General features: G+C 42.2%; 1 protein-coding gene and 1 long non-coding RNA gene across 4 annotated transcripts; one reads left to right on the forward strand and one right to left on the reverse strand.

Annotated features, from left to right (window-relative positions):
- Positions 1–9883: 9883 nt before the first annotated feature.
- LOC141005361 (uncharacterized) lies at positions 9884–11979 on the reverse strand. The gene is made up of 3 exons (XR_012179851.1): positions 11865–11979; positions 10769–10875; positions 9884–10489 (listed from the first exon to the last, which is right to left on the reverse strand). It is a non-coding gene; the product is annotated as an uncharacterized lncRNA (long non-coding RNA).
- Positions 11980–26596: 14617 nt separating this feature from the next.
- b3galt2 (UDP-Gal:betaGlcNAc beta 1,3-galactosyltransferase, polypeptide 2) lies at positions 26597–37395 on the forward strand. 3 transcript variants are annotated; one of them, XM_073475791.1, is made up of 3 exons: positions 26597–26700; positions 27345–27963; positions 35009–37395. In XM_073475791.1, the coding sequence occupies exon 3, from the start codon at positions 35364–35366 to the stop codon at positions 36690–36692; it is 1329 nt and encodes a 442-aa protein (XP_073331892.1). In that variant the 5' UTR covers positions 26597–26700; positions 27345–27963; positions 35009–35363; the 3' UTR covers positions 36693–37395. The 3 variants fall into 3 exon arrangements, with proteins under 3 accessions (XP_073331892.1, XP_073331891.1, XP_073331893.1); XM_073475790.1 differs by lacking the exon at positions 27345–27963; XM_073475792.1 differs by lacking the exons at positions 26597–26700; positions 27345–27963 and adding an exon at positions 28187–28390.
- Positions 37396–67670: the final 30275 nt, after the last annotated feature.

Consider the following 67670-nt stretch of genomic DNA (forward strand, 5'->3'; position numbering starts at 1 on the left):
AAACTCTATGGCCATAAAATGAGCTGCATTCAAAGTGGAGTTAACAGAAAGAAAGTTCTGTTAATTGGAAAAGTTAAATGTTTAATGTGGAACTAAACTTCTAATCGTTGACAAAGGAGCTGTAATCTAGAACAAGTCTAAAATGTAAGCATGATAAAAATACATCTCTAAAAAAACTTAATGACTTCTCATTAACTTCCATCCATCCAAGGACCCGTCTTCACTCTGGGGACCCACAATAGCCGAGACTGTCAAATAACTGTCAAAAGTGAATTTAACCATGCAGCGAGCCCGGCAGGAAGCTTAGTCTCACACTGACTAATAGAGTTGTAAAGAATTAATTTGTACTTAGCGCAGCGTAGAGCTATAGCATAATTGTCCCTTAAAAAAATCATACTTTCATTATAAGTCAGGTTTTATGTCGTTATCTTGCGGCGGGAAGGGGGACACATGGAGCCTTACAGTAATTTATGTTTGCTAATGATAAATGATGGAACATTACACACTCGCAGCATTTCTAAATAAAAGGCGAGGTGTTCATAGTGCTGGGTGAGCTGTTCTGTGGTAAACAGGCTGTTTCAAAGATGAATTTATCTGCCTCAACAACAAAATGCCAAATTATTTCCCTGGTAGAAAATCATATCACTCTTAACCCTCTTTTCTTTGCTCATCCAAAAATACTTTATGATGTGCAGCTCTGACCTCTGGCCGTCACAATAACAACATTTCGGATTATCAAAAAAAGATTAAAGAATGATTTAGGATTAAAATATCTTAAACTATTCAAGAGGAATTTCCCATCTGCACAAGCTTGCATTGCGTGTAAAATAACACGGACGTATTCATCACAAGTTAGAATGTCATGTATATGGACATAACCATTACCACTGCTAACCTGGCAGCGTCTCGGTTTAGACGAGGACTTGACCCGGATGATATCTGTCTCTGGATGTGAGGGCAGAGTTACTGAGCTGTTCAGCGAAGCTCGTCATAGTCAAGAGATGAGTCACAGAGCTTCAGTTCACTGATCAACACCTCCGCCTCAGCCCTCAGGCACAGCTTGACACGCACACACAGCCTTGTGTCAATCTGGCAGCAACAAATGGGGTGAGGTTGGGAGAATGAGCAGCGCGAGCGCAGGCGACCTCGGCCTGCCCTTGCTGAGTATGCCGGTCATCATCCCGACTGCACCGACCGAGCAGTGAAATTCAGCGAAACACTTTAATCTATTATTAATCTATTCAACTATCTGTCTACATATTACTGTACTGCAGCAGATTTTCTTGAAGATAGCAGTCATTTTAAATCATGTCATGTTAAAATGCTATTGGTAGAAAATACAAAGTTATATGAAATATGGTCGATGCAACCGATGGGAGCTGTTAACCTTCCTGAGGCTGAAGCAACATTTCCGTAATTCTTCATCTGCATGTTGATTTTTAAAGAGTAGTTTGACATTTATTTTTTGCCTTTTTGCCAAGAGCTAGGTGAAAATAAGTCAAGACCACACCAACACAACGGCTTGAGAGCCACAACAGTTTAGTTAAATTCATCGCTTCATCAGACATAACACAGCTCTGTTCATATAAACACTGCTCTACGATGCCAGTGGTGGTTGAAAACCTAACAGGGTACCTTATTAAAACAAATGTATTCGCATTTAATTCTCATCGTTTTAAGCAGACAGAAATTTGAATTTGTTCGACCATTTGTGAGTAAAAACTATGAGTCAACTCTAAGTTGTGCTTGTAAAAAGGTATTTTGCATTCTGAGTAAAAGAAAGTGAATATACTGCTTCAGTAATGTCTTGGTGTTCAGTTTTTATCCTTGGCTTCTGAATTATCTGTTGATTTAGGCTTATTACACATTACATGTGATAAAGAAAAAAGTATTGTATGCTATTCCACACTTGGTGATGACTATCTTTATTTTGTTTACATACAATACTTATTTTTTTATGCAGCCTTGATGTGGAATGAGCCTCAAAATACCATTACCTTCCAAGCTCTTCTCTTTGTCAGACGGCCCTGAAGGAGTCTTGTTGCTGTTTTACATAATCCTTGACTTAAGATGGAGTGCATTACAGTTATCGATAGTGTGACCTATATGTCTCTCTTCTTTTGCTTTAATGTATTGTACGTTCCCTAACATGTGAAATAGTTTGTATTTGAAACTTCTCATGCTGCCATCTTGACCAGGACTACCTTGAAGAAGAGATCTTGTATCTCAGTGGGACCTTCCAGGCCAGTAAAGGATTAAAAACAGCTCAATTTTTTGGGACACGAGGACAAATCGACCTCCTCCAGCTAAATGAGATTTTTTACCAACGAAGGAATTGAAAAGAAAAGGGAGGAAACTTTCACACTGGCCTACAAAATATTGAGAAAACATTCACTTTTGCTCAAAACCCCTCCCGCTCGAACAAGCTGCAGTAATTGCAAACTAATGCCTCTCGGTAGAATCAGAGCACATTTTACAGCAACACAGATTAGTGCTTAAATAAGATTTAAGCGTGACCAATTTCATTTATTTTGAACTGCGACGTTCAAGAAATCACACTTCACAAGCAACTGCTGAATGTTTTCCTCAAGCTCTTTAAGCGAGAGCCTGCACTCTCACTGATGAAAATGAATCATTTGCTGTCATTACTGCTGCTCCACTGTGCACCTTTATTAGCTGTAGCCTTTGCATGAATGGAGAAACGGCACTTACTGTTACTATTGAAAGACTGCAGAGGAAGACGATAACGGAGGTCAAATGACGTGTTCAGATTCCATAAAAGCCTAATGGTACTGTTTTTTTTGTTCCATGCCCATACACTACCGCTACACATTCACATCATGAAGTTCAACTGAATTTCTTCCATTTCTGCTGGATACGCAGAATGAAAATAGTGTCAAACCATCATCTAGTCTCAAATAACCAGTTTTTATCTGACTGTAAAAAAAAAATGTAAGAAGACAAGTCGAGGTCATTTTTGTAATGATCCAAAACAAACTTTTATTGAATAAACTTGATATGAATTCAGTTGTACATACATTTGCAATATACAAGCTTTTTGCCCCAACTCATCTCAACTCATCAAATTAGATTGCTTCCCTGTAAGTTTTGCTTTCACTGTGCTAGTCATTCTACCACTGGGCTGGATTTTTTCCCAGGAAAATGAAGGCAAAATTATGGCACAAAGAAAGCACGTCTGCCATTATGCAACCAAAACAGGATGAGGCATTATTTTCCCCGGTCGCTATCCCCAGGTAATGGTGGAAAAAGTGGAATAATTGTGGGAACTTTGACACACTGAAGCCGTCTCCACTGAGTAAATGCACATCAGTTTACTCTTGCTTGGTTTCGATCACTCTCCGTCTCTCAGATCTCAAATCAGACTGACCATAGTCAGTAACCAAATTATAAAATTTAACAATGAACAATCTCAATACAGGCAATATTTTTTTTTTTAAAAAAAACACACATTCTTCATGTACATACTATACATATTTCTTCAAACTCGGGAAGATTAATTTTTACATTTTCAAAAAAAGTAAGATACCAAAATAAAATGTAGAACTATCTCAGGAAAAATGTTACATCTCCACTTAGGACCGAAAATGTGCACACAATATTTAGATAACCTCAAACCTTTTTTACATGTGCTCCTAACAGGGCAGTGTAGAGCCCTGGACAAAGAGCAGTACTTCATTGCTCATGAACAAATCTTACCAACAAAACAACACACTGTAATGTTGCCTGAACACTGGCCAGTAACACTGCTTGATAATGCTCCCGTGATCATTTATTGTTTACCACCTTGTGACATTTTGAGCAAAAGCTCTTCCTCAGACTAACAAAACATAAAAAAACACCCCTTCAAATATCTGCGAGGCTACATCACCTGGTGCAGACAGGCTCCCTGGGATTGAATACAGACAATAGATTCCATAGATACATTATACATATTGGATACATCCATCATCACAAATAATATTCTCAGCATGTTAGTAACAAAAACTGTGCATAGAAAAAAAATAAAGGCCTAATGCATAATAAAAATGAAACAATGAAGTCACTAGAGAATACACCATATATACACACACAAGAATATGTACAAAGCTGTATAGAGTTTCCTTAGAAAGACAGACCTTGTGCCGTACCTACAGCTTAATCACAATGTCAATGTCTCATAACTAGTGCATCAGATATGACCCATCTTAATGTAAAGTGAAGAAGAAACCCCCAAAAAAGTAACCTAACATATTAAGAGGCCCCTCTGCTGAGAAGGTAGTAATACTGAATGGCAATGAATACACCACAGTAATTGAGAGACCACACAAAAGAAGAACTATGACCCACAAGATGTGCATGTAACGTCAAAATCAGAGCAATCAAAAGACACAGAGCATATCATTAATCTACACACGAGATATATATAATATGTATAATTTATCTATGGAATCTATTGTATGTATTAAATCCCAGGGAGTCTATTTGGACCAGGTGATAATAATAACAATAATAATATATTTATTTTATCAAGCTTTGATCAAGGTAATCAAAGACACTTTACAGGTTAAAAAGCAGAATAATAAAAACAACACACTAAAAGCATCAAAAAAGAGACAGGTTATATATTAAAAGCAGTTTTAAAAAGGTGAGTTTTGGTGAGTGTTTTGAAGGTTGTGAGGTCTGAACAGTCTCTGATGTGTTTGGGGAGGGAGTTCCAGAGGGAGGGGGCAGCTACTGAGAAGGCTCTGTCACCCCAGGTCTGGTGCTTGGTCCTGTGTGGTGGAGTGAGGAGGTTTGCATCGGAGGACGGGCTATGTTTTTGAGGTGGAAGAAGGCAGTTCTGGTGATTTGATTAATGTGTTGTTGAAAGGAGAGGTTGTTGTCAAAGATGAAGCTGTAGCCTCGTAGGTATTTGAAGGGGTGTTTTTGTATGTTGTTAGTCTGAGGAAGAGTTTTCACTCGAAAGGTCACAGGGCGGTACAAAATAAATGATCATGGGAGCATTATCTGATGTGCGAACTCTACTTTTCCATTTATTCACATGTTCTTATATTTAGCATCTAAGACCGTTGGATCTGAGGGTTTTTGTAAAGTTTGTGCAGTAGCACTATTTGAACATAAACTTTGCCCTCCTTTCTTTCTGACCAGCACATTTTTCAATGACTTTCTGGTTAAAGTCAGTCATCTCAGTCACCAGTCAGTTCTCTATTGCCAGCATGACTGCATTCAGCCTGTCTTGGGTCATGGTGTTTCTGAGAAAGGTTTTAACTCTCTTCAGGGTGGAGAAGCACCTCTCAGCTCCTGCTGTGGTCATGGGTGTGCTGATGAGGATCTTTAAGAATAACAGTCTCTGAAAATACTTCCTCAAGATTATCCCGTCCTTGTCCTCGATCACTTGCCTGCTGTTGAATGTGTAGATCGGGTCGGTCCGGTCCAAGTTCCTTTATCCTCTTTTTTTCCCCAGTGAATGCTCCAAGGAAAATCTGAATCAACGAATTAGAAGGCAGCCTCGGGTCACATGACATCCAAACGTTATAGGCCTTACATTAGCTTTCATTGGGCTGGCGTAAAATGTTATGTATTCACACAGAAAATAACCAAAAACAAATAATAGATTTATACTGAATGCTGACATACACTGACAGAACACCAGGTGCATTTGATTCCATGAGTTTAAGTTTATTGAGTAAGCATGTAACACTCTATATGGGGGCAGTGCTCCTGCGCCCCGCATTAACGGACCGCCACTGCTTTGGAGATTATCTTGTCCTATTGGCCTGTACTTGCCCCTATTGAAGCTATTTTCTTGTAGCATTGGTGCAAAGATGAAACTACTCCCAGATAATCATTTCAAAATATAGAGGATAAAGTGTGAGAGGGTGAAAACTGAATTCAGTACTAACCTTTATCATGGCTGGCAATGTTTCCATTATTGTAAAAGTGAACAACCATGACTTCTCTCAAAATGTTGCATATTAAAAAACATTTAAAACTTTTGAGCAAGTTTTCATCAGATATGTTTTCTTGGAAAAGAAGGGTGGGAGGGGAGAGTCTTAACTCTAACAAAGCATGCTGGGAAGTTGCATGTGCCATTAATAAGTTGGTAGATCTTTGTACAGTACATTCATCCAACTCATCATTTCAAGTCAAAAGACCTCTAGTTGGAAGAACCTGTGTTTATCAGGGGTCTGAAAATTAAAAATAAATAAAACATGTTTATATACTTTGCGTTAATGTGCAAAGATTAGTAGATTCCACATGACTTTCTACAGTAACAGGCTTCCTGTCTACACGACACACCTTGTGGGATAAGTTTGTGGCACTCTAATGAAAGAACATGAATACGCAGAGGAGGAGATGAAAGCTGCTTCAGAAAACTCCAATTAAAATATGTATGTCTTTGAAAGCGCGCTTGCCTTTCATCACGTCTGATTCATTAAAGCAACGTATGTGCTCGCTTCTGGACCCGCTTCCTTTCAACCTCAGACCAATTATACAGCATTTCTCTCACTTGCTCCCTCTTTTCCACAGTTTTTTCAACCGGCATATAAAAGGGATGGTATTTCCCCCTTAGAATCACACTATAGGTTAAATTTTAGTTTTATGTCGTCAAGAAGATTATTTTAGAAATGGATATCAGCTTTTTGAAATGTATCTTAAAGTTCTGCTCTTGGTGAGGCTCTGTGATCCTCTTTGATGCTTTGATTTCAGTTCAAGGCTCTTTTTCTCTGATTGCTATGGAAAAGCTTCAGTGACCTGATAAAACCAGATTCATTTCAACCCAGAGATTTGAAACATTTGAAGCACTTCCCCCCCCAATTTTCGGCGCAGCTTTCATCAGCTGTATCAAATTTCCAAACCCTGCAGTCCAGGTCTTTGCAAAGATTCAATAATGTTTAATATCTGCTGCTCACTCAGTCAGACACAATGGAATCTGAGCCGCGGAGCTCCACCGCTGCTCATATTGAAGCAGTTAAGGATTTGTTCATTGACTCTGCCCATTGTCGACTGTTGATAAGAAATAAGGGAAATACTGCTTCTTCTTTTCTTTTTTTTCTTTTTTACCCTCAGTCAGCTTCATTTCCTTCCTGATGTGTTTTTCCGTGGGGATAAGAGGCCATGAATACGCTAAGTATCCTTGAGGAAATGTGAGCAGAAAGCATGCAGTCGATACAGTTAAGCATGAGTGGTTACATTCTCTACTTTGCCCTGTGTGCGAGTGGTGTCGAAAATGAGGCGCAATGGAACTATAGTTTTCGTCGGTGAACTGAGAAGAAGAATAAAATAAAACTTTACACCTACTTGATGTCCGTCATCACAAGCGCTTCAGACGAGGGAACTTTTACTGTCAGACATTTGAAGGATGTGAAATGACAAAATGACACAACAATGCTTGGCCTGGACCATTTAGACTTGTAGATGGCAGTCACGCTACAACGTAGGGGTGTTAAAACATGAATATGTTACTCAGATATAGAGACATACGAACCTTGTGTCATTTTTTGCTGTAATCCATTTAAAAAACTTCAGAAAAACAACCACCTCTAGTGGCCATACAAATTATTACAACAGTGAAGGAGGAAGTCTGGTAAAGCTGGTAAAACTTTGGGGGAACAAGCAAAGGGTTGTGTTAGTGTCCAGTGTAAAACCAAAATTAAACCTTGTTTTAACTTACTACAATGTCCGTGATGTGAAGTTGTGTCACGTACGTAACGTACATACGCTAACCAAGTAGTTTTATTGCCTAAACCTGACCAGAGAGTAAACATACAATGACGGTCCAGTATGTCTGTCACTGGCATGCTGCAACAGTCATGTTGTTTTAGGATTGGGGACATACAGTATTTCGTTTTGACCACTTCAGTTGTTCAGGTATGAGGATGTGTTGAACTTAACTGATGTTGCACAGATGCTATTTTTAACCTCTCCATCTGTGAGCCAATTGGTGTGACTTAACAGTAGATGCAAAACACCCATGAAGTGCTCTGATAGGTAATCTATACTTCCTCCCCACACCGAAAGAGAAGTCATGCAATAACAACCTATATGATGCTGACTTGTAGTTCCCCTGTCCACACACCGAAAGCAAGGCTCAAAGACTGGATTAATAAAATACATTTTGATTCCCTCTATAGCCTGTATGTCTACGTATTTCTGTATCATGAGGTTGGATATTGTTCCCAGCCTGTGTTTCAAGTAAAGTTTGATAAAGTTCTTGTTTTTTTGTTTTGTTTATTTTTTCAGCCAGCTGTGGAAAACCTATGTCACGTCTGTATTGCAATGAGTGAACCCTCTGGAAGTCTACACAAAGCCTGCTTAAGGGCCCTTGCAGATGTATATTCTATGGCAGCTAAGTTTGCACGTGTTAAGAATGAAGAGTATTTCACAAAAATGTTCCTGTGTGTAAACAGATACAAATAATACTTTTTGCTTTGCATTCATACTACAGCACGTTTGCCAGAATTCAGTATTTTTTAGTTTCAGGAAGGAAGTGAGACATTCCCTTCAAAGCTTTGTGTTATTTTAGTAATATAATTCATCAGCTAAGCTATGGTGAACACTAATTTAGTTTTTCGAATCTGTGCTTGTCAGAGATGCGTAGGTGGCTCCGCCTGACCTTAACAAACCTCTTTTGGCCTTGATATAGAAGACTGGCTATTGGCAGAAAACATGTCATCAAACATGCTTCTCGGAGGAATTTCCATGCAGATTTTCCCGCTATTAAACCGCTCCAACATCTTCAGGCCTTGTAGGAGGATTGAGAAAATGCGAACTCGTTAAAAAGGGCTAAAAATGCATCCATTTAACATGAGCATTTAACATGGTGAACTAGATTTTAATCCTTCATGGGGAGTTCATAAAAAAAGCTCTCCATTTGCCAGCAGAACACTTAGTGAGATTAAAAAGCCTCCCCTAACAGCCTCGTTGTGAGTCAGCCCTGCCTGTATTAATGTCTTTGTAGATTAGGCACAGCGTGGGGGCATGCTAGGGGTCACTGCTAGAACCAGGTAGTACAAGCAGATTTTTGCCCCCACCCGTGACTGGCCAACAGCTGGCTTTAAAGCGCACCGCTGGCCCTGCTGATTAGATGAAGTACCCCAGTTTATCCCGTCTACTCCCTCAACCCTGACCAGGGAGCTCAGGGTGCGTGTTTATGCGGCAGCCTAAACACATAGTGCATTGAATGAAACCCCCATAAAGACACGATTGCAGACGCACCTCGCTCCCCGCCCAGGTGATGACTCACACGTTTCAGTTCATCTCAGGATAAACAAGGAAGAGAATGAAAAAATGGAGAGGAAAATTAGAATAAAAGGGGAAAGCGAGACAGAAGCAAGGCCGAGACAGAGGATAAACAACAAGGAGGTACAATGTGGGGTCGCTGCTGCCATTCTCCGTGTGTTGCCCCCAGGCTCGATGTCTCAGAAATGTTGCATTGAAACCAAACAGGGGTAACTAATTGTACATTTCAAATGCAAAGCCTGCCTACAGGGTAGTTTGGCAGGATTGCATGTAAAAGGATTTATACGTGTCTGCTCCACAGAGAAAAGCCAACGGACGTGCATGCCAAACTGCATGCCTCTTCTGAGTTAGACAGAGAGGCAAAACAAAACAATCAAACGAGAAGCATTGTGTTCTCCTCTCAAAGGCCTTGCTGGGTTTGACAAGGGCTAAGTGGTGTCACTGTAAGCATCAACCTCACGTTAAGGCATCTCCCGAATTCTTCTTAGAGGCATCACAGCAGATAGGAGCATCGAGCAGTGAGGGGCTAGTCATCGGATGCACTACCAAAGAAGGATAAGAGGGATGGTGCATGTCTGGATGTGACAATACTGCACTCATGACACTATAATTTTATTCTTTAAAAAGGAGCCATTTGTAATTTCTAGCCACCTGCATCACATGAATAGGGAGCAGTATTTCCCCCCATTTCTTTTTTTTTTTTAGCCATTTATCGTATATATTTCATTTGCTTCTATGCAAATTCATTATTGTAAGTTGTTAAAATTGTAAAGACCTTTCCAGCAGGTTGGAAAGTTTCAGTTCAGTTATTGTCAACACAAAAGCCTCTCATGTTTTGCATTTACAAAGTTAACAAAATTTAGAAACATATCAGACATATCCTTCTTTAGGGAGAGCAATTTGCCTTGGTGTCTGGTGCATAGAAAATGAAGGCCAATTACTGCGACAGTAAAGCCCATGAATACAGAACACAAAAATTACAATAAAAATAAAAGGAAATACAATAACAAATACTATGGCAAATATGTATGTTTTAGACTCAAAGCTGTACAGTTTATCCAAACCTCTTCATCATGGTATGTGCTAAAGTTCACAGTATAGGGAGTATATGTTATGGGATGATGGTCAAAGATGTCAGCTGATGTAATATATAGAAACAGACGTCCACTGGGGGGGCTTGTTGATGAGACTAGCTGCAGATGAGAAGTAATTCATCACTGGGGATGGCTGGACTGGAATTCCGCTCCTAAAAAGACAAGTGTGGCAGGGCAGTTAATTTAGTTCAGACACATTGTTTTTATTAGAGCATGTTAGGACTGTGTTTATTATACAGTGTGAACAGTGATGTGATCATAATCACATATATACAGTGTGAACACTGTAGTGTGTTGAATGTTTTTTGTAAAGCCATCTGTACATGTAGGATATGAAGATCTTTAAATTTTATTATTACAGGCAGGATTTATTCATTTTTATCAAACAGCTGATATCAGTACTTTCGGATCTTCAGCCACTTTACACTTACTTGTCACTGTCACTCGGTCCAATGCTTGATACAGCAGCATCTTCTGGCTGTGCAGGCCTGGTCATTTCTTCATGAGGGTAGAGGCCAGAGCTGCTCCTTGTTCATTCCTCGAGCAAGAAGTTCATGATTGACTTTCTGTACACAATATCTAACATTCATTGCTGCAGTGAAACACACGTAATAAACCATGTCATGTCCTCATAAACGTATAGCGTATAACCTCAAATCTCGCCTAATCTCGTAACAGTAATGCCGAGTCATTACAATAACAAGAATTGAAGGATGATAGTCTGTTTACTACTAGGTCCATATAATCGCAAATTACAGTCATATGTTACAAATAAAGGCAACTAATAACTGTCAGCAGAGCAAGAACAGAGCCAGTCAAAATAAGACTGCTATCTTATGATCTGATGATGATGTGGTGTTTGTGTATACAGTACGTTTACAGCTGACTTGGCTCAGCTTTAGCAATGCCACAGTACCTAGAAAACGGGGGATCATCCCTATGTTCCCCGGGTCCTATGTTCCCCGCTTTGTATGTGACCGGAGAACATAGGACCCTTTTTCTAAAAAAGGGTCCCATGTTCCCCGCTGTTCACCTAAAGGGTCCTATGTTCCCCGCTGTGTATGTTCCCTGCTTTCCCCCAAAAGGGTTAGGGTTAGTTACTTAGGACCCTTTCTTAGAAAAAAGGTCCTATGTTCAACGGCAACAGTGGGGAACATAGGACCTTTTTTTAAAAAAAGGGTCCTATGTTCCCCGATCAGGGAACATAGGACCCGGGGAACAAAGGTACGCTCCCGAAAACGGTCACATCACGCTAACTGTTAGAGTTTGTGTTGTCATTATTTTCACTAAAGATATGTTTCAGTAAACAGACAACGTTAAATGTTATGTACCAGTCTAAAGAAACCTTGTGAGTTCATCTTTAACTTGTCCACAGCTGTCTCCTGTGTTAGAAAGCCCCAACAATATGTACTCCTGATTAGCTTCTTTTTCATGGCTTCTTTTTTCTGCCGCGGACTTGGTGTCTTTTCAAGAGCTGTTGTTTGAGATGATGATAGAAGTCAGGTAGGTGTAGTGGCGGAGACTCACAGTGGCGTCAGCTGAGGCTTTGGTGAGTGTAACACGGAGAATCCACAGTGGAGTGAAGGCTGGTGGCAGAGGTGCTGGAGGCTGGGTGGCAACGGAGCTGGAACACAAAGGTAGTTTGATCACTGGAGGGGTCGAGGAGAAACAAAGTTAGCAGAGTTGCAAACACAAGAGTCATAGGTAGTTGCGCTAGCTGAGAGACTATGTACCACTTCAAGGAGATGATCTGGCAGCAAGCAGAGCAAAGACCAGATTATTTGAGCTGGCGCTGATGATCAAACGCGCTGCAGGTGTGTGAGAGGCAGCCGCTGCAGCCATCAAGAAAGCCACACCCAGCCTCTGCAGAGCACCTCTGAAAACACAATAGCACAACATAAGCACGAAACAACAAAAAAGCCACACTAACAGTACAAATCATGACATTTATTCCTATATGAGATTATATATCGGCTTAGATTTTGGATATTGTTTTATATTGTGATATGGCAAGTGTTATCTTTTCCTGGTTTTAAAGGCTGCATTTCAGTAAAGTGCTGTCAGTTTCTGAACTTACCAGACTGTTGTAATACTTGCCTTTACCCACTTAGTCATTCCATCGACCTTCCTGATGATTACTTCTCAAAAGTCTCATTGTGTTAACATTTTGTGAAAGTACTCATCCCTTCAATATTGTCACAATGTCTATATCAAGGTAATTGGTTGAATTTTTCCCCCAGCCCAAGTGTTTTTGAGGAGATTTCAAATGATCAATCTATATATTGTACATTGCGATATAGCCAAAAAATATTGTGATATTATTTGAAGCCTTACCTAATCAACCCTTCTTGACAGCCAGTAGACAAAAATACAGGCTTTGTAATCATCAGAGAGCCAAACCAAGCAAAATACACAACATAAGAGCTTCCATACCAAAATGCAGCCCAAAGTGCTTCACAGACCAAAAGTGAAACATAGACAATAATAACAACAAAAAACCCTTTGTCACTTCTGGCCATAAAAACAAAACAATGACTCAGAAGAAGTTAAACACTTTGCAGTTGAGTGAAACTGCACAATAAGATGATAATTCTCTGTGGCTTCATCACTCTGAGCGACACCTTTCACATTACACGTTGTCATTTGATCCATTATTAATGTGGAAATATTGATTAGAGCAGCTTCAAAGACTGAAAAATGTCAGTACAGACAGAAGTTTTAATTAATTATTTGGTATTAAATTCAACCTAATCATAAACCTAATATCTCCCGTCTCCAGATGTGACCCTATATGTATGATTATCTCCATGCAATACATTACATTAGCAGAGCAAAGAATCTGTACAGGATAAAACCGAGCAGAAACGCTGACTAACTAAAATATAAAGAAGATAAAGGGACTGTGAGTGAAAGAAAAAGAAGACTGGGATTGAAAAAAAGAACTGAAATTCAGCCCACAGAATTCAAACAGAGAACCTGCATTTCAAAGCGAATGGAAATTGATTAATGTATTCTCTTTGAGTGCTGGTAACCTGGCCAATTTGTGCCGAGGCTTACTTTTAGATACGAGCCTGTATCATAAAAGCATTATCATGCAGATTGAGTGAGAAAAGACGTGCTCAGTGCATGCCATGACATCAAAATAAGTCCTGAGGGCTAGAATGAAGCATATGTCCACGTGCCTTATATGGATTAAAAAGATCTTCATAAAAAGCACAGTAGTGCAGGTAAAGTAATAGAATGAGAAGTATGTCTGTATAAAGCTGATGGTATATTACTCTGGTATGAAGTAGATCTATTGAACCCCTTGGGGCTAATATCCAAGATTAGAGTGAACAGATGTCAGAGCCATATGAGAATCAGTACTTTAGGGATAAAGTACATGCAGTATATGTGACTTAGGTTCAAATCTGATCTGGTTTATGCAGTTTAAAGAAACTCTAGTTCATTTCCTGTTTGGTTTGGTTCATCAAGACAGTTATCATTTTAAAATGCCATGGCCATGGGTCATGATCATAGAGTGTGTATTGAACTATCGCTGGGGTCACCACACGTGCAGGAGGTTCGGGGTTCGCTCTTCAACCACGGTGCTGATGAGTATTACACTACCATGCTTTTAGTTTATCTCTGTCTTCATATTTTAGCACAATGCACAATTAATGAAATTAAAATAGATTTAATTATTTCCTGGATTTTGGTGACAACTGACTGATTCTGCAATAGCTCATTTCAAACTTGAGCAGCTACTTTTCCATTTCCATTAATGTTAATTATTTCCCCTGTTTTGCATATTTTCTTTGTATCTAATTAATCAAATGTCATGTCAAATTAGTGCTGGCCTGTCTGAGTCAAAAGCCTGGGGCCAGTGTGTCTGGTAGTGTGGACACAGCCTGGAAAAAATGGTAAGAATTAAAGATAAATTCAAGAGGCTTCTAATACCTGTTTTATTTTTTTATTTTATTTTTTCTACTTTTATTATATTCTGTATGCAGCACAGGGAGATGTCTGGCTTTTTAGTTGTTGAATCAGGGGGGCACAGGGTGCAATCACCCCCCTGGTGCCCCCACGTTAAAAAAAGTGCCCTCTTGGTAGATTAAATATGATGAAATGCCGTCTAGGGTGCCTTCTCTTCACTATAAATATGTCATGACTGTATGTGCTCTGGTGCCCCTACGCATACAGCTGGTGCCCCTTTTATTTTATATAGAAAGTTTTTTTAATTCCAATGTAAATGTTTCTAAATACACTTTTCAACATGAATCCAAAAAAACGGCAAAGATAAATTTGCAAAAAAACATTGAATTTACACAGCATTGATGATAGTCTACTCCTAGTGCAACCATGTACGCAAGCTACTCTAACTGTATACTAAATCACTGTGCAGCATCTGTCCATAAAGGCAAACCAGTCAGCTAACTATTATTGAAACATATTGGCTAGTATTATTATCCCAAATATATGACATCTTTGTGAGCCACAACTGATCGTGACAAACCCTCCACCTCAGAAACCACCACAGATATCTCAGAGGGTGAGGCTAACATGCCCAACATTAGCCATGCTACAACTGCTGCCACCTTTTTATGCACGGCACTACAGGCCGCTCTACACACTAGTACACCCAGTTTGATATGCAACAGAAGTTACTGTAAGTTACAGTTACTAACATGACGTGAAATCCAAAGTTTGGCTTGCTGTGCTTAGTTACTGTTGCTAAGTTATGATTGGCGGAGAGGTTCAGAGAAAGGACCAATTGGAGATAAAATGGCCACTTCCATATGTCTTTTGTATGCTCATGCATGGGTTGCATTTAAATTTTAAAAAAGTGTCAAAATGAGCAAGAGGAACTCATCTCATGTCTCAGCTTGCATGTTGAAGACAGCATGGAGATACAAATGTTGGTTTGTTTGGTGAGTTTTTTGTCTTGACAGTGAACTTGCTCCATTTTACCTAAACAGTTGTTAATAGACACTTCTATCCTCCTACTACCTGCATTACTTGTCGTACCGTACGACAGTCAGGGTGTTGTCAGAACACTGACTGGATACCAATGAGTCAAATAGTAAAACACAAAATGTGACTATCCTGGTGACTCAAGTGAAAAAAGTCTTCATCTTCAGTATAGATAGAGTGATGTCTTAGCCAATATCTGTGAAACGAGCTGTTTTAAAAAAAAAATGAACAGCAGTAAATTATACAATCGCCTCTTAAAGTTCTTTGTATAAAGCTTTACATTCTTTGTGAATATCAAAGCCGGACTCACTGTCGCTCTCAATAATGGAGGAAAATTGATTGAAATGTTGTAGCCTACATCACGTCAATAATCATAATAAATAGGCTAATTACTGATACTGTGAGACGCATATTCACTGGAGCTGTCACTGACAGAAAACTCTCATTTTCTTTCCTCTAAAGGCTAAATAGCACCTATTGGGAGCTTTGAACACATAATAAGTCTCACACGAGTGCCAATTGAAAGCATCGACCGGGCTTCATCTATCCTTTGCAGACGCCCAATGTCTCGTTTTTTGTTTGTTTTTTTAAAAAAAACAACCTTTCCTTCTGCTGTGAATCGTATTTTTTCCCCCTTTCTCCATCATAACTCACAAAGCTCATAATGAATGTAGTCAGTGATTTGGCTCTAGTCATGAGATGAGATCAAAAGGTGATCACAACGTTGCTGCCATCCCTTTTGTGCCTTATTACCTTCCCTTTCAAAAGGGCTCTCCATCCCATTTGTCCGGGGTTATTTCATAGTGGCAGTGGAAGATGAGCCGGCGGGGCTGCTCATGTGTAAATACACCTCTGACAGTAGTCACAATTCAGGCACTTCTGAAAACCACCCATAAACAACGGCGCAGGGCAAAAGATGCTTACAGAGGCAGTAAGTGTAGACGAAGTGAAGCACAAGTGTTGGTGGAGGAGGCAGTGGACCAGTCAGGAGAGTCCCGGGCTTTATGTTGATTCATTACTCTATTAGGCCTCGTGACAGAGATAAGGACCAGCATGTTTCAAAGTGATAGCTGACCTCTGCGTTTTACCCATCCCGCCGCCAACACGCCCACAGCGGCGGCCGTTTTTCAAACACACATGCTCACGTACACACAGGAGGGCAAACACGGGTAAGCTAACTCCCAGAGCCGCACACGCATGTGCAAAAAGAAACATGAAAAGACATTGACAGAGAGACCCGACAAACAGAGACGGTATCCGTGTTGTGCATGCCTGCGTGTTGAGGGGCACGCTCAGACATGCAGGCACGCACTACACGGATCTCGGCTACCACACAAGTCTGTGCTTGTGTGTGCAAATAAAGAAAGCATCCCAATAAAATGTGAAATCCCCCCCCTTACTTCATGAGCAAGCCTTAACTAGAATAAGAAATCAAGTAAAACTGACTAAGGAAGTGAAGACAGGACATTCAAGCCAAGTGCAACATGACGCGGATCACATCACAGGAAGCTTTAGTGTTTTGCACAGAAGACTAACAAACATACAGATATTCTCCAGCATTTATGTCAGAGCACATTAAATGCGTGGATGAAGAAGTTGATTTGACTCTCAAATCGTTCAAAAAATAAACTGCTATCTCTTTTCTTCTCACCAAAGCGCAGAGCTTCCTCACGCCGCTCTGACGGTACTAATGAACTCAATCAAGGCTGTATCATATATCCGCTTAAGGAGGGAAGGAGAGATAAAATGCCAAGCAAAGCGTCACAAACAAAGTACTGAGGTTATGGCATGAATTAATCACAATGCTTTGGTGGCCACGTGCTAAGAATAAGATCATGGGGTTGGGATGAGACAAGATCAGTCTGTACGTCCTTCGAACAAAATGTTTGGTTTACAACGCAAACAACGTTACAACCGTCTGGAACAAGGAAACAAACATAGTCTTCTTTAAAGCAAACAATATTTTTTCCACTGAGAGAGATATTTAAATAAAACTATCTCCATTCTGATCTTGTCCACATACAGTCAGTCACACAACACTGATGGAAGCCTATGATTGACAACTGATATGATTTGCCTGTCACAGTTTTCTTGGTCTTGTCACTTCTGTCTTCATTTGTGTTCTGTTGGTTTTGTGTTGTCTTTTTTCCTGAGTTCTTGTGTTCCACCTCAGCCAGCTTTGCCCTCCACACCTGCATCACCTGCGTTAGCCCAGCCCTGTCTCCAGTGTTCGGCTCCTTCTCTGCTCTCTTGTTTTCCCCGACTCATTCCCCACACCTCTCTCCACCTCTCTCCACCTGCAGCTCCTCCCCTCGTCCGTTTAGTTTGTATTTAAGTTCAGTCTTGAGTTCGTTCATTGTCAAGTTGTCTGAGTTTGCCTCTTCTTTCCATTTATCCTGAATACAACTTTATCCATTGATATTCCTGCTGATTTGGGGCCACCTTCTTTGATCTCAGTGTTTCATGGGTGGTTCATTCATGGGACCATGACGTTTTCCCTAATCCTAGAAAATACTATTGGTGCCTTTTATTTTGAAAGTATAACCAGACACTGCATGGTTATTGTTTAACCTTGACCATGGAATTGACCGTGTTATTGTTCACTGCTACGTGAGGCCAAACACGGCAGTGACACAGGATTGTCATGAACAATGGAGAGTATTTCTGGAAAGACTTCCTGTACCTCCATTGCTAGATACCACCAGGGGTAGGTGAGAAAACGTTTTGTTGTGTGTGTGTGTGTGTGTGTGTGTGTGTGAATTGGGTGACCTGACCCTTTAAGCATGATTATTTTCACCAGTATTAGTTACGACACGAGGTGAAGCTTTAAAAAATCTTCTACCAAAAAGTGCAGGTTCAGTCATTTTACAGGTGTGATGCAATGTAGAAATACTAATGGAAAATTTGACAGCCAAAGCAAAAAAATAAAAAAATAAAAAGATGGAATCAAAAAAGCTGGAGGAATGTTTGAGCCACGTCCAGTTTCAGTAGTGCTTGCATTATCAGAAAGATACAGGTGCACAGTGCTTCTTGCTGGATACTTCCCTCTCCACTGCTATCCCTGAAGATCTTCAGAGGCTATCACTCCAAACCAGCCCTGCTCTGTCAGCTAAACACCATTTGGTGATATGAACATTTGAGCAGAATTGCAGTAACAGAGAATGACCCTGCCAGAAAGCCCACGGATTCATCTTCTATCTCATGTCTCTGGTGCTGTGGGTCAGAAATTCAGCTGAATCGTGGCACAGTTCTGGGTCACTGACTGGTCATGGACCTGAAACGACCCCAAGGGCTCCAGTTGATGTGCAGACTTGATTTGCTTATCTCACAAATTGGCTGCATGTCCAACCATGAATGCCAAATTTTCCCTCACAGCCATTCAGATAACAGCCCATGTACAGTGGCCACTGTTAATACTCGTTTCTGATTGGCTGGCAGTTCAGTTAAAACAGGTCACTTCAAATCTAGATCCAAAATGTTATCCAAAGCAGCAGTATGTTTGTGCAGTTGCAGGTGCCACCTATTAACAGTTAAGCTAACCCTCATCGGAAAGACCGACTGTGTGAGTTAAAGGAATAGTTTGACATTTTTGGGAAACAAACTTACAGTAGGCCTATTTGCTTTTCTGGTGAGTGTTATCAGAAGATTGAAACCACTCCAATATCTGTACATTCAGCATGGAGCTGGAGCTAGAAAGTGATTAACTTAGCTCAGAATAAAGATTTAAAGTCAAAAAATGCACCTACCAGCAGGCTTCAAAGCTGACTACCAACAACAGCTGTGGCATTGTAAGGTAAACTTAGAAAACGCTGTACAGATGGATAACTAAACTGTTGTTTGTAAGGAAAGAGTTAGCTTACAGCTTTTTGCTAAGCTAGGCTAACCTACTCCTGGCGCAAACTCAATGTGTACACCTGGACTTATTTATTTTGGCTACCTTGGGGGCAGCGACACACTGTGGAAACTCAACATTTGACATATTATCATCGTACAAAATGAATACAGCTTAAACTTGGGTTTCGGTGCATGTTAAAGGTTTGTGTGGGATTTATTAGCCTGTAGTGATGAGTAAACAGCTGAACACCCGTCATCACAGCCTCCCCTACTGTGGCCCAAAATAGCAGAAAAGGTGAAAGGCCCTCTTTAGAGCCAGTGTTTGGTTCTACTGAAGAAACATGGCAGTGCAAGATGGTGGACCCGCTCCCTCTGTAGATATAAAAAGCTTCTTCTAAGGTGATGAAAACACATTCTTAGTTTTGGATTAGACACTAATGAATTCATGATTTTACTATTATACCCAGTTTCTGCCAATGTAACGCTTTTCTGCTCATTTAGTCAGTGACAGGTTTGGCAATTAACAGAACTCGCAGCCCATTATTGAATTAATTGCAGTAACAATCATAACATTTACTTTAGTTAAAGTGCAGTGATAAAATCACATTTACAGACATATACAGATACAATAATAATTATACTTTTACAGTTCCATCCACTCTTTCACAGGGAGGTCAGAGGTCCTGTTACAGCAGCTGGTGTTCTTGGCTGAGGACATTACATACAGGTGTCTGGTGGCCCACACAGAACCTTGACGCTGAGTGCGGTTGATGGACAGCCTCTTCAACTACTCCACCTTTCTGCCTTCCTCCTACACACTACTGTACATCTTGTTAAAGCATATTCATACATAACTAATTGGATAATGGTATAACCCATACTCTAATCTGAAGCATGTATTATGTAATAGATCGTTATGCATTTTTAAGAGCCAGTTAAGCCTGTATTTAAATGTAGTAAAACTGTTGATATTATCACTTGTTAGATATGTTCTGATCTTATATTGTGCCTTGAATTGTGAATTATAGCTGAACTAGTCAAAAGTTATATTTGATATTATTATTTTACAGTGTGTTAGAGGACAGATACAACAGTGATGCTTGTTAATATATAGTTTATTTATAATATGTAGTCTATGAAACATTTAGCCTTTATTTCAATGTAGTTATAGACTAGAAATGTTCAGAGACATTGTGGTTATGTGGTTTGTGACTCTGGGGTGCCAGGATGTCCAAAGTCAGTGAACCTTTCATCAAAACAAACTTTGGACCATGTCAGTTATGGCCTAAAACAAAAGGGCAGGAAGCTGGTAATGAACTTGGATGTGATAACATTATGTTTGGAAATGAATTACTGGTTAATTGTTTGGAAAAGCTGGATTTGAGTAGAGACTAGGGACACACAGCCTACACTCAGAGAGGAGCTGTTTGCCAGAAATGTATTTTAAAACATTAAAAAAATTAACTGAAATGTTAAGAAATAACATTTTTGACATTATGTCAACGACTTCTCTCTTGTGTTGGAGAGCTAGCCTGTCCTGGCCTGTAATACCACTTTGTACCTCAAGAGGTGACAGTGAGTCACTGTAACGTCAGGTCTCTCCTCAGTCCAACATGACTGATATTCTGATGCGAGCTGATCTAACTTGGATAAAATGATTTAATCATGTGGCTCCTCTCGACTTTTCAAATGTTATCAGACCGGATGGATCAAGTTATGGAGCAGGTTTCAGGTTATTCTGATGCTTAAAACGATTTATACATAGTTTAACAGACGCTTCTTTCACGTCACGTGATGTTGTAATTACACGGTTTGGCCACAATGTAAAATTCTTCAAAATGGACTTCAGCAGGTGCCTTGCCCGGACTTCAAAACCCGGCGCTCATCCTCGGGGCTTGATTTTAACTTTTGTCTTTTATGTTGAAGGTAGGCTACGGCCCTGTTTTGTCAATGAGCAGGATAGTAAACCAACCATGGTCGGAGCTCTTGGCAAGTGACCAACACCACCCGCTCCCGGCTTGAAACCACATTTGGTCGCAAAGAAAAAAGTGATAGAAATAATGGCAAAACAAGAGTTAACATCGGTGTTGCTGTCCACCACTGGAGACGACACGCAAAGGAATAAAGTTTAATGCTTAACTTGCAGTGTTTCTTCTAGACTGGTCATTTAACAGCTGTGTATGCTAATGTTGGCTAGTATAATGTTATTGACAGTGAAAATATGTTTGTTAAATTAGCTGTTTTTTGATACTTGGTACAGAACTCTTAGAATAGCTATAATATAAGACAGACTGTGCATTTCCTTGTTTCTTTCAATAGGAGTGGACACCCTGACTTTCTGGTGAAATGCTGCACCCAATTTGTTCCCCTGTTCTTACAATATAGAACCTTTACAACGGCCACCCTGGTTCCCATATATGACCCAAATCAACACTTCATTCCTTCAGGTTTTGTTTCAACCTACTTTCTGATTCAGTTTCTCAAGATTGGACTTTTGAGATTTTGTTGCTGACAATGACAAAGTTATTTGAAAAAAATATGCTTAATTATAACAGCACCCAACATTTATTTGCTTTTTGAGACCAGTTTATGATAAATAGTATCTGTTTTGTGCTTCTCTGTTACATTTCAACTAATTTCCATGTGAATTTGCTATTTGTAATGTCAAAAGGTTTCTCGATTTTGATTGTAAAGACTGTTGTATTTATGAGATCAATTAACAGTATTATGTTTCCCTAAACAGAATATAATGCATCTCCTGTAACCGTTCACATGACTTCCTGCTTTCACCTCCAGCTTCTCGTTTTCATTGCTCATTTGTAAATTGGTGTCTGGATGTCAGGCTGTCTGACCACATCTATATCTGGCAGTGACAATCACACAGATCTGGCTTTCTTTAGCCCATAGTCATATGACAAGTATCTTGTTTCCCCAAGTGTCTGGCTATGGTTAAAAAGCGTGGAATCAAAATGTGTTGCCTGTATACAGACTGAAATCAGATTTCTCTTTCTTGTGACGAAACACATGCCAGTGTGCATACTCCATCTCTATATGTTGACAGTAAACACTGCACCGCTTGTTGCCCATCTGTGCAAATCCAGAAAATCCATTCTGACAGGCATGCTACTATCTGAACTGCCTGCCAAGTGTTTGAATTGCATGCATTTTCTGATTGGATCTGCTCAGGAAAATGTATTTCCATATGGATCTGACATACATTACATTTCACTTTGTCATTAATGTGGCTGAATGCATCTCTCATGACAGTTGAGGCATTTTTATGATTCCTCCTGTAGGTGCCATACTGTATGTTACTTGATACAAATGATCAAAACTCAATCCAGACATGCAAACACATTAATTAAAACATGTTGGTTGCAGGTACAAAGGTAGTCGCGAACAGCAAAATCTATTTTTTTCTACACAAGTAAATGTGACCTGTTTTGATTTGAATGATAAAAGTCACAATTCAACATGTGTATTTTTTACATTATGATTCATTTCCAATATAATGACAATAAGTGAATTAATACCGAAAGTGTCCTCTTTTTATAATAGAGCTGACCCCTGTTTTTTGTTCATTGAGCAGAGGTCTGTGTCTGAGTGAAGGCAAAGATATTCACAGAGACATCCCTGCCTGCACTCGAGGCTCTGCCACAGGATATTGCGACTGCACTCTTTAAGAGAAGCAATAACAGCTCGCATTTCATCTGAGACTGCATTTCTTAAAAGGCGTAGCACTGAGATAACCAACCTTTCCTTCCTCTGGCAGCGTGTGAGAGAAAAGGAGAAGGTAAAGTACAGAACAACCTGAGGGAAAGACGCCTTAAAAGAATTAGAACAAAGAAAAAACAATTGACTTATCATGTGGGTAAACTCACAATGTGAATCAGTAGATATAACTGCATTATTTGCCCTGTCAGTTAGCAATTCTTTTCCGAACTTGCCAATAGGGCGAATTGACCATGACTGAAAGCATAGAAATTAGAAATTATTCAAATGTGAAAGGGTTTCCAGGTTGCTATGCAAATGCTGGACCACTTGTGTTTGAACTGACTGTGCTGCATAGAGAAGAATCACGGCTATACTTTACTTTCATATGCTTTTTTTTTTTTTTTTTTTACATTTTAGAAGTGTGTCTGAAACAAAACAACAATAAAAAAATACAATAAAGAAATTTGGTTTCGGTCTTTATTTGCTTTCTCACAGTAGTCATATTTTGTGAGTAGCACCTCACTTTGTGCCAAAGCGCAAACATACTTTTATTGACTTCCCACTTCAAGGCACGGGTGTTTAAACCTGGTGAGATAAAGGGAGATCACATTACAAGAGCTGAAATCCGGTTTATAGAAAACGACTTCAGAGGCATCACTATGAAATTTAAGGAAAGTAATAAATTACAGGTTTGTGTGCATGTGTGTCTGCTGTATTTGTGTATGTGTCTGTGACGGGGGCTTCTCCGCTGCAACAAGGAAAGGCAGACGTGGTGTTCCAAGATACTCCCCGAGCACCAGCAATTAATGATGACAATTTAAATTTTGATACGCTGGTCTTTGCCGAGGCAGCCAGGCTAGACGAGTTGAGGAAGTCACCTATCTAATAGATGCCACATGATATTAATGTACAGAGGCGCGCTCCCTCTAACCTGGCAGCCACGGGAAATCAATCACCTCCCCGGCATTACTTTCTTTTGACAAATATGCTCTCACCGGCCAGGTAGCAGAGCTAATGGCCTCCAAAGTATATCTGTCAAAGACACAGCCCCTATTAATTATTCAGTCACCTGTGCTCTGATGCTGTGGTGCTACATTACAATATTTACAGTGCTGCAAGAGGACGCTCTCCCACCGGTTAACTGTCCCTGAAGTGGCGAGCAGCTTTTGCATGAGCCATAATTCCATCTGCTCCAGTTCTACTGAGAGGGAGGAGGAGAGACAAGCTGCTTTCATTGCCTATCAAGAAACACGCTGGTCTCTGGAGGTGCACGAGTGTAAACATGACTGAAGGCCGATGAAGGGTTTGCATTGTGTTTAAGTCATTAATGAGGCAAGTAGGGTGTCATCATCAAGCTGTTGTGGAGGGAAAGAGTCAGTGCTGTCAAAGACCTCGAGCATGTGTTGTTTTGTTTTTTCAGTCTTGATGTGAAAGCATGCTAAATATAGTTGGTAATCATGTGTGTATAATGATGCATCACTAATGTAACAAACAGGGGAAAAGATGTTTAAAAATGGCACCGTCCAGTGAGAAACATTAGAGGCAGCGTTAAACAAAGAGCACAATGGTGGCATATCCAGCTGTTACCAGACAACCACTGGCCACCGTGCTCTTACGGAGTTAAATCCCCTTTTTTTCCGCCCACAGATGGGAAGCAGGGGGGTTGGATTGGGAGGAGGGGGGAGTGGAGGGAAAGGAGGGAGCGATGCTGCGTTTAAATGAATGTGGGAAAAGTGGGATGAAAGAGTTTCCTATTTGAAAACACCAGGTTGAAGACATTGCCTGCAAATATGTGTGTGTGTTTGTAATGGACCTTGGGATCATAAACCCATCTACTGTGAAATAGAGCAAATTTTCATATGTTTGCAAAAGTATGCCAATGCAGTGTTTTGAATTTTCTGTCACTTTCTTGTGCCGATAGGAGACAATCGGCACAATAAAGCTGCAATAAATAACATTCCAGTCCTATATAAGATTTGATCACATGGTTTTATATGCACTTAATTCTAAATACCACTGTTGGATTTACATTTAATTAAAAGCATGAATAGTCAAACAGTATGTAGACACTCAAAAATCACACCATCATTCCAAAACAACTGCTGTTATGATGGCCTCCACTCTTCTAGGACAGATTTCTACCTGATTTTGGTACCTGGCTGCAGAGATCCCATTCTGCCATAAAGTTGGCATCAAATTGATGTTTGATGAATTGTTCGCTGTAGCAGTGAGATTTCTCCTTCACTGAAGCTATAGGAGCCGAGGCACAAACAATTAAAAGCAGCCTCAAACCAGAAGTACTCACACAGGCTGGCCACACTGGATGCTTGTGTAGTGCGTGGTGGCTGCAGCGAGGCTCCTGCCTGCCTGTCTGTCTACATGGAGTTTGACTTTGATAATTATCAATAAATATGATGATGTGATTTTTCTTTACCCTGCTGAAAGAGCGAGAAAGCCAGAGGGGGGGAAGACAAGGCTGTGAGACTCCTCAATTCAATCCGGTCCGGCGAGGTTTGATTTTTTGCCGACTAAACCGGCATTAGCCAGGTGTTACGTTAGGTGGGGAGAAGGAGCAGCATGTACATACTAAGCAGGAGTCCCGGGATAGCCGATTAACACAGCTCCACAGGTTGTGCGGTGCTAATGTCTTGTTATATTGTGCTAGAGTTGAGAGTTGTGCACATGGTGCCAATGTTATTCAGACTGACGTCGACAAGAGAGCGGTTACTTGAACTGTCGCTTCTGTCATCTTCTCTCAAGTTTCACTCTGCTGAAGTCTCCTTTTAATTCATTTTTTGATTTTAAACTTTAGTATAAGAAACATTATGCAAATTGTTTTTGAGACAAATAAAAACAGGATGTGTCACAGTTGACATGATGGACTGTAGCGCTGCTCTCATTATATGTTCATCTTGGGAGCAGCTTAGTGTGACACCTAGGGGTCAACTTTGGTATTACCGGCCAGCCCACTTATTAAGCCTCATATCAAATAGGTATTAATTTGCGCCAAACCTATTTAAGCATTTAATATATTAGTATTAATTTGCCAATTGATTTGAAAAAGTGCACCATTTTCTCAAATGAGATGGAATGACATGGCTGCACTGAGTGGTATCTATGTCACCTGGCGTTGGCAAGTTCAGTTTAGACCACAATCCCCCCAGCTGGCAGGAACGCCACGAAGCTTGTTTGATCGCACAAGGAAGTTGCAAGGAGTGGCGGAGTAGTCCAGTGTCTGTTTATCTGTTGAAACTAGTTAACTACCTTTCCATCATTATATCAATTAAATAAAAAATGAAAAAACAACAAGAATAGCCTAACCCCTAAATTCCACCAGATCCGAGTTCGGTCTGCCTGCGCTATGCGCGACAGCGGAGGCTGATATTCACTCCGCTGCGTTGCGTACCTGCTCCGTTGCAGCAGATACGCAATGCTTCTATTTCTGCCGGATGCAGGAGCGCTGCGCATCACCTAGCCAAATTCAGCACAGAGCAGAGAACAGGAAGTCACACACCCAAACAACAACATAACATCTGGTTAATTTTTTAGAATAAAACACTTTGTGTTGACGCCAGCACAAAAATCCCAAAAAAGAGACAAATACAAGCACTTCTTCTATCCTTCAGTTAGGAACACTAATCTTTTGTCTGCTTGTTGTTTTATTTTTAACACATAGGCATAACTGTGGTTGCGCGTGATTCTGTAATTATCGCGGGAACTCCTCGGTCTCGTACCTCCAGCTGTCCGGCAGTGCTGCGCCGTGCTGCACTCAGACCAGAGCAGGTGCGGGTGGCGGATGAGCACGGATTAAAACCGCAGCGGAGTTCTTCCGCAACGTTCATGCAACCAGTGAAAGTCCCGGGTAAGATAGTTAACCCGCCATGAGGGAACTTGTGGAGTCTGGGGTCTGTCTGTGGACGTGCCTAAACCAGCATGTCCGATATGGAAGTTAGATACTGTTTCATCTGGACTCTAACCGTTTTATGGGTATCCTCACAATGACCATGTATTTGTACAATAAGTTTTAAATTACACTGTACCTTTTTATGACTTTATCCAAACCAATGCTTGGAGCCCAGGTGTGTCAAACTTAAAAACTGACTGCCAGTTGATCTAATACATATTCTGTATAATTATATGCGGGAGCACATTTAGAGTTTAGGCGTGTTTATGTGCGCGCACATGCTTGTGTGCGTGCGTGTGTGCGTGTGTGTGTGTGTCTTTGTTTGAGGAGGGATTTTTTTCACCCATACCCCATGAACGCAACGTGAGCGTCTAACGGGGTCACGTGAGATGCTCCGCTAATAATGCAGTGACGTGGTAGAGTTCCGTCAGTGTAGCGGTGTCTTACAGCGAGCTTGCCCGGGCCAGTAGCTGCCTTGCCCGGTTGTGAAATCCGACAGGGGTCGGTCCAAGGCGGAGCGGTGGAAAGATTGAGGAGAAGAAAAACAAGAAGGAGCGGGTAGGCGAAGATACACGACTAGTTGTTGTTTTTTTCCCCTTCAGGACTCTGGGAACATGTTTTGGCAGTGACTGGACTCTGAGGTTGGAGAGGATATTATTTTTTTTTTTCAGTTCTCCGTCGCTTTCACTGCGCCGAGACTGTACATCAGCCCTGCGGAGCATCGTGAAGGACCAGCCGCACTCCTGCTGCTCCGCCGCCGCTGCTCTCCCCTCCTTGTGGCGGATAGCGCTGTGGATGCTGTAGCGTCTCCTCTTTCATTCTTTACCTTTTAATAACAGCTCTGGAGAGGGAGATAAACTTGGGATAAGATCAGGCAACAACAGTGAAAGCGAAAATATTTGAGGTAGAGGGACGCCTATAACTCACAAGGAGCGGGAGAGAGAGGAGAGGAGAGGAGGAGAGGAGGAGTCGCAGCAGGAGGGGAACCAAAAAGCTGCAGGTCCGTTGAGCCTGAGGGGATGAAGACGTGGACAACACATCCGAGGTGTCACTGTGATTAGAGGAGAGGCAGCTGGAAGAGGAGAGCCATTAAAGCGCAGATTGTCTCCCAGTCCGAGGAGGCGGTGATGGCGGGTGAAGGCAGCGGGGTTCACACACTCCGTCGGCCGACCGCAGCCCTGTCAGGAGCCGCAGCGGCAGCAGGAGCATGAGGAGGAGGAGGTAGGCTACGCAGCACTGCACGTCTCATCAGTCCTCCACATTCTCATTATTCATTTAGCCTTCCCCGCCCTCCTCTCCCCTCCATTACATCCAGCCAGCCAGCCGTCCTTCTTCCAGCCGCCTTGACTAGTATGCATCCATCCATCAATCCATCCAGCAGCCATCTATGCCCTTCCTCTGTGTCCCAGCATCCTGCATCTCCTCTCCATCAGGCACTTTTTGGACCCCCCCAGTGGCTTCCTTAAATGTTGCATTGACACTCAGGGGGCCCTCGGGCAGGTGCAAAATCAAGAATACTTACATTTTACCATCACTTCACTCCCTAAGGATGGATGTGAATGATAGTTCAGTCCTCCCTGCCGAGAGCTTTTTCATTTCTCCTCCTGTCAGAGACTCCTGAAGGCACAATCACCGTCATCAAATAGGGGTCAGTAGTATATACTGTGTTCGCCTACATAGATCCAAGTTTAGGAAACCCCTTCTTGGACCTGCCAAGAGGCGAGGCCAGGGAGTTCCCATTGATCCAGCTCAATTAACAGAGCTTTTTATCCACTTCATCACGTCCAGCTGCCTGAACTCTGGCACTGGATCCTGTGCATGCTGGGGGATATCTGCTAAATGATGAGATGGACATTAAAAAATAAAAAAAAATGCTGCTAAGCTCACCATCTGGGTATTCACTTTGCCCACTAGACTGTGAAACTTTAATAGGGTCTAATTTTCAAACCACCTCATAATTTATGGCTGTGGCGTCTGAGCTGACACCCCCCCGGAATAAGGGTCAGAGCGAGGAGAATACGGCCGGGCTTTATTAACGATGTAAAACAGAAATACTGCAAGAATTAAATTCAGTGCTATAAGTTGGCAGCAGCGCAATGACCAGGGTTGGATATCAGTCACAGCGAGTGGAAGAAAATCACTGTCATATAATATTTACTACAGCTACAGCAGCTCCGAGCTGCCAACGCTTTATTTCCCAGAGGTCTCTTGTATTTTTGAGTCCAGTTTTAAGAGGCTGTTCCTTTGTTACAGTCTCTTTTTACAGGACAAATGAATCTAAATGTTGCTCTGTACGTCTCCATTATATGGCTTCGACTCGTGTTAAAGGGTCAGTTCACACAAAAGAAACCGTTTTCTCACTAGTTTTGGCCTCACCTGGTGAAGTTTTGAGACGCAAGTGTGAGATTTCTGCCTCCACCCTGTTACAATGTGGGCCAGTGGGGTTACATCTGTGGTGCTCACAACATGGGAAAAAGTGCATGTAAAATATATATAATTATTTTTTTCATTATTGATTATTTTGCTTTAAAAAATACTGTTTAGTCCAAAAAAAAGGCACAAAGCTAAAACTTGGAAATTGAAAAATAAAAAATTAAACAATCTTCTAATGTTTTTCTGAACGAGCATCAAAATAGTTGCTGATTAATTATCTGTTGATCAGCTTATTGACTGATGAACGTTTCATTCGGGCTCTAGAAAGATCATCTGCAAAATATGTTTAAAGAAACACAGCTCCTGGTGTTGTTGGTTGACACCCTGACATCATGGGAACTGTTTTTATTGGAACAGTTTTGTAACCAAACAAAATGTCTCCCTCTATTGTATCGAGGCAAAAGGTCTCAGAGACGCTCAAAATGTGGACAAACGAAGCAGAGTGAGAGCTTTAGAGGTAGGTGAGATGTGTTTTTGTGTGTTTGTGTAGTTGGGTTGAACTGACCCTTTTAGGATCAGATATGGTCATGTTGTGTGATGGGGTGGCTCCGATGGCCTGGCCCAGATCTGACCAGCCTCTAGTGATGAAGGCTAAAAAAAAAAAAAAGAAACCACAGCTGGCCGTCCAGTGTCACTCATCTGCTCTGCAACACTTAGCGAGAACTCAACCCTCCCTCTCCCAGCGGTGCTATCCTAGTTGAGTCACAGACATTTTCAAAGGGTCAGCTCACTCAAATTACTGGGGCTATTTATCGGATAGAACATTTGTTTTTGTGAAAACTGTGCACAGCAAAGATATGTTTCTGTTTCTAAGTGCAATTTAAATGTTTGAGGCGTCGCAGATTTCATTCACTTTGGGTTGTGGCTTAAATCTCAGAGTTTTTGTTTTTCTTTGAGTGAACCTAAACAGCTATATGGACATAGGTACATTCAGGGGATTAAAGGACAAAGTGAATCAGTGGACAGTGCCACCTGTTGGCCAGTAGTTAAATTTAAACACTGGACAAATACATTTCAGTAAAAACTTCAATATTTATAAATACACATAATAAAAAGCACACTTTCTGCTGTTGCCAGAGGGTATCTGGAAATAACAATATCATTTAAAAATGTAGGCTATGTCCACATGATGCGTAAGCTGTTACACCTGAACACCACATGTTGCATTTGAACAAAACAAGTTGCAGGCAAGCAGAGTTAGCAGTTAGCAACACGACAGCAGATGTTTGATACGTGGTGTCTTTGGTCTCTCGTCCACAAAGGCTGCAGGGGTAGATCTGAAAAGAACAGGAAACAAAACACTGTTGTGAAGTACACTCCTGCACAATTATTATTTATTGTAATTCTCTCAAGATGAAAACCTTATACTTTACCTTGGTAAAGGAGAATTGGGACGACCAGCTTGTCAAATAACTGTCTGTCTCAGACGGAGAGTGAAAGTTAGAGAGAGTAACGACCTCAGCACCCCTCACCTCTATTTCACTTGTTTTCTCTGCGATCCTTATGAACTCTTCACTGCAATCAGTTGGTAAAACAAGAGCCAGACAATGACAGACTGTCGAGAAAGAGTGCAGCTGAACAGGGACGAGGAAAGTGACCAGGACGAGGAGGGATTGAGACGAGCGTCGAGGGGAGAGGTGTGGGCTCACCAGCTGCCTCCTTACTTTCAAGTGACTGCTCTGAACAAAGTGCGGAACTGAATTCCCAAGAAAGATTCTTTTTCTTGAGAGAACAAAAGCTGATTATGAAACTCTTGTTTGCTCTGCTTGGCCAGCCTCATTGGCACTCAAGTTAGCTCACATGTATCTTGCCAAAAATAAGCAGTACAGTGACAGGTGTAGATGATAAAGATGGTTATGAACCACAAATCTCAATAGCCAGGTTTGGTTTTTGGCCCCCAGCTGGAGTCCTAACCTTGACGACTGAGAGCCAGGGCAGGGCCTCAAATGATGACAGAACAGTGGATGCAAATTCAAATTCCATCAAATTAACAGGGTGTAGCAACTGTACTCTCACCAGTCTATGATGAAGCATTAAACAGACACAGACTGAGGTCAGTGAAGGCATCTTGGACTTGTTTTGCTCCAGAATTCAGGCGGAATGGATCAAAAATAGCCTAGTTTTCATTTCCTAGAAAACAGCTGGGTATCGAATAGACTTTGAAAACCTTCCTGCATCAAAATTGAAAACACTGGTCAGTAGAGAGAGAAGATAAAAGAAAAACATGACTCATTTATAGCTGCTGGCTGCATCATTTTCTGACATCAGGAGCTATATATCTTATAGTATAAGTAATTGCTGCTAAAGCTAAAAATATAGCCACTACTTCAACATTCAGTGTTGAGTTATGACAAAAAATGTCATTAAATTAATAAAACTAGAAATACTAAAGTGTAAAAAATACTCCATTAAAAGTCTTTAATTAAAGCCTAAAAAATGCACTGAAGTAAAAGTGAAGAAGTGCATTCTGGTTGTTGTAGGTTTTCTACATTTTGGGCAGAAGGGAATATACCACAGGCCTGTTTCCTCTGGTCATGTAGCACCACAATGTAAAATCTATCCATCTTCCAGTGGTGACATACATCTTTAAGTACAAGACTAAAACTAAATGCAAAACAGAACTGAGCGATTCTGATTGATAATCTGCAGAATGTGCTTCATTCCACCACGTAAGTTTAGAGGAATAGTACTGCCTTGAAGCTCAGAATGTGTTGATTAACTGATAGATAATCATTCAGAAGCTACTTTGAAAATATGTGATCTGATAATCTGCTTCCATCCTCTAAAGCACGAGGATCTGCTGCCTTTTCTTACTTCGTCATACTTGAGAGTAAACTGAATATCAGGAGTTTTTTGACTATAGTATTTTGTGCTCTAAATAAAATGTAAAAAGCGTTTTTACATGATTGTTTCCAGACTTTATAGACAGTTGATTTATCCAGAAAGCAATGGATCTTTTTGAAAGTAGCATTGTGCTGTACAGCCTTTGTGAGAGATTTTTCTAAAACCCCACACTTTTCTTTAGTCTGATGAAGGCCGTGTGCTGCAACCCAACCTTAATATTAAAATAAATCATAAATGTGGATTGTTGCTTCAAGGCAGTGTTATTAGACAGCCCGGGAACCTCACTCGGCTACATAATCAGTCAGGCCTGTTTCCATAACGCAGAATTTAACCTCTAACTTCAATGAACAGCCACTCTTAACAAACGGGAGCTGTATTTTTCCTGTGAAAATGTGTCACTATCACAAAGAGCACTGTTTTACTGAATGAAGGTCGCAGATTTGGTTCTGCCTGCCTTACACACATTGTGGAGGCAAAAAAATGGGCTCGGCTGTTTATGTTGGCGTGGAAAGAATGAAAGCAAACTGTGGAGGATGGTGTTCATACCTCACTGTAGAAGGTTTTTCCTCCTTGTTTTCCCTATGTGGTGGAGACGACACTATAATGTATGCCTAGTATGTCACTGTGTCACTCCCCCAGCCCTCGCTCTGATTATTGACCGCTGCAGAATCGCTGGGGCTTTAATTAGTGCTAGTGTAACTAATTGGCTTGCATAGAAGTGACATTGATGGGAGGCAAGAAAATGAATTAATGAGGGGAGGCATTGGCAGATTAAATGGAACTGCTAAGAAGTAAAAATGGATGTCTGATCCTCCCAGTGAAATTGGCATTTACGTCGGAAAACAAAAAAACAAAGTCGTACACTCAACCTGTCATGGTCGTCTGCGTGCGAGCGTGTGGGTGGCTGGATGCGGGTGTGTGTGGGCATCCGTTCCGTGTGTGTGTATCTCAGCGTACACGTGTATTTACGCCATTCTGTGTGTGCACACTTCATCAGAGCTCGTGTAACCAGATGTTCATTTAGTTGACAGCAGAAATCTCTCGAGCGCTGGATATGCTTCGATGTAAAGTATGTTAACCTTTAAAACAAAGCCGGCCCTGGCCCCTCTCATTCTCCTGTAATTGCTTGCGCTGGGTAAGCACACTCGCCTGAAAAGGGTATCGTGTTCCCTGCCAGTTGTCATGATGAATGAGCAAACATAGCAGGAAATGAAAATTGGAAGTTTAGAAAAATCTGCCTCGCACTATCCGGCATGTAGCGTTTGCACCAAATAACGCCGTGTTCTTCAGCGTCTGCAAATGATATAGAGCAAGTAAACAAATAAACAAAAAGGCAATAAAGGAAGTCAATAAATGAACACAGGAAGGAAGGATGGATTTAAAACCTGCCCTGCAGCTACATTAATATTCACTAGAGTCTAGTACAACCTCTACTGGCATATTCTGTTTTCTTTGGTGATGTGTGTGTGTGTGTGTGTGTGTGTGTGTGTGTGTGTGTGTGTGTATGTGTGTAAGAGAGAGAGAGAGAGAGAGAACAGAAATGATGATGTGTGTGTCTAGTCGGGACATAATTATGTGTGATGTGCACATGCATCTTTCGTGAGTCTGTACACACGAGTGTGCAGCAAGACGTTTGTGTTGTATATCATTAAGTCTGCTCTGTGTTAGATTTTATGTTAGTGGGTCTGAACACAAAAAATGATTATGTGTGCAGTATTTGCTGTGCATATGATTATGTGCCAACGCATAGTAAATTTTGTGCTTGTGCAAACTGATTGTTTGCCTTGGTGGGTTAGAGAAGAAGCGTGCGCATACGTGATCGCCTTTGTGCCTCCCTCGGCGCATGAGTCCCCTGTGGGCAACAGATGCAATCACTCACGTCACATTTAGCCTGCGTTGCTGCATCTCTGTGTGTTTGCATGTGTACATTATCATGTGCACGTTTCCTTGTACGTCCTGTATTTATGCCTGGACGATCGAGCAGCCCGGGCAGTCTCGACTAGAGAGTAGGGAGCATTGATAAGCTGAAGGTGGAAGGTGAATGGCGGGTGAAGGCTGTTATCGCCAGAGGCTGGCTCAGGCTTCGGCACCACTGCCTGCTGGACCCTGAAAACTCATTTTGACAGATGCATCTCCTCCCTAGCTGTCGACGCGCAGTAGGGGGCTGATGACACTCGCTCGCCCAAGCGGCTCAGAGTAGCGTTAGCCGGCACCACGTTGAGCAAACCTGCAATTTATACTTATGCCTCAGGCATTAAGCTGAATAATGACATGCAAGAGGAAACTACCATCTCACCATGCCCAGCACCAGACAGCCAGCTCATAGTTTCCACAAGAAGTAATTTCTATTCACTATTTTTAGACGTGAGATAAGTTTGTAATGATTGAGGAGATTTTCTCATGTCCTCATTTAGTCAGTTGTGTTTACCGTGAGATTGATTTATTCTAAAAATACATGTCACGCTTTACCCCAGCAACAAGGCACACATCTGGATGTGCCTTGTTTTTTTCAACCATACAGATGCTCTGTATGCACAGTAATTTTTACAGCAGCTTTCTTCCCTTCTGCCACTGTCCTGCTCGCAACGTGATTCTCTAAATCTCCCATTTTTCTTTCGTCAGGAAGCCACATCCCCAGAGTCGTCTGTGTTCTATGTTCCTGTCCAATCAAAGATGCTACAACGCTGTCGTATTGATTCAGCTTCTCCCTTTCAAAATGTTCAGTCTCCTTACCAAAAGTGCCATTTACCATAGTGGGCACTGCATCCACAGAAAGCTCTAATTAGGGCTTTTGCATCTGGAAGAAATTAATTCAGAGTATGTCAAAACAAATCATAAATGAAATGATGAAGAAATGAGCTCACTTGTCCCCACAAATAGAATAAAAAACACATCTATAATTCAGACAATTGACATGTTGTTCAGTGCCAGCGAATAGGAGCTTCTTTCGGACAACTGCCAAGACTGTTTTCTCTGTTTCTCTTTTCAGATCAGAGAGAGCAAACACAGAGGAGGTGACCCTTATCGTATCCTGAAGGAGTCGAGACATAGAGCATGATCTTGTGTTTGTCTGCAGTGCCAAAGAAGCGCCAGGGAGAAGCCTCCATGGCCAGAGAATCATCGCCTTCCTAGCTCCATCAGGAGCCCTTTCAACCCTGCTCCAAGCCGCACTGGGGGGCTCAAACGTTCCCCTGACTCCACCAGGAGGCTCACTCCAACCCATCTGCCAGCTCAGATAACCCTCTGACTGTTGGCAACCACATGTTTGAGGTGACTGCATGTGATCGCCGCCGCCGCCGCCCATTCTCGAGCAGCAGCAGCCTCCTGCGACCCCGATCTGCACCATGCAGTGGAGACGGCGGCACTGCTGTCCCATCAAGATGACCTGGACCGTCAAGCGTTCGCTCTTCCGGACCCATGTGGCCGGCCTCCTCTCGCTCGCTCTGCTCTTCACCCTCTTCTTATTTTTCAGCCACCAGGAATGGCTGCCGGGACGCAGTGGGCCCCGGGAGAACCCGCTGGCCTACACAGTCAGGGGCTTCCGCAGTCCCAAGGGAGAAGCCAACCAAAGCAACTCCCTGAGGAGCCTGTGGAAGGAGACGGGATATGTAGCGCCAAAGCCTCTGCTCAACCTCAGCTCTCAGCAGGCAGATGGGGCAGCGGGGGAGGCGGCAGGAGGAGGGGGGGGAGGAGGAGGAGCCAGGATGGGTGTAATGGGGCTTGGGGACTCCATGAGCACTAACAACAGTTTACAGAAGGAAATGGGTGTAGGAGGAAGGCTCAGTGCTCAGCCCTACCGCTACATCCTGAACGAGCCCTTCAAGTGTCGGGACAGCACCCCCTTCCTCATCCTACTAATCGCTGCAGAACCCGGCCAGGCTGATGCCCGCAACGCCATCCGCCAGACATGGGGGAATGAGAGCACAGCCATGGGTCTGGGGTTCGTCCGTCTTTTTCTGCTTGGCGCAGGAAAGAGCTCAGACACCTCCCTCCAGAGCAGCATAGAGGAAGAGAGTCGTGTTTACCACGACATCATCCAACAGGAATATCAGGACACTTACTACAACCTGACCATCAAAACCCTGATGGGCATGAACTGGGTGGCCACCTATTGCCCACATGCCTCCTATGTGATGAAGACAGACAGCGACATGTTTGTCAATACTGAGTATCTCATCCAAAAGCTGCTGAAGCCAGAGCTGCCTCCCAAGCAGAGGTACTTCACTGGCTACCTGATGAGGGGCTATGCACCAAACCGAAACAAAGACAGCAAGTGGTACATGCCACCGGAGCTGTACCCAAGCGAGCGCTACCCGATATTCTGCTCGGGCACGGGGTACGTGTTCTCAGGGGACATGGCCGAGCTGATCTACCAGGCCTCTCTCAGCATACGCAGGCTGCACCTGGAGGACGTTTATGTGGGGATCTGCCTGGCGAAGCTGCGCATCGACCCAGTGCCCCCTCCCAACGAGTTCCTCTTCAACCATTGGCGGGTGTCTTACTCCAGTTGTAAGTACAGCCACCTGATCACATCCCATCAATTCCACCCCAATGAACTCATCAAGTACTGGAACCACTTGCAGAGCAACAAGCACAACGCCTGTATCAACATGACCAAGGAAAAGAACGGCAGGTACAGACACCGAAAGTTTCACGGAGAGAGGCCTCCTTGATGCATCCTGTGATGACCACCCGCCTCAGTAAAGGGAGATGGGCGCACTGTAACTACAGCTGATGGGGGGCATGTTGAACTCAGCACTATACACTATATGGGGAAAAGCACATTGTTTTTGGTATTGTGTACAGTCGATGATTCAAACTATTTTTTTAATTTGAGAAAAAACTGTTAAGTATTGTAAACCTGTGGAGCTATTTCTGAAAGGGAGACTAGAGGAGATGTGCGATAATGAGCATGCACAAAAAGTGCTGCTGCTCAACATTGGTGTTTATAATAATTCAGGTGCCAACAGAACGCTGGTAATTCAAGCTACAGTTAATGTGAGGGCTCTCCTCGAATTAAAGTATGTCGCACTCAAAAAAAAAAGATACAATTTGTGTTTACACAGACAAAGGGAAATGCACATGTATTATGTCGACAGTTACACTACCTAAATATGAATGAAAGTATCTTTGACGTTGACCAGTTATGCTGCCCTGTTTCTCAATGTTTACTTTACAGAATTATCAAAGACTATGACTAAAGAGAAGGTTTATCTGTCATATACTGTATTTTATTTTCAAGAAAATCAACATGAAAGCCCTCAGAATCACGTCAGAGATGACTGAGATTGTATTTTTTAAAAGCTTTACATTGAGTATGACTGCACTTGAGCAAATGTGCAATGAATCAATTAACAATTAAATGTACTGAATTCACTTTGTTTGCAGTCATGTGTGTGTGATTTATCTGTAGCTATACATACAGTACATGATATATAGCGCTGGGACATAATTCAATATTATCTTATATCGACTTTCATATTGTGTTGATTCAGACATATTGATATTTTACTAAATTCTGTTTTAAATCAATGATTTTGAGCCACTTAAATAATATTTTAGGAAAACAAGTTAAGTTTTTGCTTAAAGTGAAGTGATTGGGCTGCAGTTCCAATTGAGTGCACTTCAAGTTGTACTGAACAACAATCACAAAACATCATATATATTTTATCAATATGTGATTATTAGCAGCAAAGGCCAACTTGGAAACTAGGAGCCTGTAGTAGCTGCTGAGCTCTAACTTAGCTCAGTTACAATGTGTTTACTAAGCGAAGCTCACTAACCAATAATGGGCTGCACCTAGTAGCACCCAGTGACTGTTGCATAGCTCAGTGAATCAGCTAGCTGTTGACTAACAGAGCTGTTACCTTTCTGATATTTATCCATTTTGATTGAGGAGTAAAAAGTCATATAAAAAAAAGAAACCTATCTGACTGGAACAGTGTACACTGTTATATTTAAATTACATTTCACAAAACGGGCCCAGAATGTGGTCACACTTTATGATAACCATCATTAATGAATAGTAAATGGGCTTGCATTTCCATAGCACTGTTCCAGTCTACTACCCACTCAAAGCACTTTACAACCTGTGTCACATTCACCCATTCACACACACATTCATACACCGATGGCAGAGAGCAATTTGGGGTTCTGTATCTTGCTCAAGGATACTTCGACAGGCAGCCCGGGGAGCAGGGGAATTAAACCAGCAACCTTCAGATTACATGACTGACCCACTCTACCTCCTGGGCCACAGCCGTCCAGTGGTAAATAAATGGTAATTTATCAATAATCAAACTTCAGTTAATATTTACTTTCCTGTTAACAATGAAATACTTTATAAATCACTTGTAAAGGTTTATAAACATCAGTTGCAACTTTACAGTAACCAATTGCTTAAAGGAGCAGTATGTTAAAAAGTTTGTAAAAAAAAACAAAAAAAACAACCAAAGTTAACAGAACAGGAAACAATAACAGCTCTGACGTTTTGACGACTATGTGCTATTTGTGAAATATCTACTGAAGTTAGCACTTCACTATCCAGCTGGCAGTGTACACACAAACGGTCCCCTGGGTGCCCCGAGCTCCCAGTCCAGACCGCTAGCTGCACTTCTATCTGAGCTCACTAGCTAACGGCTGCTACAGTTCGCAGTTTAATCTGCATGTAATCTTACATATTGCCCCTTTTATAAATGGTTTATAATATGGTGTATATTACAAGGTATATTACACATTAAGGTGTGTGTCTACAGATCTTGAGTGTACAGGAAATGTGAAAAAAATAGTATAAAGCCTTTTGTGGCTCCAGAGGAATCTGCAGTGCAGTGGCTGTTGCCTCCAGTGATGTCACTCAGTAGTTTATTTGCATTATGGGTAATGAACTCGCCATTTTTAGAAATTTAGAAACAAATGATCAAAATTAATACAGCTGAACCAGAGATGGGTATCACTGCAACTTGGTTGTTCACTGATGGGCGGGGTTTTGCAGGGGCCGTTTGGTGATCTCCGTAACCGTCTTAGCCTGTCGTCTCACATTGTTGATCAAAATATGTATATTTCACCTCACATCTATGTTCATGGAAGGTGGTGGTCTGCCTTGTGAGACAGTTTGGGTAGTGATACGATAAGTTTTCTGCTGGAAAGCTGCAAGTTCAATGACTTTGATTCGTACTTTTAAACTTATTAAAACTGCACGTTAGATCAAGGTTTGGATTAAAATAACCAGTCAACGTTCACTTTTGGTTTCAACAGACGGGGCATGAACAGTGATGATCTCAACCCAGTGCGAGGCGGCAAGAGCACCCATCAGGCACACAAAACCTGGTGCCTGCATTACCCACAATGCAACGTAGTCGCTGAGTGACATCACTGGAGGCAGTTTATCAGATGACATGCAGCTTCCTCTGGAGCCACAAGAGACTATACTTCTTTTTTTTTATGACGTAGTACTCCTCAAGACCTGTACAAACACTTTAATGTGTAAAATTGGTGGAGTTACCCTTTAAGTTGTACTGGGGACATGTTTATGCGTAACACGGGAGTACATTATTAAACGTAACATGCTGGTCTTCGCCTGTGCTCATTCATAATAATAACACATGGTGTCAGAAGTTAAAAAGAGTTAGTGCAATCTTCAAAGAAGAAGATTTTAACTCCGGAGCCTTGCCACAGGATAGAGGAAGTGTGAAAAGAAAAAGGACTTACCTTCACGACCGTGAATGCCATTCAGGCTAGCGTGTCGCTAACTAGCTAAAGCCAGGCAGGCTAGCATCCTACGGACATCGGCTGGAAAGGAAAAACAGATTGGACTTTATCTCGAAGCTGCGCGGAGCATGAGTAGAGGAAAGTGATCAAATAATCCATCAGCGGTTCACCAGTAAAAGGAATGGACATTCAGTGAGCAGTAGTAGTAGTAGTCAATGCAATTCCCTAGCTTTGGTCCAGGGCATGTCAGATAACCGTGAAAGTGACGCGGACAGTGAAAGTTCATTGGAGGAATCGCTCTCGCCAGAGAATAGGGAACGTTCATCAGAGGATTCGCTCTCGTAGCAAGAGGATAGTGCAAGCCTATCAGAGCAAGTAGAAACACACGCAATGGCTACCACAGCAGTACAAATATCTCCACCGGATAGTTTTGATTTTTCAGACACAGCTAATTGGCCTAAATGGATAAGGAGATTTGAACGCTTTCGTATGGCGTCAGGCCTCATTGATAAATCTGAGGAGTACCAAGTGAACTCTCTGCTGTATACTTTAGGAGATGCAGCTGATGATATTTTGAGCGTTTTGCCATTATCCGAAGAAGACAAAAAGAAATATGAAAAGGTGAAAAAGGCCTTTGAAGCACATTGTGTAGGGAAACATAAGGTAATTTATGAAAGGGCAAAATTCAACATGAGGCACCAGGAGCAGGGAGAAAGTGTTGAATCAGTACACACTCTGGCCGAGTACTGCCAGTTTGGCGCACTCCGTGACGAACTCATAAGAGACAGGATTGTTGTAGGGATCCTGGACAGAAAGCTAATGGGGAAGCTGAACGCGCAGTAGGCACGGTGAAAAGCCTGTGGAAGAAAGGGACTGATCAAACCGAAGCACTCCTTGCTTACCGTGCAACACCCTTGGAACATGGTTACTCTCCAGCCCAACTGTTGATGGGGAGGCACCTCCGAACAACTGTTCCACAACCTGCGACATCACTCGTCCCACGATGGCCTAACCTGAAAGAGTTTAAGAAGGCAGACAGGCAAGGACGTCTAAAGCAGGAGAAACGCTTCAACCGCCGTCACCTGGCACGCCCACTGCCAGAGCTGTCACAAGGACAGAAGGTCTGGATCACAACTGAACACATTCCTGGCGCTGTTGTCAGGCAAGCAGAGACTCCTAGATCGTTCCTTGTTCAGACGGACAGGGGTTTGTTCAGGCGAAACCGCATTCACCTGCGTGCAGTGGGACACCCCCCCTGAGGCACCTGTGCCACGCCCGTGCCCACAGCAGACAGACACCCGACATGTCACTGTCACCCGCTCAGGGAGAGAGTCGAGACCCCCAGAGAGACTGGATGTATAGTAGAGGGGTTGATAGGTTTTGAAGGATTGTAGGATGTTTATCTACACTGCTGCATTAGTTAGGAGCAGCTCATGTTCAATAGAAGAAAAAAAAAAAAAAAAAAGGATGTTGTTGACAAGATGTTTATTCCAGTAATGTGGTCAGATTATTTCAGTTTATTAATGGTTTTCAGGAGTGAGTAATATAAAAGAAAGGAATGAGATTCTAGGTAGGTCTCAGCAGAAGAATTGATTTACTTTTATTTAAGATGTATTTGCTTTCTAAAAGTAGGGGGGTGTACTGGGGACATGTTTATGTGTAACACGGGAGTACATTATTAAACGTAACACACTGGACATGCTGGTCTTCACCTGTGCTCATTCATAATAATAACACACAAGTAACCGAGGAACATACTGGGAGCCACAGGAGTTCCAGATCACACTAATCAGCTACCTGCAGAGAAAAGAAGACAGGTTAGTACAAGATCCAACCCCAGGATGACACCAGGGATCATCACACACGTAAGCACAAATAATTAAATCAAAGTAACATTTACAAATAATTGTGACATGGTTGATTTGCTTTCTTTTGTTTCCTGGCAACCAACTGACACACCAAGTCACTACTCGCTAAGACATTTCATAGAATCACTCATGTGAAACTACCTGGTGCGACACCTTCCACGATCCTGAATGTATTATATAGATTTCATAGTCACATCACTTGTTATTTGTGGTGCCCGCACTTCTTTCCTCACATTTTTCACTTCATTATCTCCTCTTGTGTGACCACCGGTTGCGTTGTTACTGAACAATCACGCCATCTAAAAACATGATTCTGAACAAACCAGGCAAATAATGTGCATTTTCTACAAACATAACCACTGATTGTCAATAGAAGGTAATATTCTATTCAGTGGACCTTGGAGAAATGCATTAACTTCCAAATAGAAAAGTAAAACACAGAGAAGTTCAGGTCAGCTAGAAACAATGTGAAGACAACCAATCTCAAGGCTGAGTGATGAAAAATGAATTAAACATTGAACTCTTCACTGTCCTCGGGGAATATAAAATATTCTGCAGCAAAACACCCAAGTTTAGATTTTAATTAAAATTGAATGCATATGATTTTGAAAGGCTGCCAGTGTTACTCCAGATGGAACTGAACTTTCAGCCTGCACAACTGTGTGTATTCGGGAGTGTGTGTGCGTGTTAGCGTGGAGGGAGGCAATAAATAAAATACACACTCCAGTGCTCAGGGCCACCAACAATAAGAGCATATATAATTGGGTGATGACTTTAAATAGCTTATATCAGATCAAGGTAATCTAAATAAGCTAATGGAGAGCGAGGCTCGTGCACTTTTTTCCACAGGCTTCACTCCACATCTGTCAGTCTCGTTTTAATCACCCGTACACAACTGAGTGATTCTGTTTAGGGAGCTGTAAAATGGATAAAGTTCACACAATGGTTTATTTTAAGCTGCTAATCACTAAGCAGAAGCATCTTACAGGGGGGAGGAAGCTGAGAGGTAAAGACAGCGGAGGGAGAGGATATCAAGATGCTCATCTCAGATAAACTGCAGACAGCGCAAAGAATAAGAATCTGATGCTCAAGCCACAGGCAAGGAAACAATGGCTTTTTTGCTACCGAGTATGCAATCATGTATGAGTTTGTGCCATCGCATCAACCTCAGGTCAACAGTTTTCTAAAGTTTAGGGTGATTTTTAGAGAGACATTATTACGAATCAATTTCAAGATGCAGCAGGAGCTATATCTGATGTATGAGGTTGTGCGAGAATGGTGTGCGACATTCATGTATATTGATTTGACCAGGATAACTTTTATACAATAGTTATTAACAATTTACAACAATTTTAGAACGTTTTGCACAACAGCAGACTGCAAACATGAGCACTTATGTACTGCAGGCCAAGGCAGCCGCAGCAACTAGGCAGTCAACAACAGCAAGGAGATGAAGGAGAGAGAAATCCCCCAGACTCCCTTAAAAAATCACTCAATTTTGTGCGTTCTTGACTTTAGAGAACCGTAATAACCTTTCTGAAATGCTGTCTGTGACAAATTTGTAATTATTAGGGCCTTCTTGCAAATTCTGCAAATGCTATGCATTAAGTTCTTTCTTTCTCTGTGTTAAAAAACACTGCGTCAGTTTGTCCCAGTGACACAGAGTAGGGAAGTGAGATCGGATCACAACTGGTCACCCGAGACACATGCTGAGATGCGTAACGCCAGGTGTGAACTGACAGAGCTGAACACGTGTGACCCGATCACCACAGACGCATGTTAATGCCGGCCTCGGCGTTTATCATAATGCAACGCAGTGAGGATACAGACGTTCAGACGAGGAGAGGTGCAGTTATAATGTGGATCTCATGCTCCCTCTTACTCCCTCATCCCATGAGTACTCTCCTTTTCTCTCTCTCTCTTTCTCTGCTGTAAATCTGCATCATATTTAAGAATCAGTAGATGGCTTTTATAATGCCTCCTTTTAGGGGGTGCTGCAGGCCCCTACTTCCCACGTCTGTGGTTTAATTGCTAACACTCATGTTTGTTTAGATGTACATTAAGGTAAAGAAGAGCCACACTGTGTGAAATACATTGCAGAGCCTGCTGTTTTCAGAACACTCCGGTCCATCATTCAGCAAATATTTTATGCCACCTGTTTCAGGGCACAGGGCATCGTTCAACAACCTGAACAAGCTGTACTTCCAAAGACAGACTCCTTATTCTCTCTTTGGGACACTCAAATTACAAGTGCTCTCTAGTGGCAGTAAGTAAACTACTCAAATCTAACAAGGATATATATCTAGAGGTGCTATCACTGGGTCAATAACGGTTGGAATTTTTGTGGTTATGAATGTCATGATATGCAGCACGGTCTATTTGCAACAGTTACTTTAGTCATTTCTTTTCACTAAAGGTTTGGAATATGCAAATGGAGGCAACTTGTAGTTTCAGCCTGAAGACACAGAAGCAGGCATTGACCTGTTTCGCCCAATCACAATTAACATTGCTAAGTAGATGTTTTTACATGCCCAATTTCCTTCAGGTAATTCTAACAAGTATAGACTGCTCCATTTAAACCAACTTTTAGACATTTCTATTTCAGCCTGTAGGTTCAAATGTCCCTAAAATTGTTGCATACGAGGTATATTGTATGGATTAACAACCATACAAAGTCTTTACCCTTCATAGATGGTTGCAAACCTCATATCAAGCTCATTCTGTCATTTTTAGACCAAATTGCTTTGTGAGACCTGTGTAACATAATGAGAACTGCCATCTTATTAATTTGAAGACACCTGAAGATTGTTGATGACAGAACGATTGAGAAGCAGAAAGATAATATCTATCAGGGGAAAATAAAGATAAAACTGGATGAATGTTAATTTATGATTTTGGAAATAGTTTGACAAAGTGTGTAAATGGACATGTAAGGTAAGATTAACGTGTCCAAGATTCAACACTTTCACTGTTTTCCTTTCAGCACGATGGTAACATCCACCATGACTCACAGTAGGTAGACAACCCTAACAGCCATGTAGCTCAACCAGCCTCACACGAATGCTGAGAGATCAGCCCCTCTTTTGGCTACAATGGTGGTGGAGAGCTTCAAGAAATTATAAATAGCTGAGCCTTTGCTTTACCTATGTGACTGTATATGAAGAGTTTCCTCTGCTGATTTATTTGTCATCATACAACACAAGGTTACATAACCAAATTAGTGCTACAGAAACATAGAACATATACACACAGTTATTTATAACATACATATAACACGTAGGCTTTACACCAAGGAAATAATTCTGTAGTGCATTTTTATTTTATTTTTTTTTGTTGAGATGAATGTAAACAGCAGCAGCAAGACAATGATTATATTATGGTCGGCATTTTTATATTAAAAGTTTGGCATCTGGTAAGCACCGTTTGACTGTGTTTGAGCACCAAGCATCAATGATGTAAACACAGAGTCCACTTCTACTCATCTTGTCTCAGAACACACTCCGCCTGACCAGTTCGACAGCTGGATCCTGGATGTTGTGGTGGAGACAGGCCTCTGTAAAGATGTAGGTCTCTAATTTCACGTTTCAGTCCCAGTTGTCCGTTTATGTCCCTTCAACTGGACATTAGCCAGGAGCAGCCTTAAATCCAAGCCGGATTAGCATGGCTATACAGGTATCACTAAAAGCACTGACCAGGATGTAGGTCTTATATAAAACCAAACCATGGTAGTCTTGGAAAACAAGGAAATCCAATTTCCTTCTCAAAGTCTGCCATTTTAGCCCAATACAATTCACAAAATACTCAACTGGTCCCAGGTATTCATCATCCTCCATTAGTAATGATTAAAGTCATGACTCAAAGTAGGAGGATATTGGGAACAAGGTTTGGTACCATTCATGCATGTCCTATGCAATCAGAGCACCAGATTACCAGCATCCGGCCGCACTCAGCCTTTCAACAAATGATGAAAAAGGAGTAAGGGCGGGGGGGAAGGAAAAGGGAGTCGGAAAGAAGAGGGAAGGCAAGGAGAGGTGAGAGAAAAAGCTGAGGCAGAGATAGATAGACTGGTCTGCTACTGGAGAGAGGAAGAAGCATTGTAGGAAAGCAGGGAGTGATGGCAGGCGACTGTAAAGGAGAAAAGGATGAGGAGCAAAGAGAAAAATAGCGGGAAGGAGGTAGTGATGAATGAAGGGGAGAGGAGCAGTGACTGATCAGTATTGAAAACCTGTGCTGCTGTAAACGTGGTATAAAAGGCTAACAGTGGAAACGGATTGAGATGTCTGCCATGATGGAGTGGAGGCTGTGGCCTGGCTTTACCATCACAGCTCACAGTTCCTCAGAAACCAGAGAAGAGAAAATGCACTTGAGGAAGAGACAAATGTCCTGACCTTTCCATAACAGCCGGGCCTGGAACCTGACTAATACCTCTCTGTGGGCATGACTGATGAATCCGACTGGATGTTTCAGGTGGAGAATAACTGAATTTGACAAAGAAAATGATAAATGTCACCTGCTGCAACTGAAAAAAACCATTAGCCCAGTTCCAGTGTGGGGAAATAAACATTTTAAAGCACCAAAAATGGCTTTGTGTGATCATGAATGTTGCCTTACGAAGCAAGAATGCTGCAATAGCACAAATGAAGCCAAAACCCCTTTCTGTCTCTGTTACCTGGCATGAGCAATGCCGTTTTGTTCCATCCTCTACGCAGCTTTATATCCAACTTGGCCTTTTCACAAGAGTGTCGTGCCTGCCTGATACTGAGCTGCTCAAATTGTTTAGTTTGTCATTTTTCATTATTTTTGTGCTTATACTGTGGTTGAGTAGGGTACGTAGTTACACCGTTTCATTATTTGTCTGATTTAAGTGTGTATATTATTCAAGTCCTCACAGGGTGTTTTATTTTGAAAATTGACTGGATGCACTATGCCGTTCCACATAATCAAATTCTCTTACCCCCATTAAAGTTAGTTAGCTGAGAGCTAGCTGGCGTGGCTGTTGGAAGCCGCTTGTGCGCATGCTCTATAGGCCCCACGATGTGGAAGCTATACGGATGATCTGGATAATTTAGTACCCAAGAAGTCAAACTTTTTTTGGCTTCATCTGCAACTGAGAAACTTGTGGGAATGAGCAGGACCCCATTTCTGACACTATATCCGGTTTCTCCTTTATACATCCATGGGCAAAGTACCCAAATCCACCTATTTAACTCAGGCAGCATCTGCTGTGTTCCATCGCTGAGGCAGAACACGCAAATGCTTTCAGGCATGCGGCAGCTTCCAGCCAGGGCTCAAGGACTCGATGATGGGGTGGTGCCAACGTTGAGCCAAAATCTATTTATACATGTAATTTGACTGTGACACTCCACATTGCAGGAGAACTGCTGGACATCCAACCTGCCAGGGCACAGATAAACAAATCCAACCCTGTTAGCACTTTGAAGGGCCCTCTGAAGACGTGTGGTGCTGTTTGTATGGCACTCTGGCTATTAGCCACACAAAGCAGTTACAAGGGAGGGCTGGCCACTGTTATATCATGGAGGACGTACAAACAGGCAGCAAGGGTCAGTAGGAGCAGAATAGTTAATGCCATGCAACATGGTCAGGTACTTTCCTCTGAGTGGACGAAATCACACAGACACAACAGTTTAATTTTAACTTTTCTTTATTAAGGCTTCAACATTATTCTTATAGCGATCACTGGTGTACAGTGATATAAATAAGTATAAGGGCACATTTTTCACTGATTTTGTCTACGTGGTTAAAGTGCTGACGCTCAGCCCTTTTTTTAGGACAATGCCGCAGAAAATCTGAAAGGTACTGAAAAGGCTCTTTCTGCCTGAACAATGGAAGTTTCTTGACGGGCCAAGTCATTCACCTGATTTCAATCCAATGGATCATGCAGTTGCAAAGACCAAACTGAGGGCAAAAAAGGGCCAGATACAAAGCAGAATGTAACAGCGGCTGCAGTACAGGCCTGGCAAAGGCTCACATGGCTCACGTGTCTGACAGTCTGTGTGGTTTCTGCTTACTGGAAACGATCAGCAGTTTTTTATTGTATAAAAATGAGTCAATTCTGGTGACAACTGACACAGTCTTGATTTCAACCCATTAATATCAAGGTCTGATCTGTGTGGGAGGACGGGGGAGATGGGTATTTTTGTACATTTAAAAATATATATATATATATATATATATTTTAATTGTGTCTGTAGAAAATTGTCACATACTGCACATAGAGGCTGTGGGTTATCCATTTGCCAAGTTTAATCCAGTTTGTTTTCGGGGGGGGGTTACATACATTGAAACTAGATACAATTCGTACATTTTTTTTTTTCTGATTTGGATGTATCCACACTCACATTAAAGCTGAAAGTCAGCACTTTAATCATTCAGTTGTTGTTCCATTTTAAATCTAATATACTACAGAACAACCACAATAAAACATTTATTAAGCTTCTAATACAATAGAAACGGAACTGTAAAATATAGGCCCGATCCATCCTGTAGCCCCCCTGTAGGAAGCAATCTGCTAAGTCTCGTACATCTGTGAATAATTCTCTGGTGCACACGCAGGGAAGAGATTTATGTTTCCAATTTGTTCAGAATAAACAGAAGAAGAACTGTAGCAGGAAAGAGCACCAGCTGCGAAGAGAGAGAGACTTCATCGACTGTGTAAATCCAAGAAAGGAGCCGTCAGAGTGGCACCCACACTGATTGACAGGTGATCTCTGGCTACCGGGAGCAGTGAAGAAACACCACAGCAGTGAATGATTCGCACCACAGATGGTGACAACAGGAAAAAAAAGGAGCTCTATTACAGTATCACCATGGCAAGAACACACAGACTCATTCATTTTACATGTCTGAGCTTACAAATGGCCTGAAAATTGAGTGACTATGTTCTTTGTTTGGAAAGTACATATTTGATACAGGATATTTATTGAACACCGTGAAACTGTTACCTTTAGCACCCAAAATAGAAAAAAAGCTTTTTTAAAAGTGCATTAATCTACACAAATCAATGAGGGGAGCACTAATTATCTCTCCTCAGGCCTGTCCGCCCTCTCTCTGATGGGAGGCTGTGGAGGGCAGCAGCCGATGCAGCTCCTCCACCTCTGCCAGGCTCATGTTTCAGCGCGGTGTTTACCCTTGCACTTTCTGCCCTGACAAACGAGAACAAATCACAGGCCAAGAGTGCATTAGTGGGGTTATTGGGTTATGTGCTGGTAAAATATAAGCCTGACAAAATGCTTTTTTCCTGGAGAATCTCAGAGGTGTCATCCGGCAAAGTGGAAAACAGAGCTCCTGCGATGAAACAATCCCTCTTAGTGCTTCGGGCAAACGTCACAATACACGCTTGGGAACTACGGCACGGTACCCATTTAAATCAGGGGGAATCTCACAGTGTGGCTCCCTACATATTTTCAGTATGAGACCTGAAAGACAAATCCGTCCCAGTGCCACACTGCATATTCAAAATCTGGGTGGAATTACTACTCAAAGATTTCAGTATGCTTCTGAAATTTTCCAGATTACTGTGTGCATTTATCAACTCATCAAATGCTGCAGCCTGGTCAGAGGCCTTCAGATTCAAAATATGACGATCCACTTACCCCTCCAGCATCAGTTTTGGACGTGAAGGGCTCTGCGGGTAAGGTAGCAATATTAGTCATATACTATGTATGGTTAAAATAAAGTTCGCTTACAAACAGTTCACATTTTATGACATATTATGACTTTTGGATTGTAATTAACATCAAACGGTCATGATTTGGTTTAGTTTAGGCTCCAAAACTACTTGGTTAGGTTTAGGAAAGGATCTTACTCTCGGTCTTGTAACTAAAGCTCAATTCCCATTTCAATTTTTTACCCCCACCCCTCATTTTTGAGTGCCCCCTGCCCCTCTCATTACCCTCGGTTTGAAGTGTGCCTGTGAAAAACCTTGCCCTACCCCTCTATGCCAACAAGAATCCCTCGGTGTGAACATGCAAAATGTAGGGGCAGGGCTAAATGGTAGCGGATAGGGGCATATTGGGATCGAGCCTTACATTTCAGTTACATAAGTGATGTAACTCACGTCACAGTTACTTCATGTATGTATGTTAACTTACTCACGTAACATATGTTAAAAACAAACCTCTCTTGTCTCTTGACTACTGACTGGTCTCTGGATGTAAAGTCCACTCCAACCACCCCAACCGTCCCCTGAATCAGACTTCACTCTCTATACTACTGCACTCGAGTGGCACTTCAAGAAGTGATGGTTGAGGGGTACCTATGACGTCAAACTTAGAGGCCACCAGGCTGCCGTATTTGCCGTGTTAGGAGTGACAACAGGCTGGCAATGCACATGAAAATGAAGAGCCTATTCACAGCTAAAAAGGCATTATGTAATCTTACAGGGTTGGTTAAGGTCCAGGAACATTTCAAGAAACAAACAAAAATAATGTTTTTCGGGAGGGGTGTGAAATGCTTTTTTGTTAATTAATCCAAATTTTACACTGCCAGCAGGAGTCCAAAGTCATAGTTTGATTGACTTCTGATGTACATCGAATATCATTCTCTGTAAGTGTGGCAAACTGGAGTCATTTCTTAAAGAGGCTATAACTGCCCCAAACATCTGCACACTGATGTACAGTGCACATTTTATGGGATAGAACTGGGACCCAGTTGCAGTGTCACCATGTGATCCAGTTTTAGAAACGTATTCGGGCTGTTGGAGGTTGATTAAAGCAAAAGTCCTGCATGCTTTATCTGACTTTTTGGTCGCTTGGGAGAGGCAGAAACAGGCTGCAAACACAACATTGCCCTAATAGTACCATATCAAGTTAATGGAGCAAATGTATCAAACAGTTGCTTGCAAACTTCGCTGTAACCACAAGACTTCAGGAGCCACTGCTCCAGGCTAAGAAGTGGTGATTAAAATGGAACTTTACAGGTGCAGGTAGACTAGTCATGTTACCTTGAGACAGAGCGAGGCTAGCTGTGCCCCCCTGCTTCCAGTCTTTATGCTAAGCTGAGATAACAGACGCCTGGTTCCGAGATTAAAAGCAACAATCGTGGTTGCTTGATCATCTCATCTACTGTATTTGTTGGCAAGGAAGCAACAAGTCTATTTCCCAGAATGTTGAGTAAACAAATGCTTTAGATGATGTTTGAACATGTGCATATTATCCAACATTAAAATAATGATTAAAAAATATGTCACAAGTAACATTTAAACCACAATACACCTTTTTGTGTCAAATGTTACAGTGATCACAAGTGTTGGCAGCGAGCACTGCCAATAGCTGTAAGATTAAGTCCTAACACCGACATCAGCTTGGCAGCGATTCGCTCATCTCTTTAAACACACACACACACAAACACACTCATACACACACCTCAAACCTCCTTTCTCTTTCATTTTTTTCAGCCACAAATCCGACTATAGAACCGCTGCTGTCTCCTTCATGAGACCTTCAGGAGACCTTCTTGGCAGATACCTGCGGCTGGATGTTGCTGGATGTAACACATGAGAGGACGCAGCCATTTGCAGGAGGGCCAGATGTATGGCTGAGAGAAGAGATTATGACAAGGCCCTTCACGGAAGGCAGACAGGTCTGATAATCTCACGTTGTGCTTGTGCCACCTTCTGAACGGCCTTGGTTAACAAAAGAGAAAGGGAGGAAGAGAGACAAACGATGGCAGAAATTACAATGACAACTTTAGCATCAAATGCAGCAAGCAAAAATAAGTAGGACACCAAGATGTACAGCATTTTAAAGTTCACTTTATTTTAAAGGAATGTCTTTGCAGCCTCCAACACAGAGGAGTAAAGGATGCACACACTATAACCGAAGCTCCCTCTTGGCTAATTGGGGTGATTGATGCTGTGCACTAACTTCTAGCATCCAAGGTTCCATTAAAACAAAATGCAGGAATCAAGATAACAGCACAGAGGGCCTAAATAAAAGTGGCAGCTTTAAAATTGGAGCAGATATAAGTCCCAGTTCTCACTTAATTCCTAAAATGGACAATTTGAGATAGACTCTATTTTCAAGGTTTCTCTATGTTTATATTTTTTAAGAGTTTGGCTTCATTAGTGACAAAGAATTATCATGGTTTTGAGTGACAAGGATGTATAAGTAATCACTTCACCATGACCACTGAAATTAAGTACAGTTGATTGTTGGTTCCGACACGTGGAACAACTCCAGCCACTCATACCACACATCTGTCCCACCTTCAGTCTGTAACCACAGCACTGTCAGGTATGTCAATGTGTCCCAACCTGGGGACAGGGTCCTCAGAGTGTTAAAATATCAATCTGAGGAGGTCACACCATTTCTGTACACGTTTTCAAGCTTTTCTTTCATTTCTATATCTTTATTGACAATTCAAATACATCAAGCTCGGAGAGGAATGTCACTCTTTGTATTGATCAGTAAATAGGAAAACGTTGCCTGTGATGGGACACAAGCTCGTCTACCAAGCTGACCACACTGTCCACACTCTCACTTTTTATCACACATAATTTCAATGTGAAAAAACAAGGAACTAAACATTAACAGACACACAAAGTCCATCAGAATTACAGAATCCAACTGAGGACTTTATGCATAACTCATTTCACGAGTGGACTTTAGGTTGAATGGGAACACAAGTCAAGAGATACATTTAAATCCCACCTGGTATTAAAAGTATACACTCTTCATTCTACATGAGCATATTGGCTCCTCACCCCCCCCTGTTTCATTATGACAAGTTGTCCCACAGGTAAACACATGCACACCCTCTAATAGTCACCTGTCATTCCTGCAGTGCAGTCATTCATGCTTGTCATTGAGGAGTCATGTGATTACTGATTAGCCCCTTCTCTGTTTGAAGGTGTGTAAATATTAATTCCAGTAACTAAAAAACAGACATCGGTTGCGTCAATAGTCTCAAACAAAGACAGCATCTGTCCTGTTTTCTACCATCGCCAATCTAATCATTTATAACATGATGCAAACAGGCTTTGTCATAAAGAATACATTGTCTCTGTGCGCTCTAAAATACAGCTAACCACCAAGTTCTTATAGGTAACTTCTTTCTGAGAATTTTGTAGGAATCAATGGTTAACTATGACAGGATTAAAGCACAACCTGTGATGATCTAAAGTGGAGTTGTTCTGTGTGAGAATATGTGCACTTCTTCCACTGCTGCCTCCTGACACAATAGCCCGCTACATGCACAGGGGTCTGGTTTAATGACCGTCGAAGGAACGCCCACTTTGGTCCAGCCGGAAATATCTCAAAGACTTTTTTATCGATTGCCATGAAATTGTGCACAGACATAAACAGTCCCCAGACGATTAATCCTACTGACATTTTTCTCCGATGCCACCATGAGTTTGAACTTCCTGTTTCTTGGTGAAATATCTCAGCAACTGGTTGGATTGTTGTGAAATGACATCCATGCCCTTTTGGAAGTTACCCCCCGACCTTTCATCTGACTAATCAGCACAAAATTATAATGGTTCAAGTCTTGATTTATGATCAATTGTCTGCAAAACAAATGATGTTCCACCAATCCTCAGCTTAACATTGCATTTAGTGCCAAGAAACAAATATTAGCATGCTAACAAGCACAAAGACATTTGACAGATAAGGTTTTGTATACTATGTATACTATAGAAAGTGTTGGCTGTGTTAGATCTATCTAGCCTGTTTCACAAAGATAGGGCTCTACTAGTTTTGGATGAACCATCTAACACCGTCTATTACTGCTTTCACTAATCAGATCAACAGAAGGAGAGCGCCACCACTTAGCCTTTTGTTAAATCAAAATCTCTCTGAAGCCAGTTGAGAGGAGAGCAAAAACATATTTTTCATCGACAGAAGCCTTTAGAGCTATTCTTTGTTCTTCTTTCAATCAAATAAACTCAGTTCTGATATAACTGATGCTATTGCAGCTACGCTAACCCCTTGAAATGTCGCCAAAGTTGTTTTTAAATAGTCGCTTCTCTCACTGGTCGTCACACCTAAACCAAGACCGGCAGCTCCTCATGGGACGCTGATTTCTTCAACGCCCGTGTGATCAACCACGAATGCAATTTAATTTTAGTCTTAATTTACCCAGAATTCCTTGCAAATTAGCCCTACTCAAGATAGTCTTTCAGATATTTAGATTTGAAGTCTGACTATTAGTTTGATTGAAGCCATTGTCAAAGTCTTTCTTGTATCGTGAAACCTGCGCTAGGGAATAAAGGTGCGTAATCCAGTAATCCAGCATAAGTGTTCCTTGACTGGCCTTGAACAATACCAATGAAGTTAATGTTGACTCACTGGTACTCAGATCCATCATTAATTTCAATAGCTGCAGCTCTGTTTTTTTTCCTTTTAATGACGCATTTGGGGAAACTGCAGACAAGCAATATTTGCAACAAGAAGTAACAGTTTATTGGAAATGTGGCACCAAGTAAGATTTAGTGAACAAGGTTCATTTCTTTGTCATTCTATGACGTAGGGTTGTAAAGTGAAATACAAGTTGTATTTCTTTTATGCTACAACTAGAACAGCAAATATGGCGGAGAGACTGTGGCTGGGTGGGTGTCGTCTGTTAGTATCCTTTGGGCTCTGTGCAGACATCTCACTTCACCGATATCACTGGTGCTCTGTAGATGGTGCCAGTGATGTTCTGGGCGCTTTTAATCAACCACCGTGCACAAATCATGCTAGTTTGTGATGCCCAAATCAGAATGCTTTCTATTGCTCCTCTGTAAAAGTTGGCAAGACTTTTGAACTAGAATTAAGCCTTCTTAAAGGTTTAAGATGGCGGCTGACCTGACCTATAATCCAAAAGTGTTAGTAATCAACTTTCTAACAAACTGGACTTTGAAGTTACCTTAAGAGGTAAAGCCTTTTCTGTGCATTTTCTTTTTCTTTTTGTTACCAGGGCGGTGGTGTGTGGAGACTTAAGTTACTAAGGTACTAAGTTATGACAACTTTATCTTCTCATGTTTGTTCATAAAAAGCAAGAATGACATGCTGGTAATAGCCAGTAAAAAGTGACAAAGAAGTGAGAAAATATGCTTTTCAAACTATTTATAGGCTACAGTGCAACATCTGTTGCAAGGCAAAGTGCAGAGGGTGGTTCTGTCACATCAGTCTTATGACAATGTTTTCAGTGATTGTCTAATAATTTTTTCCATGTAACTTCAGTTTTACACACAGCAATTCTAAGCTTCCAAACAAACAGATTCAATGGTCAGAATTGGCGATATGAATAGATACCTTGTTGTGTCTATTCCCAAACATCATATCATTTGTTCTGACATAAGTGATATGCGATATTTATTATTTAATATCATAAGTGTGTCACATGTATATCTATGCATGCATCTGCACGCATACCATACATCAACACAAAACAAAATACGACTATTATGATCTATTATATTACTGCAACAAAGGGTCTTTTGTATTTACACCTGTCAGTTTCATTTGTTGCTTTACATGAGAAGTAAAGGATGTCAGTATTATTCACAGTAACTCTTTCTCCAGTGGCAGCAGAGACATCCTTTCTGGCGTCCACATTGTGAAGGATTTCCGTTTCTAAGGATTACTCGGTACACAAAGACTTTACACTGCAAATCCAGCAGTTAATAAATGTGAAGAAATTGGTATATAACATGAAACTAAAGACCTGAAGTTAACTGAAAAGGACAGAAACAAAACAGCAAGAACAAATTGTTGCATAAACAATGTCTTTTATATCTCAGCTTGAACAACACAGAGGGATAATACAGATACAGTACGCTGTATAAAAAGCTGTCACTCAACTATTGTCTGTCGTGGCCCTCGCACTTCCTTCTGTTATCTCTCTTGTGTTTCCCTTTCCCCTCCGTCTCATGGTTCCCCATCTGCCTGTCTATGTGGGCGTGGCTTCCTTCCTCCACACTCTTGGCACCTGCCCAGCCTTCACATCTGCCCTTCTTCAACTCATTGGTATATCGACTCTGATTCTCCATACACTAATCTCCAGAGAGTTATCTCAGCTGCAGTGGTCTCTCACTCTGAGCTGCTCTGCAACAACATACTCAGTTATTCCTCATGTTGCCGCACCTACCGTGTTCCTTGTGCTTGTGGGATCACCACCCTCCTCTCCCCGTCTGCCACACCTGCTTGCTCACTAAACTCCCAAACTTGTCCTCAGCCAGAAATGCTCCTCACCCGCATGTTGAGCTCACCAGTTTGTGAGAATTGATTTGTACTTTAGGAGGCTGTTTTTTCATATCCTTAAAGCTGATATGTGCTGATAAGTGTTTTGTAATGCTAGACAATATTCTGCAAATTGCAAACTTGATCACAATATGTGTTCAGGGTCCAGTCGTGCAGGGTGCAGACTTGTTCACAGATTGCGGTTTCATCCACCTTTTTTATGAGTTTTCAACATACGCGCAAAAAACAAAAATGGAAACACTGAAAAAAGGCGGTCGGCGATCCGATCCGTGTGGACCAATGAATCAAACATAAATGCCATATCTGCTAAACGTTATTCACTACACCTGTGTTTGACACGTCAACATGTCTGCAGTGAGAAAGTTCCATTCTCTGTCTTCACCACAATAAGGAGAAATCCCCTGGAGATTACCGAGCTTGATTAGGCTGAAGCCAAAGTGGACTGAGGTCAAAACATATACACACAAACAACTTTTAAAAATGGCCTGGGGAATGCAGCATATAATTAAAGATGAAGCCTGAAAGAGCCACTGGTCCGTCATGTATTGAGTAAATAAACACACGTTTGGACAAGCTGTGAGATTAGTCAACCTCATGGGACCTGTTCGGGAAGAGGAAGTGGTGCATTCACAAGGTTTAAAAACATGGACAAACAATGATTATACCACAGAGAGCTGAATGGAATGGTTTTGTGAAAGGCAGCTCTGTTTGGTTTTCACAATCTCTAAGGCTGAAATTTGGTCGACCTATTATGATTATAAATTATTTTTTTGTATTATTGCTGGTTTTGTTCATTTATTTATTTATTCTTCTTTTTTGAATTTCTACATGGAAACCTGATAATAAAAGTTAAAGTGAACATTCACATTGTTCCTGGCATCAGCACCCAGCACCTTCATCACCATTCCTCAAATTTACACATGAAAAACGCAACATGAGGAAACGTGTCCGTGCTGAACATAATTGCCTGAGGGCCAAACTCTGGATGCTGTTGTGTTGCTCAGCCCGCCGTGCTGTTGACTCTCAAAGCCTGAGTCAGGCTTGTAAACCTCAATTTGTCTCTTTATAAGGATGTTGCTTGCACATCCAATGGGCGTTCTTAAGCAATTCCTCATACCATAAACTTTCTCCGTTCGACTCATTGTTTATCAAGAACAGCTTTAAACATGGCTGCTATTTCAGGCATTTTTTAACCCAAGGCTCTGAATGTCATTGTTCAAGCCAATTATGATTATTCTAGTGTCTATTTATCACCTTCTGCCATTTACTCAGAATATTTTTAGAAGTGAAATACGCATAAACACAACATTATTTCAGCAAAACTATTGGTAGAAAGGATGTGCAAAAATGGTCATTTTTATTTGCATATTACAAGAGTGACAATGCACATAAATCTTTGCTACAAAAACAAAAGCTTACCTCAAGTTTTCATTGACATATCCACATTTTTAAAAAACTATTTAGATCTACACGATTTATGTGAATTACCAGGTTGACACTAAAACAGTGATTGTTACTGAAGGGGAACAGGTTTTGCAGGTATGTCAATGGCTGAAATATGGTAGGAAGTTTCTTAGCCGCTGCAGAGTTATAAATCTGGTTTCTCTGTGGTAGAAAAAGGTATGATTGAATAGCACGAATATTCGTATTGGACAATTTTCAACATGAATATATTATTTCCAGCCCGGAAATGGTGGCTATCTTGGAAAAATGGCAGCCATCTTGATTTTCCATGGCTAATGGACTTTATCAGCAGCCCACGAGGAGTATTTGTGCCAATTTTGGTACTTCTTTCCACCAGTGAAAGACGAAACTACAATTCGCCATGACACTATACAACAGAAAAAGTTCAACATACCCAGGATATGGCTCCACTTTCTGGCTTTACTACACCCTAACAATCACAATCACACTAGGCAGCTAACCAGGTGGTTATCAAATTGATAGGTCAGCCCAGGTTTTCCACGCGTGCGTTCACATAAAAGAGAGGAGGTGATACGACATATGACATATTATATTTTACAAAGGAGGTGCACACTGTTTGGCAAAGAGAAGATGTTGAACTCATTATCCAAGCTAAAAAACGACACAGTTGCAGCTGCCAAATGCAGGAAGGACAGCAGAGAAAAAAATCACGCTGTGAATATGTAAATATAGGCTTATTTTATCACTGCCCGATCATTCTGTAATTACAATTGTGTATGTTGCCTGCATGTGTTCTTATTCTGTGTGTAGGACAATTTTAGTCTTATTCTTTCATCTGCAACCCCGGCGGTGCCAAATGGAGGCTGAGAGCAAATAAAAAATTTATGTAAAAACATAATTCAAAGCGGTACTTTCATATCTTATGGCAAGTGCAAGGCTTTAGTGTTTCAATCCGTCTCTGTTGAGAGATATCGGTGTAAAAAAAGCACAATAAAAAGGCTCTGACATTGCTCGCGGCCAGCAGGGGGAAAAAACAAAATTAAATGAAGGAGACAGCAGGAGGCCCCACAGGAAGACACCTCTCATGGTTCACACACCGAGCTCTCCGGGTTCCATATGAATCATTGCTTACCTTTTTTGCAGAGAATTGATTGGTTAGAAGGTGGTGCTGATACATGTGTTGATCTGTTATCTCCAACATAACCTGCACCGGAGCAGGTGAGGTGTGCAGCATGAGTTACCAAGGCAAAGTACCCCGGTAAGAAGTGAACCAGCGCCGTAGCTCTGAAAAGCCAGAGTTAAGCCTGGAGTTACCTCGCTAACCCCAAATCGTGCTTCATAGTCAGGTGATCACAGATGAGGAGCTGCGTCCTCACAGTTGTATCCTGTCAATTGTGTTGCAGTTGACTGTTAAACAGTTAAAAACCTGCAGACCAAAGGGCAGTGTTGGTTTATGTTGCAGAGCTTGATCTAATGGCCTCTATAAAAGATTACGTGGAAATGGTAGACATTAGTTTTTAACTGTCTCAGTTTCCCATTCTAGCTTAAATCAATGTCTGCTTTTGACTTTATTTTTGCTATAAAATCATCAAACATTGTTGATAAAATAACTAAAATAATTATTCATTCCAGAACAATTAGCATTGATCTGACAGCAGTCAGATCAATGAAAACAAAACACAACAAATCACAAGGATACATAAACTGTCCTCTAAGTATTAGTTGTCTAAGATGTGTGTCAAACTGCACTCATTAGCAAATCTATATCAGCCACGCTTCCCTGGCTGTAAACAAAGCTTTCCACGGTGATGGCAACTTCGTTTGACTGCCGGTTCCGAGTGATCATATCAAAGAGATTGCAGCTGAGGTGCACCTCTCACACTCCTGTTTCTACCTCAAAGACAGCAACTCCTAATGCTTAACTTGCGATATGGCGAGAAATAGGAGAGCCTGCTGAGCACATTGAGTGAAATTTGAGTGTAGTGTCAAAAATGTGAGAACTGAGGCAGTCAAAAAAAGTGGCAGCTTCCAGCATTCACATCAATAATGCATCAAGGGAATAAAACTGTTGAACTAATGTGTGTGAAATGTATTGTAGTAGACAAAGTGGCATAACATAGAAATACTTGAATGTGTACTTAAAGGTGCAATTTGTAGGAAATGGCCAGAATTCAAAGGTCACTCCAAAACTATAGGGGGCAGCATAACTGCTAACAACTGCTCACTATACTCTGCTGTAGCAAGAAGCTCAGTTAGCCGTGGAGCTAAGTGGCCCTATTTTCTGAGGCGAGACTACCTGTACCGCAACCTTGGATGATGGGGGGATCAACGGGGCTCAGCTTGACTGGGCTCAGCCGCGTCCTATTGAATACGGCCAGAGTGGGACTGAAAACAGCCTCTGAGACCAACAGATGCCAGTCTGAAGACAGGGGATACAGTATGGAGGTGATTTACAGCAGCTCTATGACTCTAGGAATGGACAGCCATGGCAGGCAGGGACAGGAGAGGCATGAAGCAGCATAGGAGTGATGGCACGTGTCCACAGGGGAGTTTTTGGATGCGAGGGCTCGCGCTGCTTCCCAGCTTTGCGTGCTACCCTCCAACAACCAGGCCAACTCTCTGTGGACGAACAACACTCGTAGGCTGTCTGTTAGGGTATTTCAAATCAGACCAACATAGCAGCTCGTGAATTGAGGATTTATGTGGACAAAACCACAGGTGATTTGGGAAAGGCAAACCGAGACTGTTTTGGTGAGCTTTATTTGGTATATGTGGAGTTTGAAAGCTCTTTTTTGTCTCGTCTTGGTTTAATGAAAGAAAGAAACTTAAATTCAATTGGTGTATGGATCTATTTTTATGTTTAGTAATGAAAGTAGGTACCTCGAAAACCAAGGAACTGATTGTGGATTTCCGGAAATCCAAACGCACAGAGCGCTCTGCCCTCTACATGCACGGGGAGGAGGTAGAGAGGGTAGAGAGCTTTAAGTTCCTTGGGGTTCACATCTCGGCCGACCTCACCTGGACCACTCACATCTCTCATCAGGTGGGGAAGGCCCAACAGAGACTCTACTTCCTCAGGAAGATAAAGCACGCTCGCCTCCCTCACCAACTGCTGACCAACTTCTATCGGTCAGCGATAGAAAGCCTCCTGACCCACTGCTGCACGGTGTGGTTCTCCAGCTGCACAACACAGGACAGGAAGGACCTCCAGCGGGTGGTGAGGGCAGCGGAGCGTGTCATCGGGACGACACTACCCCCTCTCACAGACATTTACACTGGCCGACTCCAAAAGAAGGCCAGCTGTATTGTGAAGGACCCCACTCACCCCGGACATTACCTGTTCTCCCCCCTGCCCCCTGGGAAGATATATAGATCTATCAGATCTAAAACAGACAGACTGAAGAACAGTTTCTTCCCACAGGCAGTGAAATGTACAACCCCCCCTCCCCTTCACCCCTCACTCTCTAAAGGCTTTCACACCAGTGCAATAAACTCCCACCCTAGAACTGAAGTGCAATGACCCCTCCACTACCACCTCATTTAAATAATTACCTGTGTAAATATCCACTTGAACCTCATGTTATTTATCTTGTTGTATATATTTTAATACTATTTTTTATCTATTTGTTATACTTGTTTATATTTTATATTTATTGTCAAACAAAGAGCTGCCATCCATGTTTCGTTTGTGAGTTTATCCTGTTTACTTATTAGACTAAGTAGTGAGCTTACTACCTCTTGTGGTGCAAAGTGGTATTAAGAGACAGGACAGGGTGGGCTAGCCGGTTCGCATGCTAACCTAAGTAAACATCTCTGCAACACAGTGCAAAGTCGTCTTTGTCAAAGCATCAACATTGGTGTTTCCTAACTTTTAAACTAAAAGTCTGGCCCCCTTTAAGTACTTGACTAACTGTACTCAGTGACACTTCACCACCGAGTTTTCAGTTTCTGACTGTGGGTCTTTTAAATGCCAGCTCTTCGTCCTGATGTGCAGTCCAAGTGCCAGCCTCTCAGTTTTTTCCCGTACTGTATAATTCCTTCCTCCACTCTCTCTCTTCCCTGTGGCAGCTCATATCAAATTCAAAACCCTGCTGCTAATGGAAGTGTAACCTTGTATTGTCCAGGCTTCCGTCAAGCCTTACGCACCAACACTCTTCCCCCTGTTGTATCAAATCAAATCAAATCAATCTTTATTTATATGGCACTTTTCATGCAGTTTTGCAGCACAAAGTGCCTCACAGAGGATAAAAACAAACAAACAGAGCAAGACAACATCATAAAAACCCCAAGCCTCCCACACCCATAAACATACACACAAATACACAGTTACATACACACTCACGTACATACATAGACATACTGACATACATACACCCCCACACACACAAACATACACACACCCACAGACATACACTAGTTATTGCTAAGGAGACATGGCTCGGCACAAAGATCAGAGGTGAGGAACAGCTACCTTTGGGGGCCGTGCACACCGAGAGGAATCAAGGTCCATGACTGCAGGGGCGCCACCAAAAGGACCGCCCCAGCCCAGGTAGACAGGAGGCTCCACACCAAGGCGTAAAGCTCTCCCGCCACTCCGGCCAGGGCCGTCCTCGGGACAGCACCCCCAACGGTGGACCAGAAGCAACTCCCGGTGTGGTAGGCCCCCAGGAGGAAACACTGGAGAATCGAGGGGCTAAAACAGTAAAATAAGATAAAAGGTATAGAAGCTAAAACTGAGGGAATAGAACAATATAATGTATAAAATAGACCATAAATAACGACTAAAACATTGAAATAAAACATTGAGATAAAACAAGTAAGTAATAAAACAGGATTGGCTTAACTAAGAATTAATATAAAATAGAATAATAATAATAAATAAATAAATAAATAAATAAATAAATAAATAAATAATAAAAAATGCCGGTAATTAGAAAGAGTTAAATGAGCTCAATTAAATGCCTGATTAAAAAGATGGGTCTTGAGCCTCTTTTTAAAAACATCAACATTCTCTGCGGCCCTGAGGTTCTCCGGGAGGCTGTTCCACAATCGGGGGCCATAATAACTGAATGCCGCCTCCCCGTGTGTTCTAGTTCTAACTTGTGGTATCGTTAAAAGGCCAGCACCGGAGGACCTCAGGGTCCGCGAGGGTTGATAGGGTAAAAGTAATGCAGATAGATAAGAAGACCCAAGACCGTTAAGACACTTAAAAACAAGTAAAAGAACCTTAAAATTAATCCTGAAGCGCACAGGGAGCCAATGCAGCGATTTTAAAACAGGCGTAATATGCTCCCGCCCTCTGGTCTTCGTCAGCACTCGTGCAGCTGAGTTTTGTAATAATTGTAAGTTATGCAAACTCTTTTTGGGAAGACCAGAGAGCAGGGCATTACAATAATCTAAACGACAAGAGATAAAAGCATGCATCAGCACCTCCGTGCTGGCCTGGGAGAGAAACGGGCGGACTCTGGCTATATTTTTAAGATGGTAAAAACCTATCTTTGTTATGTTTTTGATGTGTGGAATAAAAGTGAGGTCAGAGTCAAAAATCACGCCCAGATTTTTTACTGATTTTGAGGGTTTAAAATCCTGTAGCTTTGGTAAAAGTTTCTCTCTCTGGCCTTCAGGACCAATGACTAAAACCTCTGTTTTGTCCTGGTTGAGCTGTAGGAAGTTTGCTGCCATCCATGACCTAATGTCTAAAATACAGTTAAAAAGGGCATCAATTGGCCCTGTGTCATCAGGAGACGCGGCAATGTACAGTTGTGTATCATCAGCATAACTATGGAAATTGATGCCATGCCTCCTGATGACGTCCCCAAGGGGAAGCATGTAAAGATTAAAAAGAGTTGGACCTAAAATTGACCCTTGGGGAACCCCACACTTTATCTTATGGGTTCTTGAGGAACATGTATCCATACTAACAAAGAAACTTCGATCAGTGAGGTAGGATGTGAACCAGTTAAAAACAGTACCAGAGAGGCCAACCAGGTTCCTCAGTCTATTTAATAAAATGTGATGGTCTACTGTATCGAAGGCGGCTGTTAGATCCAGTAGTACCAAGACTGTGAGTTTGTTGTTATCTAAATTACACCTGATGTCATTTAAAATCTTTAAAAGTGCTGTCTCTGTACTGTGGTTCATCCTAAAACCAGACTGATGAGACTCTAAAATATGTTTTGAGTTTAAAAATTCATTTACTTGATTAGAAACAAGTTTTTCTAAAATTTTACTTAAAAATGGTAAGTTGGATACAGGCCGGTAGTTGTTTAAAACATTGGGGTCTAAGTCACTCTTCTTCAGAAGGGGCTTCACCACCGCCGTTTTAAAGGAGGTGGGGAAGACACCCGTCTGAAGAGAGCAATTCACCAAATACAGCAGATGTTCCTCAAAGAATCCATAGAGTGTTTTAAAAAACGGTGTGGGAATGGGATCTAAAAGGCAGGTTGTGGGCTTTACCTGGGAGAAAACTCGACCAAGTGTCCTCGCATCAACCAGGGCAAAACTCTCAAGTGTTTCCTCAGGTAAAAGCAATGATCCAGATGTTAAAAGCTGTTGGGATAAAAGACTGGATCTGATGTCATTGATTTTTCTTCTGAAGTGGTCTGCAAAATCCTCGCAGAGGGCGTCATCTGGTATCCTGGAGGATCTTTTAAAAGTTTTGTTTGTTAAAAGATCGATTGTGGAGAATAAGAATTTGGGGTTATTTTTATGGTCATGGATTAAGTTTTGGAAGTGGGAGATTCTTGCTTGTTTGACTGTGTTATTGTAAATTTTGAGTCGTTGACGTAGTATGTCGTAGTGAACTGTCAACTTGGATTTCCTCCATCTCCTTTCAGCACTCCTGCATTCCCTTTTTAGTTTTTTGATATCCTCAGTTCTCCACGGGGGTGTAGATCTTGTTTTAACTGTTTTGATAAAAAGTGGAGCCACTGAGTCCAGTGTTGTCTTTATTTTGTTGTTGAAGTTGTCAGTAATAAAATCGCAGGGTGCTGGTAGAATTTCGGCAGGAGTGCTCTGTAAGATCTGGATAAAATTTGCAGCCACTTCAGAAGTTAGGTAGCGTTTCCTCACTGTTCCCACAGGGGCCTCTCGCTGGTTAAAACTGGTGATTGTAAAAAACACACAAAAATGGTCAGACACAGCCAGGTCCACAACAGAGGGCGCGCCAATGGACAGACCATAAGATATAACCAGGTCCAAGGTGCGCCCCCTGCTGTGGGTCGGCTGCGTGACATGTTGCTTAAAATCGAGGCAGTGTAAAAGGTTTAAAAATTCTCTAGACAGTAAGTCTGAGGAGATGTCGACGTGTAAATTAAAATCACCGGTTATTAAAATTCTGTTAAAAGAGGTATGAATAATTGATAAAAGCTCTGAAAATTCATTAATAAAAGAAGTGGAATACTGGGGTGGTCGGTAGATAGTTATACAGAGGATAGGCGGGCTGCTACAAACGAAGGCATGATATTCAAATGATGTGTAGCTGTTAAAATTGACTTTGTTTGTATGCATGTTGGTCTTTGCAATCGAAGCAGTACCGCCCCCTCTTCTGCACCCCCTAGTAGAAAATAAAAAGTTAAAATTTGGTGGGGAAGCCTCGGTGAGAACAACAGGTGCGTCAGTGCCCAGCCATGTCTCTGTAAGGAAAATGATGTCCAGGTTTTTATCTAAAATTATATCATTTATAATAAAAGATTTGTTTAAAAGAGAGCGCACGTTCAGCACAGCCATTTTAACATCTGTGCTGAACGTGCGTTCATCACTTTTTTCAAATGGAATGTTAAGAACACAGCTTGGTCTAAAAACAGTCCTGGGTTTCGTTTGTCTGTGGGATAATATGGTTTCTATTGTGTAGATATTGTCCTGTGCCACTGGGGTCACTGAGGGAGGGGCATGTATGATGTAGGTAGGGGGGGGTGGAGGTGAGTGTGAGTGAGGTGCAGAGGGCCTGTGTATGGGTGCAATGAGTCAGGAGGTGGTTGTGGTGCAGGACCGGACAGTCAGGTTAGTGTTGACTGATAAAAGCCTTGACCCCTCCTGATTCGGGTGTAGGCCGTCTGGTTTAAAAAGGTGGGGTCTGTTTAAAAAAGCGATAAAATTGTCCACATATGGAATACTTTTATCAAGGCAGTATCCCTTCAGCCACAGGTGCAGCTGGCGGAGGCGACTGGTGGTGACGTCACCATAGCGCGGCGAGGGGAGCGGGCCGGAAATAATTAGCCGCTTCCCCGTGTCCAGCAGGCGGTCCATCATGGACCTGAAATCCTGCTTGAGGATCTCGGACTGCTGGTCTCTGAGATCATTAATTCCGGCCTCCAGAACCAGCGTGGTGGCCGAGCTGTGCTGAGCACACAGCTGGAGGGCAGAGGACTCAACCTCCTTGACGCGGGCTCCAGGGTGGCAGAAGGTCCGGCCGCCATGCACCGTCACGTGCCTGACCATCGAGGTCCCGACGACCAGCACGGAGGGGGTGCGGTGCTCCGCGGGCCGCCTGGAGGTGCGCCGCTGGGGGGATGGGACCCGGAGTTGGTGGCGCCGACCCGCGGTTCCTCCTGGGCGAGATGGGGAGGAGGGGCCAGGCTGGACGCGCGGACCGCGGCTCCTGAGCTGGCGAGAACCAAGACCAGCTGGGTGGACAGGTCCCGGGGGCGAGCTGGGACATGCTCCCATGGGAGGGAAGTCCTGCAGGCTTAGGATGTCGTACCTGTTCTCCAGTGGGAGATCCGGAGGCGGAGCAGGTGGAGATGGACGAGCCCCCGCGCCTCTGGTCACCACTGACCAGGATTCCCTCGGCTTGAGTGGCGTTGAGCTCACCGGTGCTGGAGCCGCCGCTCCATCCTCCCTGACGGAGCACTGCCACTCCGCGGGGCGAAGGCAGGAGGTGGAGGGTGCCGATGACTTGGGCTTGGCTCCCTGGTGGTGCCAGCAGAGCTCGGCGCGTGCTGGTGCCGGAGATCCGGTGGTGATGGAGCCGGTCCACGGCAGGGTGGTGTTGTCCGCGGCCGTCATGCTCCGGTCACCAGCACCGGATGCCTTCAGGTGGGCGATGAGTTTCGACTGGGTCGTGGCGACAGTGGAGAAATCCATGAGGATCTTGTCCCTCTCCTTGAGGTCAGCCTTCAGACCACAGACGCTCTCCCTCAGTTTTGAGAGGGTGGGGAGACAAGACTCACAGACCGCCATCATGCTGTTAGCCTGTGCTGGGGATTCGTCACCCCGGGCACAGTACCACCACAGGGAGGTGAGTTAGATCCCGGCCCAGGTGCCGAAATGTCCAAGGAGATCTTCCTCACTCCAGGACAGTCAGTCCACTTGTTGGTTACTGATCCCACTGAGTTAAAAGGTTTTTAAAAACTGGTTTTTATTTTTATTTTTTTAAAAACTGGCGCCTCGCTAATGCGATTTTCGGCGACACCACTTCCGTGTTCCGTGTTCCGTCGAGCGTAGTGTTCCGTCAAGCGTAGTGTGGTGGGTGTGGTTCCGTGTAACTGGCAGCTTTCCCTTCCCCATGGTGGCCTGGACCTCACTCAACCCGGACTCCTAACCTTTTCTACCTGCCCCCCCGATGGTCAAGTGACCTTCATACGGCAGACAGAACAGCAATGTCACTCTCTGGTTTTCCATGATATGTACAAAGTGAGGCAGCATTTGAGAAAAGCCTTCCATATTTTCTACCAAAGACAATAAGCGAGTTCTCGGCACGGCCATGGCAGAAAATAGAATGAAACAAAACCGTGTGATGAGACTCACAACATTGGATCTTTCTGTAATCGTGCTTATGCTATCCTTTATCATCAAGCATCACAAACCAGCTGCGTTGGTAATTAACTGTGTGCCGTGTGCAGTTTACTGACATCACCTCACATCATTTCTGGCTAATGAGGATGAAAATTTCTTACCAGCTTCCTCTTGATGCTGTTTTGCATTGCAAATTACCTGATGCGACTATAAGCTTTAAATTCATGAAATACTGCAGACTACACCTCAGTCTCGTACAGCTGTATGGAGTTAAGCTTGGTTTATATTTGAAATAAGGGACTGACGGCAGTTTTTGATTTTTCAGTCAGATTTCATCCACTGACAGAATCACCCACAGTGACAGTTAACATTCTTCAGTGGTGTGATACAAAGAAACAGCTGGATGCCGTCATCATTAAAGAACTGGAGTTACATCCAGGTAACTTCTGTCTGACCTCGTCTCATTACTGAACAGGAGGCTTCTGCCGTGCAGTCAGCGAGTTAAGTTCTTTCATTCACTTTGATACAGAGCGGCAATCAGTGAGAGCAGTGCTGGGTGTGTCTTTGTTATATGTCTGTTACTGAAAAAGGATTATTTAGCCCTTTTGTCCAACTTTCTTGAAGGTTACCTCCACCAGTTTTACATTTTAAAGATTGTTTACAGGTCTGTGGCCTCAGGTCACTGAAGAGTCTTTGAATCTTCACTGTAACC

The sequence above is a fragment of the Pagrus major genome, chromosome 11, assembly GCF_040436345.1.
Source record: "Pagrus major chromosome 11, Pma_NU_1.0".
Classification (NCBI taxonomy): domain Eukaryota; kingdom Metazoa; phylum Chordata; class Actinopteri; order Spariformes; family Sparidae; genus Pagrus; species Pagrus major.

What these genes read in the sequence shown, in the direction of transcription:
- b3galt2 (XM_073475791.1), top strand. Translation starts at nt 35,364, where the DNA reads ATGCAGTGGAGACGGCGGCACTGCTGTCCCATCAAGATGACCTGGACC.